General features: G+C 39.0%; 2 protein-coding genes across 3 annotated transcripts; one reads left to right on the forward strand and one right to left on the reverse strand.

Moving 5' to 3' along the window:
- The first annotated feature begins 21,428 nt into the window (after positions 1 to 21,428).
- On the forward strand, positions 21,429 to 39,101 carry CALB1 (calbindin 1). The gene is made up of 11 exons (XM_075743751.1): positions 21,429 to 21,639; positions 21,983 to 22,059; positions 26,617 to 26,691; positions 31,430 to 31,513; positions 31,602 to 31,658; positions 34,599 to 34,676; positions 37,120 to 37,175; positions 37,272 to 37,311; positions 37,397 to 37,450; positions 37,584 to 37,655; positions 38,039 to 39,101. Exons 1-11 carry the CDS (start codon positions 21,558 to 21,560, stop codon positions 38,150 to 38,152), a joined length of 789 nt encoding a protein of 262 aa, XP_075599866.1. The 5' UTR covers positions 21,429 to 21,557; the 3' UTR covers positions 38,153 to 39,101.
- Positions 39,102 to 46,005: 6,904 nt separating this feature from the next.
- Positions 46,006 to 59,739, reverse strand: DECR1 (2,4-dienoyl-CoA reductase 1). Of its 2 annotated transcripts, none has more exons than XM_075743754.1 (10): positions 59,474 to 59,739; positions 57,376 to 57,578; positions 56,378 to 56,435; positions 56,146 to 56,232; positions 53,509 to 53,656; positions 50,341 to 50,440; positions 49,003 to 49,075; positions 46,673 to 46,819; positions 46,294 to 46,356; positions 46,006 to 46,195 (listed from the first exon to the last, which is right to left on the reverse strand). In XM_075743754.1, the coding sequence occupies exons 1-10, from the start codon at positions 59,546 to 59,548 to the stop codon at positions 46,136 to 46,138; spliced, it is 1,014 nt and encodes a 337-aa protein (XP_075599869.1). In that variant the 5' UTR covers positions 59,549 to 59,739; the 3' UTR covers positions 46,006 to 46,135. The 2 variants fall into 2 exon arrangements, with proteins under 2 accessions (XP_075599869.1, XP_075599870.1); XM_075743755.1 differs by having other exon boundaries at positions 59,164 to 59,556.
- Between the last annotated feature and the right edge of the window lie 1,209 nt (positions 59,740 to 60,948).

Genomic DNA, 60,948 nt, shown 5'->3' on the forward strand with positions numbered 1-60,948 from the left:
GCAGCTGTTCATTAAATTTATAATGACATTTAGATACCCTGGTGATAGACATTCAGAAATATCATATACATAGAGACAGAAATTCATTAGTAGCATTACTGAGATGGCTTGGAAGAGAAATTAACTTGAAAAGAGACACTTGTTTCAGCTCCGTCTGCAGTTTGAAAACCCGGACTGTTTTCTAAGGCATATGAGTGGACTGTAGAGTGGTATTAGCCAGAGTCCATCCTAAAGGAAGTCTAAAGAATTTTCCTTGCAAAGACATACACACTCAGAATTTTTCTACAAAATTTTCATGGTACAACTACCACTGAAATCTATATTGATTTCACTTTCAATTATAGACAGATATACAGAGATATACAAATATAATATAGAGATGTATATTATTTCCACAAAGGCAGTAGTGAGTTATGCACACAACAGTATATGCACATCGGAGGAGCTGTTCATTTCTAATGGGCCCTGGCCACGTCCTTCTGATCGCAGATGGAATATTTTAATCACCTTCAGTAGACAAAAGGTTTGACCCACACGTTAGGGACTAACACAGAAAATAATTACAGAACTCTAGTAATCGAATGACCTCATTCTTTTATTATTATAAATGCAGTCTCTTAGTCCATTAATATCAATCTCCAGTCTCTTAGCTTGGGCCTCTTCCTCACGTCAAGTCCATTTCTCCTCTCTGAAAGTAGTACTGCTAGGATCCACCTGTACCATCATATCTGCAGAAATAAGGTACATGCTTTACAGTGTGGAGAACTCAGCATGGGATCAGGACTCAAAATGTTCTGCCTATTTGCATGTCACCAGCATTAATAAGGTAGCCAAGGTCAAACAAGGTTGCTGCGTAAGAACCCCATAGCATTTCAAGTAGTCTGCAGTGACACCTTTGCAACCTTTTTTGCTTCAGTGGGATTGCCAGATGTTATTCTTTGCATTTCCTTAAGCAAGTCTGTTGATTAAACACGGGAAAGGACTAGAACACCACTAGGTTAGAAGAAAACGTGTGAAGTGGCACACAAGAAAAAACGGCAGCTCTGCTAGCTTGGTTCAGCAGGGGTAGACGCAACACAGTATCATTCCCTTCAGCAGATATGGCCTTGATGATGCAGCCTACATCTATATTATCTAATGGTTTGGATCAATAGGAGCAGGTCTATAAAATGAAAGAGAACCCAACATCTGCACAGCACCTATCTCGGGGGGTTTTTTTTGCCTTTTTCTTCAGAACAGCTCTAGTCCAGTCCCACAGACTGAAGACCTGTTTGTGGCCGCAGTGCATTAGCTATGCTACTAGAGAGCATTTTCCACTTTAGTCTCATGCAAAAGAAATCCAATTCATGTCTGCAAAAACTGTTCTATGATGGGAACCAAAGCACAGTAAGTGAGGATGGACATTTGTTTCAAAACACACTTCTAATTCAAAATAAAACATTAAAGTAGATAGAACCATATAAAGCAGATTTGTTATGTATAGAAGAGATGGCTTCACGCCGGAGCTGCTCAGAGGACTGCATTTGAATAGCTCTGATGAATTAGAAGCATCACACCCTCACACAGTTCTCTCTGTGCATCTCTTGTTTTTCTCTGTTGAATAAGTCCTAGTGTGGCAGGAAACTCATTAGCAAATTCTTTGCTGGAAGTAATGCTTATGTAAGTTGAAGACAAGCACATTATCAGAAGAATGTTTTGATTAATTTGCTGTTCATTAACTGTACACCTTGGTGACTATGTAGTAAATTCTCTTTTGAAGACAACCGTAAAAATTTCACACAGCTGTATTTTTTGAGAATGTAGTGTTCTGAGAACATTTAATTACCTCTAACAAATGTTCAGTATTTGTTTACATCAGGTCCCCATTTAAACTCTGTAGCACACACTTGCAGGAAGACTGGCAATCTGAGGTCCCAGAGGGCTTCTTCCAAGAAAGCTATCATTGGGGAGCCATAAAAAGTCTTCCTGCTGTTAAAAAGTGGCCAGGGTTGTATGTCATATCACCCATGAATGAGAGCCAGAGAACATACATCAGCTTTTCCACAGAGAAATTAGGGGAATTACTTTTTCCAAGAGGTCAACTGGGACACTTACTATGATAAACCTTAACCTGGATCACGCTTGCTTAGCATCCAATGTCATTGCAAATCCAAAACTTTGACCCTACTTCCTTTAATGACACACATCTTTTGGTGACCTTTGTCAGAACACCTAGCTAGTTTGACTATTAAACTGGAGACATCTTTCTTTTTATCAGATTAGCAGATGGGATTTATTGCAAGGAAAGAAGCAGAAATTGAGTAGCTTTGCATTTTTTCACAGGGAAAAAAAGAGTTTAAATGAGGGATTTCTTTCTGTACTGCATCTGTGCACACCTCCATTTTAAGGGGTATCGTGGTGAAGAAGACATCATCAGTGTTTTGACTACATATGCTAGCTACAGGTGCTGTATCCTTCACAGTAAAAATAGCTGGACTAGTAACAACACTGTGCCAAACTAGTATTAGGTAGTTATATTTGGCTAACATAACCTGCCATAGAGTATTATTCACCGTGATGCTGCCATGTATTGTCATAAGACGCCTCTTTCATTCACTTATTTTTTCTAAGGGAAAATGAAAGAATCCCTGTGCACTGTGTGTATTTCTAGGTTTCTAAAGAGCTTTATGATACTTAGGACAAGAGCACTTCTATAAATATAAGTGGGTGCATTCTCATTTTCTCCACAGTTTGCCACCTGCTTAATTTTTTGAGAAGTTTGCACAGAATACAATTTTCCTTTCACTTGTTTTAGCTAAGCCTGGTCTGCTCCAAAACCTGCTCACAACTTTCATTCAACTGCTGAGCAAAGATTGACTGGGGTGACTTACCAGTTAATAATTGATTAAAAGAAAATGGCTCATCCTCCCAGAGATCTCCTCACTTTGCCAGTCTGTAACATCAGACAAGTGGGAGGTGCAGTGGTCTGCTATTACTGCTTCTCTTCCTGCTTCTGCTGGAGAAAAGAGGGGAGTGAGTACTGACCAGCAAAAAGACATCAGAAACACAGCATGGTATTAACAGCTCTTGCTCATTAAGGAGAACAAAGAGCCATATTTCAGGGTAACAGCACAACATCTGCCAAAAATCTGCACAGAGCAGTTATAAACACAAATGAGTACTTTGTGTGCACATGCAGGTAATGGCAAACTTCAATCAAATAACTTGAGTGAGTAGGTAGCTTTCCAAACAACTCCCTGCCTTTCATCCCAACGCACAATGATGTGCACAAATCAAGCAGCTCAATAGCATTACCCTATGGAAATGTGTCCCCAGAGTCCAATGTTCCATCTTCCTTCTCCAGCACCCCCAAAATGACTCCTGTTAAAACCACCACTAGTTACAGAGATAAAAAGAGCTTGAGGAGTCTTGTCCTTAAATCTTCACCAATTAAGAAGGAAGAAATTTAAAGGCATGATACAGAGAAAACCAATAGGAAACTCTTGGAGCTTTGTAGAACATTTCCTCCTGCCTTGCTGTTAAATCAAATTAAATATTTGTTTCAGTTCTTTCTCTATAGACAGACAAGATGTGAATGCCTTCAGTTTTGAGCTGTTGTTATTAGCACTAACAGGGTGTTAGATACACAAAAGATCTTTCACAGCTGTCCTCCAGCCCTCTGATCTACAGCCCAGGGCAGGGAGCCTGCCGGGCTCACGCAGGCTGGAAATAGTGCAGCATTTCTGAAAGAGATATGCAAAAACTGGTACTCCAGGGGAAAGCCACCTAGGTCAGCAAAGGGGAAAAGCCTTGAAAAAGGTGCCTTAAGATTCACCCTATGTGCAACTCAGCTCAAAATCTTTTCCTATACATGTCTGCAGGGAAACGGAGGTGGCCTTTCAGGCATCGGTGGTGTACCGTGCAATCTTCTTCTGCCTCTAGGTGTTACACCAGGTGCTGATTAATGCTGAGCTGGTGCCACAATATTCCTGAATCTTGCTCCGAGTTTGTTTTTTTTCCTGAGCTGATCATGAAGCAGCCCTTTCATACAAAGCCCTGATGGTAATCTGCTTCACCTGTTGGTGTCTGCAGCTATCTGAGATGTAGAGATCTGCATTTAGCTCCTGCTTTTGTCCTAACAGGGTTGAACTCTGAGCATCTGTAGGCTCCTCTGTAGGCTGCAAAAAAGGCGTCTCCTTCCTGCCGTAAAAGCCATTCGTTTCTGCATGGAAGAGAGGGACAAACACTTTCTCTGACTAGTGGTTGAGAATTCTCATCTGAGAGAGGAGAGACCTGAGTGCTACTGACTATGTGGCTTATATCAAGTAATTTTCAATAAAAGGCTACCACAGATAATCTGAGGAGTATATTTTTATAACTGTTTAGGAATTAAAATAGGTTGCCGAAAGGGTTTCACATTTAGTAGCTACTGCAAACGAACCCATTTTGTCTCAGCAGGACCACGTCAGTGCAGCACTCCACACAGGCTGGCGCAGCCTGCCTGGCTTCTGTGGTCCCAGCTGGAGCAGCAGAAACAGTTCAGGTTTCTCCATACTGCACTGAACTGTGCGGCACTGACACATCCATTACTTCTGTGTAAAGGGGACTTGCTCTGAAGAGTTTTGTTTCCCACCTGAGCCATGTCACTCACACTAATAAAGTCCTGCCAGCTGATATCCCATGCCTTTACAATTAAAAGTAGGTGTGCTTCAGCAGGTGTGGGACCTGAATTCAGAGTATTTTTCTTCTGAGCAAATATTACAAGAATAGTCAGGAGTCTTTTGACTCCACAACCTGCAGTTGGACAAGTAACTCCATTACCTTAAATACATAAAATAATTTCCAGAAGAATATAGTGCAATTTTCCAGTGGTCTCAAGAATTATTAGGGATTAAACAGTTTTGAAAACAGCCCAATGTGCTTTCAAATCAAGTTCCCTCTAGCCTTCCATATTACAGCCAGACCCAGCTTAGCACGTCATGGAAAAACAAGACAGACTAACAAAAAAGTCTTGTCAGCCCTTCCAGTTTTCCCACTACATTTCTTTATTCCATTTAAAAAAGACTGACCTTTTTTCTTTTGTATTGGTCTTCTATTGTTACCATATTGCACAACTGAAAGATCTGGCATCCTTAGCTTCTAAGGTATTCATTTTCACCAAACTAAGAAAGAAAATTCATGAGTGGGAAACTGAAGCACCAGAGCTCCGAAGAGCTCCCAGAGCCATTCAGGGAGTCAGTTCAGAGAGCACTGAGCCCAGACCTCCTGGGTCTAACAGCAGGACCTCAGCTATTCAATCATCCTTCCTTTCAATAGCACCATTTTACCTGGCTGGAGATCACTTTCACATGGTAAATCTTTTTAATCATAAAAATACTTATATTCAGTGTATGTTAATTCATAACAAGAAAACTAGAATTTTTTTACTGAATTATGTTCATTCTGTATCAGTATTTATGAATACCAGAGCTGTAATTCCTTATCCAGTAAAATAGGTATGTATTCATTTGAATGAATGCAAATAAGGACCATTGATTCCTTTGACCCCTTTAATTCATTAGCCAGGCAGATTAGTTTTTTAGATAAAGTTGAAGGGAAAAAATATACCCAAGGTGAATTTTGAAACAACTGTGTCAAACTGAAACCGATCCTGGAGTGATCCTTATCTGCAAACTACAGGATATTTGTTCCATTGAACATCAGAAGGATAAAATCAGTCTAAAGTCTCATGTTAGCAATTGGCAGCCACTTAAGAGCACTGCACCTGAGAACAGGCTTTACTTTATTGACCATAAAAGTAAACAATGTGGCTTATCATTCTACCACTTAGGCAGCCTAATACTTTGAGACGGTAAATTTCTAAGTTTTCCAGTCTATAAGTATACAATTTTTAATGGGCTAGTACTTTCCTTAAAAACGGTGCTCAGTGCAGACCTTGTAAAATGCAGCCATCGCATCGGTAAATATTCTGACATGTATTCTGACCTTTGCTTCCAGAATTAGGAGCTGGCCAAAAGGCAGGGACGCAAAGTTCTTACAACCCAAGTGGAAATTTTCAAACTGCTCGGTCTGGTGAGGACCACCCCAGTCCCAAGGGCTTTACAACCAGCCCCTAAATGCTGGCTGTAATGTACGATGGCAGGGCACTTTAAAACATTTCTCCCTGGAATATGTTTGGCTCTTTTTACAATATAAAGAAGACTGAAGAATGGGGCAGCCACAGAACTGAGTTTTTCAAATAAGCCTGCAAAATTTGTCAAGGATCGTTGTAACAGAAGGCAAGCCAGGCACCTGATTCCAGAAAAAGGAACGCTCCCACACCCCAGTCTTTACCCATCAGCTTGTGTGAAGTATTCAGTGGGGTGTGGGAGCTGGGATTACACCCTCCTGCTCTGCCCACGAGGATTTGAGTCCCTGGTGCCTCACACTTTGCAGGGGAGGAAAGCTTTCATTTTCAAGTTATCCCTTATTCTTGGGGAGTGGGAGGTGGGGAAGAAAGCCCACTTTGCAATTTTTCCTCTTGGAGCTGCTCATTTTATATAGCATGATTAAATGTTAATTGGCCAGAAAGTAAGCATTACTCTCTAGATGTAGGGCAGGAGGACACCTGTGTTTCGGTCCTGCCTCCTGTTTCTACCTGAACAGCAGTGGAGCGGGGACAGGGAAGCAGGTCTCTCTTCCCCTGCCCCCTCCTCTCGCTCAGGTGAGTGCCCAGCCACTGGGACCATGCTCCTTCTCTCCAGCTGAAGGAACATGCAGCTACACAATGCAATGTCTAACGGCTGCAAGGGGAGGATGGAGGAGAGCATCAGCCTGCGGTACCCCACTGCCTGCTGCTAGAGCACTCACCCCTGCAACTGAGTACATGGACAGAAAGGAGGGGGCGAACCTGCTCTTTCCACTTTTGGAGATGCAAGGAGGAAGAGCACTGGGAGAGGTACAAACGCTGAAGTAAGATAGATGCTTCACCACAGTCCACCACAACTGGAGTTCACTGGAGCCCAGAGCAACTGGATTTCTTCTGGGAATTGTTCTCCTCTCCCCAGCTCAATGTACGCCTCACTGAAGAAAGAGGGATTTGAGGGAGGCAGAAATAAGGAACAGTGGCATCTAGGGCTGCACTAGCAGATTTCCTGAGCCTGGGACAAGCAGCACTAGAGTCTGAGATCTGGCATTCAGCAGGAGGCTGACAGCATCTGGAGAAGAGGGCTCGGGGCAGAGGACCCATGTGCCCCAGGTGACGGTTGCTTTATGGTCTACTCTAGACATCAATAAAAACATGGCTTTTCTTCCTCAGTTATTTAGCTCTGAATCATCAATGAAAATGGGAAACTATTCCTTGAAAAATTTACCTGTGCTCTTTTATAATCATATTTTCAAATGTGAGTCATAGGCCGAAGTGACTTCTAGATTCTTTGGTAATGCAGAAGAAATGAAAGACAAGAGATTCCTGTGGATAATGAGAATTTGTCACACCTATGGCATACCTGCAAGCCCTGGTAACGAGGTTAGGAGCAGGTAGAACCAGCATGGAAAGAGCTCTAGTGTCCATCAGATGCAGATTACTAGCAAGAAGCTCACTTATAAAATAACAATTCAATTCAACCCTGTGTTAAGCAAATATAGCAGAACTATTTCTATCTACTATGTAAATAATGAACTTTATGTCATGTATCATAGAAGACTGATTATTCCTTTCTTGCATTTCATATTATCCAAGTGTACTAAGTATGAAGTAGTGTCTTGGATGGCTGTAAGAGATACCTTTGGAAACACTGGGACAAATCTGCACACCACCATCCTCCATACAAACGCATTTCAGGCTTTACTTAAAACCCTCTAGAGAAAACAGGATTCTTTCCATCCAGGTTAGACTCTTGCTCTACAGGTAACATTTGTACTGACACATTTAAAACAAAGTCTTTCCAAGCTTTGCCTGCATACAAATGAGGAATCATGGGGTTTGTGAGAAATGGGGTACACACGCTAGTTTTGGAGATATATTTACCACACGTGGCAAAACCTTGAATATTGACCCTACAGGTTTTGAATCTGTAAATGCCAGGAAATTACAAATAATAGCAACTAACACAGAAGCGATTCCCACTAATCTCTATTTTTTAATTCCCTTCCTTTATTAGATTATTGTCTTTGCTCTGCAAGAGCAGTTCTTCCCTCCCAGACACACACTTTTTTAGCCCAAATGGGAACAAGAAACTGGCCAACCCATTTACAAGAGGCTTAGTCACTAATCCAACAGCAAATATGGACCGCCATGCAATAAACAAATTTATGTTTCAAGGAATTAACACAAATATATAGCTTTAAGTCAGAGACCTCCTGGCACTGCTCGTCACTTTAATGGCACTTAGGTGGCTTTTGTGCCCTCCTGACCTGGGGGTTCACCATTTTCCTAGCCTCTCCCATTTGTCCTAGCAGGCATTAGAGATGCTGAAGGATTTCTCTCACTACTGAGAGTCGTTTGCTGACCTTACTCAGCCACCTTGGTCCACAGAGGTGCCGTGGCAGTTGTCAAACTAATTTTGCTCATTCTGTGGACCTCCCCAAGCTGGGGATCATCTGGTGGCCAGGTAAGGTGGAGTTAGGGATGCTTTGTGTGGATGATACAGAGCCAGGCTGGGGGAGCGGTAGGGCAACAGTGTTTGGGACTCCTTCCAGGTGTGTGAAATTTCTTGGGCATGGCGACCTGGTACTGGCAACAAGGTTTTCACTGCAGCTGCAGGAGCTGAAAAAACAAGGATATTTCCTGTTAAAAGGTTAAAGGACCTCTCTGCTTAGCCTTCTCCTAATTAAAACTCTGAGAAAAAAATAAAAAAAAAAACCAAACCAGGGAGTAATTAATTTTCTTCTATTCTAACAACCACAGAAACGGACATGCTTAAGGTTTTTGTTGGGTTTTTATTTTCATAAACTACAGAATAAATGGGGTCTCCTTCCAAACTCGGAATATTCCACATATACACAAATGTTTGCTTAGTAAAGGAACCAGGTCCAAAGGGAGATGAAAAAAGAAAAACAACCAGAAAAGCTGATAATGGAGATTGAAGCAGAGGTTCATCTCCCAACTAGCACTCCCTGACAGCAACAGCATTGTATGAGCAATAATTTAACTCACATTTTTATAAATGCCACGTACTTAAAGGCATTAGAACAACTTCGGCATTGTGAAGGAGAGCTACTGAAATGATTGCACCAAATTCCCTTTCATGATTCCAGATACTTTTATTTGCCAATGTAAAATACTTACAAGTGACCACTCCCTAACTGCTTTGTCTCTGCTTTAAAGCAGTTGACTGTATAAAAACCTTGTATGCTACCAAGGGAAGGAAAGAGAAATTTTACCTGGTAAGGATAACACCTGCTAACAAAAATAGAAACCTATATTTAGATTCTGTTACTTCATGCCTGGTTAATCTGGAGAGCATGTCCGGGACAGCAACTGGTGTTAACCAGTCTGACAGTGTGATGCCCGCAGCAATACGAACTTGTTAATCTTAAGTTTAAAATAGATCTTCACCAGTAATTCAAGTTAACTATGTCTGATCTGAGTAGTTTTGTCTTAGCCTATTCACTTCATTTTGTATCCTCTCTTTTGGTGCTGGGAAGATTTCACCCTATTTTGATGTAATGTCTTGATCATTATGTAGCCTGCACTGAGTTGTAGAGACAAGGAATTTGTGGACTTTCCATCCTAATAGGTTGAGTTCAGTGGAGTTAAATGAAACATCAGACACTGAAATTTGAGGCCTCTTTGGGCCCAGTTATGTGCATGTTTGGTGGCCCTCATTGAAATCACAAATTAGCTATGGTTCCTATCAAAAAATTGGTTTATTACACTTAGGAGGTTTAGGAAGAAGTTCACCTTTTCCCAGCTTGAGCTACAGTACACACCATAAAAAGGTCCTAAAACTAATGACGATGATAATCTTTTCTGCCTGCAGGAAAAAGCCTTCATGAAGTGATAGTGAATATCTGCAGCTTCCACTGCTTTAATAGGATTTGTGTGCTCTTGAGTTTTGGAAAGTCATAGAGTTTGTTCATAGGTGCCTAGATACAGACTTCAGAGCCTGATATAAATCTCTAAATTGGAGTGTATCAGCCAATCTGACAGAACAATGCATATTATTCTTTGCCAGACTTTCCTACTCTTAGGTGAAAGACCTGTTTGAAAAACTGAGCTGCTAAGTGTTACATTTTTACTTGTTTTCTAGCATTTGTTAACAACTTTGATTCAAAGCACAGAAAATCACATTGGGCATTGATTTAGCTTACATTATTAATAAATTTACTCAACCTCAAGAGACCCTCAAAGATTTCTGTATCACAACATCAAGACTCAGAAGCCCAAAGCATTTCCTCTCTAAGAAGTTTCAAAAAACAAAGAAATAAGTAAAAGCCTCAGTTTGCTGGAATTCAGGCAGAAAATGTAGCTCATTCAGAAGCAGTCTTAAAATATTTCCTTGTTACATAAATGACGTTTGGGCCCCTTTCTTCTTTAAATAAATTTTTAAAAATTAAGTTCCACACTCTTTAGTTTTTCTCATGATACAGGATATGCTCTTGGCAGCAACCCTCCTCGCTGGGATGGGAAGAAGTGAACATTACTTGGTCCTTTCAGTTCCTGCTACCAGTGGCCCAGCCTGCTCCTCCCTGGCACAGGACACAAATGGCCGTGTGTATAGGCTGCTGCACACACCAGGTGTTAGGAGCTGCCTGTGTGTGTAAAACTAGCAAGCAGACCAATTTGCTGAAATGAACCCATCATTCTTCTTCCCAAAAGTACGTTTTTCCTTTTCCAGATACATACTTTGTGACTATTTGACAGGGGAAGGCTGGATAACATCCCAGAAGCTATGGGTCTGGGTACGTTACAACCATATTAGTTAATGAAAAAGGCCTTTTCTTAAACTTTAAAGACTTTCATACAATATTCAAGACTGTCCACAGACCTTTCCCAGACTGAAACAGCTCTTCCCTATGCTCTGCACTAGGGATAAGTGCAAAAATCCTGCTTGAACTTTGGCCATCTGCTCCCCGACGGGGGTCACCTCTGGTGGGGTTTCCTGGGCCATGTCCAGATACTTTCTGTCTGCCAACATTTTAGGAGTATGCTGTTGCTGTGTTCTTCTGCCTTGCTGTCTTTTAAATATGTGGAGAGAGGAGATCATGAATCGTCATTACCGGTGATCTCCCCTTGAAGAAGTCACCATTAAGAAAGCTTCCGCCGACTTTGTTGCCTAAAGAATCCAGCCTGCCCACTATGTCATCCTGTGAAATCAAAGCCTCCTCCCACTTTCTTGAATTGTATCTGCCTTGTACATTAGTTTTAGGAACAGATGCTCTTGAAGATTTATGGGTAACAAAAGGGAAGAATATGAGTCCTGTGTAAGAAACTAGAGAAGCCCTTTGTACTACGGCTTTTATACCAACACGTAGAGCATCACCAAAGCCAGATATACGTATGTTCGTTGTCACTCTGAGTTAAAAGAAGCCACACCCTGGCATCCAGGGAAGAAATGTAGCTTGCAATACTTAATAATACATCTTCAGGTTACTTGAAACAGTAATTTCAAAGGTTAAAGATTAATCCTGCTCTATGGACTTGCTTGTCAGTGGAAAGTATACGGTGAAAAAGGTTCTTGCAAGTCTCTAGAAAAGTGCTGGAAAGGCTTGCTGAAGTTAGCAAACTTTTCTCAAAGGTAAAGGCACTGTTTCAAAATCTTAAGAGCAGCCATGCAAAACACTCTTAATTCCTTCACTTATCTATACCTTAGATAATATCTCAGAGAAGAGGGGAAGACTCAGCCCAAAAGGCATGCAGAAAATTTCTGAAATAAAGAGAATAGTGGAATTTTGAATGGAAAACCAGAATGAGAGTGCTCTGAAGTATGTGTGGTACACACAGAGCAAGCTTTTGGTTAGACGAGCATAAGCTTCACAGGGCAACTGCAGGACATGGATGGAGCTGGGCTAGTCTCGGTGCCAGCGCAGATATTTACATTCTGGCATGTCTGTCCTTCAGTCTGCAGAATGACTTCAAAAGCAGTTACAGAAGTTCTGGCTACACCAAAATGGGAGCAGTTTGTCTTTGTATGTATGGCTGGAGAAAGTCACTCCCATACAGGTCGAGGGAGAAGGTTAATTTCTTCTCAGGGCCTCCTTCAGGTCTAACACAGGCTCTGTCAGACTGCAGCGTTGCTGGTGTTGAGCTCACATGTTTTGCTATTTCTCAGCTGATTTATTCAATTCTTTGTAAATTTCTGGGAGATTTTCCTCTGCGCATGCCATGTATTCATGTTTTGTTTCAGGCTGCAGAAGACCTCATTTTGAGGGGATAGCTTTTATCTGCCACTTTTGCCTTCCATGCTTTTCCATGGCACAGAGTCAAGTTCTTCCTTACCCTCCTCCAGGTTGTGGGAAGACTAGGGACGTGATGAGAAGCAGAGGGACAGACATTTCAAAACAGTCATTCTGAAACTGAGCAACTGAATACAGCCAGCGAGGCATTGCTGAAAAGTTGTGGGGAACCTCTGGCTATTATTCTCATTCCCAACAAATCTGGGATAGGTTCACTGCAGACAAACTGGCTCTTGGGAGCCAGTCCAGGCACCTGAATATGTGGGATTTGCATGCTCCAAGTGAAGAGCCCTACTGCAGGTAGCGGTGGATCACAAGGAAGACCTGTGCAAAAAATCCTGCTAGTGGGACTGTGGAAGACAAGAGGCTTTCTGGGAGTGTCCCTGTGCTTCTCTCACAAACAGACGGAGGACTAGAAACCTGGAGCTGAGGTCAGTCTTGTGTTGCAATTAGGTGAAACTGAGAGAAAAACACCTGGGCAAGAAAGTTTGTGCCCTGGCAGGACAGTGGTCATTTTAAGTTTTCGTGACACATTTTTCCTGTATGGTTGAGTGCAAAACTTGATCAGTCAGTAAGTCCACAACATGTACTTTTTCATTGCTTTGCTTTGCTTAGTTTATAGCTATTTAAATACAAGATGAACTTTTCCTGATTTACATTGCCTCCGCCTGGTCAAACTGGCAGTGCTGTTGGTAGCCACTTCTACTCCTTCAGCTGAGGGCAGAACCCCCCCCCCCAAAATCTTTTCAGGGCAGGTACTAAATACTCTCTCTCTCACTGCTGAGAAATAACGCAGCAGGTTGGACTGTACAGCCCTTAAACTTCTGCAGGCTCCCACACCACCGGTATCGCACGAGGCACGGTGGGAATAGCCTTGCAGTCCAGGTCAATCTCAACCGAGAAGTAACAAAGAACTTTGTGAGATTGGAAAGAGGGCTGTGAGGCTAAAGTTGTAAACTGATAACAAGTTGGACACACTGCACTCTTGTGTTGTGAAAGCCTGATGTTTAGCTTCTGTTTGCTTTAACTTGCTAACATTTTCCATTCTCTGGCTGTTGTAAATGTCATTTCTTTCCACGATCACAAGGCCAGGCCCTGATCTTTGCTCAGAAAAGGGTCCAGCTCTTGTAGCAAACTTGCTCATCATAATTGTACTGCAAACCTTGGACAATTTTGATAAGTGGTTATGTTATGAATTGTTGGAAGGAAAGCTTCTAATCTTGAACACTAGCGCAGGCAGGTAGAATGGATCGAATTTTGAAATAAAACAAAATAAATGCTTTTTAATGTATCATTTACAAGCTTCCAAGAAGCCACTGTGCTTATCTGATGCTGAAATCATTTCCAGGAGCTACTTAGAAGAAGCTGTCAATTCTCTTCAGAAGTGATATGCCTTGGAGAATTAATAAAGAGATTCCTTACTAAATTTCTCTTTTCTGATCTTGAACTCATCTACAAAGTAAATTATTTAAATTTTTAAACAACATTAAACTTTTTTTTTTTTTAATAGATCAGAGGGATGGAAAATACTGTTAGCAAGTCTGCCTTCCCAATGTAATGTTCTATTTTCTTGATAAAATCACACATATTTTTTAATCTGTGGATAAGAAAGGAGATAAACTGGTGGAAATATGAAAAGTAAAAAAAAAAAATTAAAAAAATAGCAGAATGCAGCAGTCTATGTAAAAAGAGCTCATATAATTTGGGAGATAAATAGTATATGGAAGAGTTATTCTTCCTTTGATCTGCAAGATTACCAGCCATTGATTTTCAGGGAGAGCCATATATAAGAATGGACCTTGCAGCTGAACTACAGTTGGTGGTATTTTGCACAGAAAAAGTAGAGTTACATGCCTTCTTCTGTAGACTTCCAGTCACAGTGATCATTGATCACACAGATTTCTGTCCAGACCAAGAACTCACATTGCTGTGCAGCAGCATGAGATCTTTATTACAACGGCACTTACGTCATTTTTGCTGAGCTAGTTTTGAGTTCAGCAGAGTTGAAAGATGAACCTGTTCACCTTAGAATATTGTTTGCTTTATTTATTGTTTTTTCCATATTACACTTTGAGACTCTCACCATGTAATTTTACAGCTTTGAAGTTGTATGAGTTGACCTATAACTGTAATAAAAGAATTTGGAATGAGATAACACAAGTTTTTCCATTATTTATGAAAGGTTAAGGCTACTTATTAAACACCTTCATATTCCATAACTTTACTAAAATGAATACTTTTTCAAGCAACTGTTATGTTGTGGTAGACCCTTGCAGCACACAGATTGGACAGGATAGCACTGTGCTGTGAGCTCAAACAAGAAAAACCCTCAGTTTAAATTTTTAATTCAACCTTTCTGAAGAACACTGCATTTCCTAGTTACAAATTAACAGTATGTTTTCATCCTGCATAACTACTCTAGGACACAGGTTGTGTTTCTCGTGATTTACGCTCTTCTTAAAGAGCATTAAGTTCAGTCAAGAGGATGTATGGAGAACAGAGGTGAGCATTTTGCTCCCATTCTGTCCACAGGGGATTGACCCACAACACCATTTCACTTGGATCCCATCACTTCTAACACACCTCCAAATTGCACCCCCGAGTTTTGGTCACACAGTCAGCTTTTCCTCCAAGTAGAATAACACCCCATGGATGTTCCTAGGCTGCAGAGCAGGAGTGCCCCAGGGTGCACCCCACAGTCCTGGTCCCCCACTCACCCGCACTGCCATACCTGTGGGCGTACTCTGGAGTTTCCTTTCAGCTGTCAGCTCAAGTTTCTTTCCAAAATAAAAAGAAAAGTCAGTGCTCAGGAAGTGAGGACTCTGGGAACAGGGACCACTAACACACACCCAGCTCTCCTCCCGTTGTGGAGCTAATGCTCAGCCAAAGCGCGCATACTGCTCTGTAAGCTAGACACAGGCTGAGTAGGTAGGGTAAAGCGAAAATGTTCTAAATACTCAAAAGGAGCTCTAAAATCCTCCAAAGATACAGACAAACCTCCTAAATCAGGATCCTAAACTTCCAGCAGTCTCCCAGTAAGACGTCTCACCAGATGGGTCTCTGGAAGCTTCAGTAACCGACCACCACCAGTAGCACTAACATTCCAGTTAACTACTTGTTAGACTACAAAACTGTGCTGAATTTGCTTGGGATTCCATGCAAATACACGTTACCCAAACTGTAGAAAGACAAAAACCTGGTCTTGCATATAGCAACATAAGCCACTAGAAATCCCACTGAAACTCACTGAAAATCATCATAAACATTGGATCAGACTCTCGGAGAAAGCACTGGGTCCAGCCAGTGCAGCCCATCCCCACCCAGCCCGTGCCAGGCAGAGAGCTCAAGGCAACAGCTGAAGATTTCCTCGTGCCAGGGGTAGCTTTGGTGGTAACGGTAACTTCACAGTGCCTCACACCCCACCAGTGTGAAGGTATTATGGGAGGGTGGCAGGTGGGTGAGAGGAGCTGCTTTTCCTGACGTGAGTTAGGTCATCCCCAAGCTGCTTTCTCTGGTATGAGTTAGATCATCTCTGAGGCTCTTCTAAATCTCATAGTTGGGCAGGTATTTGCCTGCAAAATACAAGAAAAAGCATAGGTTAGCACTATCTTAGAAAAGATGGAGGTAAATACAAGAATGCTGCATGGTTTCATGTTTTCTTCTTGGTTTCCTACTTGGTCTATAGCATTGTGGAACATCAAACAGATCTCATCCACCTCAGGTGCTTTTCCTGGTGGCACTGATACATCAACAACCTTTCATGCATCTGTAGCACTAACATGTTGTTGGGATTCCTTCAAACAAAAAAGCCATTCTCCCATGCCTGGAGCCACAGGCTGTCACGCCTCCTCCCCTTGGGAACTGCTGGGCTGGAGGGAGGTGCCAGGCCAGCACCACCTGGGAGGTCTGTGTTGGGCATCCAGATGGTCCGCAATGTGAAGAATGAAATGTTCTGATGGCTCCAAGGACTTTACAGGGTGGGAAGACATGGCAAAGCATGGACTTTGGGCCTCCTACTACCGAGGAATCTGTTGTTGAGTATTGCATTGTCATCAGTATATTGGTGCTTGGAAACCAACAGATGAGACTGTAAGGGTATAAAATAGGTAAAAAAGGGATGAATTAGGCCCTGGCTTTGCCTGTCGGAAGGTTATGTCTTAGGATATGCTGCAGTCTGAATTTACAAGTGGTTCACCAATTTGCAGTTTATATTAAAATACATTTAACGTCCTTAAAATTATTTTAGACAATTCTGTCTGGTGCATGAAAAATTTATTTCTATATAGTTCTGTCTTTGAAAAACAGTGAAGGCTCATGTAAATCACTATTTACATAATATATTTCCTGTGCAAATAGTGGTTTACCATAATAACTATATAAGCCAAGGCCAGCTTAAGATAGTGTGTGCACTTCAATGCTGCATTTTCTTTTTTATTTTTAAAGACTACAAGTACTGATTGAAATGTAGATAAAGAAGAAGTAAGCAATAAATTATTCTGTGGTATTACCCAAATATTTTGAAAAGAGACGTTCCTCCACCCACGGCCCGCCATACTTGCTGGCAGTTGCACGCAACTTGAAGCTGCCTTCTAGAGCCCAGTGCTACTTCTGCAAATTCTGCCACAGCCCAAGCCAGGTACCAACACTGTTCCAGTTGTCCTGCCTGGTTTATGTGTCAGGAGTAAGCTTAGGGATCTTATTTGAGTACCTGGATCAAAGATTTACCTGGAAAAAAAAAAAAAAAAAAAAAAGTCTTCCCAAGGTTTTGGTTTCCTAGGATCACTTTATAAAGCACCAGCCTTTACCTATCATCTGGTCTGCAACTGTCACCACTAAGACTGACATTAACAGGACTCTGTACAGTACAGGTATTTGCCCTTGTTCAAAATTAACATAACCTACATCCCCTTTCTCTTATGAAAGGCTGTATCTATTGGCTTTAAATATTTAATACTTATGTGGTTGGGCTCAAGACAAAGGGCGAGCCTGCTTTTTGTATTTAAGAGATTTTGAAGTCTAAAAATTTTGTTAAAACCTTGTCCATCCTTCTAGTTCTGATGCTTTTTAGATATGTGTTTTAATGTGGGAGTGTAGAAGCGTGTAAGAGAGACTTTCTCCATATCTGACAATCGTGAAAAGGTTATAATTAAAATCTAGGCAATCACTTGTTTCAAAATGCTTCTTACTGTGATGGTTCACTACAGGAAGGTAGGGCTGTAGCGAGCAACAACACTCGAGGATCAGAATTTCCTTCTACATCTCTCAAGATTGACTGTGCTGCTAATTATCACTAAGCATCAAATGGGAAAGAAGATATTGATAAGTGAAATCCAGCTGCATCTCAGGATCACACATGAATCTGGCATTTCAGAAGAGAGCTGACACAACTGTCCCTGCCTTTGACGTATCTTCTGATGGTGGACTGAGAATAATTCAGTAAATAACTTCTGTTGTCCCTGTGGAGTGTTTGTGTTGTTCATGTAGGACATTCTCATTTGAAAGTTCTTGCATTTGGATCTCTTTTGGTTTCTGCTCATCAAAATCAAGTTTGTGATGCTTCACGTGATGCGGAAATATTGGTGCTTTCTGACTGACAATTACTTACCCTGTTATTTCTTGCTTTTATTTGGGGGATATTTTAGGTTGGACTGCTATTTTAATTGGCATATTTGACTTCCCCAAATCTTGAGAAACCCTTGGGATATTGCAGCTAGATGCTCTTCAGAGAGTGAAGACAGAAGTCTGGTAGTCAGAACTAGGAAGTCTCAGAAAACCCACGTGCAAAAAATTATTAATGAAAAGCATTTGAAGAACAGCTATGAACAACAAATGTTTTCAAAGAATATCATAGTCACTTGGCTTCTGGGTCAAGTTCCCAGCTGGCTTCAGTGTAGCACTTCTGACTTCTGCCAGATATGGATCTGGCTGATTTTTTGTAAGGAGAACTTCAAGTAGCTCTAGCTAAAATGAATGACAAGGCTTAGGCTTCTCAGTGAAGTAATTTGTTAATCAATGTGTATATATGCATATCACCATACATATAATTTGTGAAAATATGAAGAACTTTGTCCTTTTATAAAGCCCTCTAGAGTCACTGGGAAAATTTGCACAGACTTCATTGGGTTATGGATCACATCCTGTATATATCTGCATTTTTAAATTTTTTCCAGTGCTTCCTCTTTCAATGGAAATTAATAGCTTCTTGGAATTGGAATGACCACTTTCCGATTTAGTTTTGCATAAGAAGCAGAGTCCAGTGGGATTAAATATGAATGGTGGCTTGGTAATTCATTAATCATGAAAATATGGTGTGCAGTTAGTTAGATAAGTGATTATTTTTGCATGGAAATGTCTGCTACTTTTATGCCTGTGCAGGATCACTTCAAGTGCAGCAGTGAGAACACACAAACCCATTCACCTCCATAAGCTGTTTTACAAAGAATGCACAAAGATACATAAATCCTCTGTAGGCAGCGCTGATTTTGTAGATGTCAGCATAATGAGAGGGCAGCACGTCCAAGTATCCTACCGGCACACAATCATACATGTTCCTGTTGGGGAGAAGCAGAATAGTTTGAAAATTCCTGTGAGATTTTTTTTTTTTCAAATCCTCCTGGCCACATATGATCTATGTAAAATATTTTATTCTGAGAACTTCTGAAAATGTAAACATTACAGCTCCTGTTCATTTAGAAGTCTGAGCAGTCAGATGAGCAAGATTGGGCTGGCCCCAAACAGTGCTAAATTCTTCTCTCCCAATGAGCTGCAGCCTTGTGGGCCAAGGAAAAGTAAAAAGCACAAGATTTGATGTGCCATTGGAAAATGGTACACAGCAACATAAGATGCAAGTCAGAGGACTGTTGAAACAGGTTCAGTGCTCAGTTTCCATTCGTGCATGCTGCTCGAAGCTGAAATTCTGCACTGAATGGAGTAATTCAATACGCTTGGCAAATATAAGAAGTTGCCTCACTGGCACAGATCTCTTCTATCTGAAAATGATGGAAATGCCAGTTCCACCTTTGTCTCCTTCCAGTGCCCTTGCGTCACTGGCACCCCGTTGTCTTTTCCAAGTACAAAGGATAATCCCAGGCTCGAGTCACTGTGCTTCCGCTCGCCAAGGCCAGGGCCCTGCCATGTACTTGCTCCTGGTAAAAAAATCCTCATGAATCCTCTCTTTTCTTTGTTGTCATTGCTACTTTATGGAAATGCATTAGTTTCAGATTTTTATTTTCAAGACAAGATGTAGGCAGACTGCAGAAGTTCTGGCTGCCACTGAAATCTAGTACTCTGAGAAAGCCATGCCCAAAAAACTGTTCCTAGATGGGAAATTGATCCAGCCATGAATTTTATTTCTTTTTCACATGGAGAAACACAAAGCCTGATTGAAAGCAAATATTTAACATTTCTTCAGTCCTTTTGCAAGCGTATAAGGTATTTGTGGCTGTAAAACTATTCTGAACATTTTTCACTAATACAAACATTTTGAACTGAAGGGATTAATAATCCGATTCTCATGTCTTTCATCTTAGCTGCTTTGTTCAGCAGCTTGCAAAACACAGACCAACATGATGTATTTCTTGAAGAACTCACAGCCAAACAGGAGCAACAGAATGAGAGAAAGCTGCACATAACAGGTGGAGAAACAGGAGAATGGAAAGATGGATGGAATCAAGTATAAGGTCTCATGATTACTTAATCGCTATGCCCACATCTTGTTCCATAATGCATACAAGATTTCAGCCACCCAATCTACTGAAATCCCTCTCAGGACATGTCAGCCTTTAACTAAGCATCCACCTCTCATCCTTCTGGGTTATCCATCACCCTTGGCATTTTGCTGTCTTCTGTTCTGCATTATTCCATCTTTTTTATACCCTTGCACTGCATGTGAGTCTTCACACACTATTGTCCTACTGTTGCTCATGTCAATCACTTAAGACATGGAGATTCCTGGGTTTCCCGGCTGTTCTCATCCACCATTCTTACTGTACTACCTACTGTATTTGGCAATGTCCTGTCAGCCAATCATCTTGGCCATCGAACCATGCTAATTCAATGTAGCATCTGAGGGATATTGCTGGAAGGAGGAAGGCAGTTTCAGTGCTTCAGAGTACCCAGGAGACCTTAATGAATAAACCAAGTCATCCCAAAAGGGACTTCATCATTATTAATACAACACCATGTTACCCTGTGACAAAAGGAAGATCTTTGGTAAGCTGCTGTGTCCCCTCCCACCAACCCACTGCTATAGGAGGGCAAGTCTCCAAAGCTGGTCTATCAAAAAACATTCTTGCCCAGTCAGAAGTGATTGTGGTGGTGTCCCTCACACCTCTGCACTGGGAAAGAAAGAGCTTACTAATGAAGTCTTCCATACTTACCTGTTGGGATGAAATTACCTCCTAGGGCAATATATTTAAATTTACCATGCCTGTTCCCATGCTACCTCAATATGGGTATCTCGATATCCCATGGTATCTTAGTGGGAATATTAGTTTAAAGGGTTGCAACACTTCAAAAATTAGGTCTGTGCGGAGCTATCGGCAAGTCTGGTTTGGGGATGGAGCAGTGAAAAATGGATTCCTTGCACCCCACACGGTGTCCCATACAGCTTGTTTGAACCGGGACATCCTGCAGTGCTGTTAGCCACGCTCTGGCATCCAGGACCCTTTCCCAGCTGGAAGCCCGGTGGCTAAACTGGGAGACTGTGCTTGCCTTCTGTCACCCACGTCTCATGGGCGTGCTTTCCCACAGCGAGGGACCCGCAATAACTCCTGGGTCACCCAGCGCTGCTCCGTTTGCTCGAGGGCCTCCGCCTGGGGCCAGCACACCCCTCACTCCGACCCACGCTTAGGGGTGACCGTCCCGGGAGCGCCCAGCCGCGGGGGCCGGGGAGGGTGCCGCCGGGCTGGTCCCAGCCCTGGAGCCCCCGGCGGGAGACCCCGGCCCCCCCCCCCCCCCCCCGCGCAGGGCGGGGAGGCCGCTCCGGGGCCCGCGGAGAGGGAGGGCAGCGCCGGGAGGAGTGGCCCGGCCGGGACGGCCCCATAAATAGCCCTCGGCGGGGCGGCGGCGGGAGGAGCCGTCGGAGCCTTCGCCGCAGTCGCCGCCGCCGTCGCCGCGCCGGCCGCGGACAGAGTCAGCACCTCGGACAGCGCCCCGCCGCGCCCCCCCGCCCGCCCCGCCGCGCCCCCCGTGCCCGCACCATGACGGCGGAGACCCACCTGCAGGGCCTGGAGATCTCGGCCGCCCAGTTCTTCGAGATCTGGCACCACTACGACTCCGACGGTGACTCCTTCCCCCCCGGGGCGGCGAGGGCGCGGGGGTGGGGGGGTGGTGGGTGGCGGAGGGAGGGGGAGCAGGAACGCGGGACGCTGAAGGAGGGGACCGGGACCCCACCGCTCCCCGCCCGAAAGCAGCCCTGGCCCCGGTCCCGCTCCGCGCCCGCCGCCCCGCAGCCTCGGGGCGCAGTCCCGGAGCCGTCAGGGGCTGGGGTCGGTGCCGGGCGAGGCGTGCAGGGAGCCGCTCCGCCGGGAGGGAGCACACGGGTCAGAGACGTCCCTGGCAGCGCTGAAGAGCGGAGAGAGTTTGGAGGGAGCGGTGATCGTAACTGCAAATCTTTCTGTTGTAGGCAATGGGTACATGGATGGGAAGGAGCTACAAAACTTCATCCAGGAGCTGCAGCAGGCGCGGAAGAAGGCAGGCTTGGTAGGTTAATCTTTCACCCTACTTTTCCGTCTCCTCCAGGAAAAGAAGAGTTTTCTTGAGCAAACTCCAGTGCCCTGATCCCTTCTGTTCCCCGTTGCCATCACACAGTTCATGCAGGAGCCTCACTGGGCAAAGGGAAGTAGGCTGGTTAGAAATTAGCAGGTTGCAAATGAAAAAAATCATCATCTTTGGAAAGGTGAGGCCAGGGTCCACCTCCCTGGAGAGCAGGTCCCACTCACATCTTGCCGGTCTAGGAGCTAATACTTCTTACAGTGCTTTAAAAAAAAAAAAAAAAAAATCAAGAAATGCATGGACATTATATTTTGTCTTGGGTGGGACTTTATGTCATTGCAATTAATCTTACCTGATCCAGATACGTACTGATACTAAGAAGGAAAAAAAAAAAAAAAAAAAAAAAAAGAAGAAAAAAGAACACTTCAAGTTAGTTGGAGTCTGTTTTAATTTTGTACCTAATGGGCAGTACGGGCTGAAATGCATTTCTGCCCCTCGGTGGTCAGTAAATAGATCTGCAGATGACTGCTAACCACTTTGTGCCCTTCACAAGTGTTATATACCAGGAGTACGAGTACCAAATCCTGGCACTGTAAATTGTTCAGAGGGACAGCAAAGTTCTTGACAATGTTGTCAAAACAATTCTGCGTATGAGTTATTAAAGTACTAATTATTAATTCCCTCCAAACTATACCTACATGGTGGGGGGGGGGGGGGGAAGGAAAGAAATAAACAAAAGATTCCATGTAAAGATTTGAACTAAAATAGAAGTGAACCTTTTTAAAAAATAAATTGCCTTTAAAATAATCAGTTTCTAGAACAGGCCACTTAGGTTATACATTGGAGTTTGATGCTAATAGAATCAAATTAAATGAATCTGTGCTAAAATACTTCTGAAGTAACAGAAAATATAATTTAACTGGATGGTATGTGTGCACGGGGGAAATAGATTAATACTTCATATAAGTATATAAGAATACCTCCAAACTGAGCAATAGCTTTACAATAATTAACTTCAGTTTTAAAGTTGCTGTCTATTTTAGAAGTAAACGCAAAACATATTAATATGAATCTTAATTTATTTTGTGAAAAATTGTATCTTCTTATTAACCGAGAGTAAACTTCATGCATCTGAAAATCTGTCTCCCAGCAAAAGCCTCTAATGTTCCTGCAGTCTTGATAACAGTTAATTCTTCTTACAGCCGTTGGTGTAGGCACTCATTTTCACGAGTGCAAGTAAGTTTAAACTAAAATTTAAAAAACAAACAAACAAACAAAACAACTCAAAGAACATCAGAAAATTGAGAAAGGAATGTGGTTTTTAGAGGGAAAAGAGAACATTAAAGACAACTTCAATACTTTTTGAGTATTGCAACAGAGCAAATCTCTCCTCTATGTTGAAGTGCACGAAACTTAAATATGTCCATTAGAAAGAAGATATTAAAGCCTGTGTATATTTAGTAAGAATGGCATTCTTATTAGAAATGCTGAGATGTTATTCAGTAATTAAACAATTAATTAGAAGCTCAAGGAAAAAAATATGTATCATTTTATGACCAGATTCTTTTCTCTCTCAAAACAAGTGTGCGTCTCTTCTTAAAAACAGAACCTGCTCAAAGTAACACATAAAAGCCTAGCAAGATTATTCTTATCTATTACAAATTTCATCATTTATGCTTTTTTTTTTTTTTTAAATAACCTCTGCCTATATCTCACAGTATATTTAAAAATGCTCGGGTGTTTAATTAAGTTTTCCTTTCCCATTTCTCTGATTCAAACCTATTTTTTAGAGTGTTCTGCTGAAAAGAGCAAGCTACAGCAGCAACCTAAGATTCAGTACTTGATCCATTGGCTATGCCTTTGGTAGATGTTACCTTCATCCCTGAAGTCTTTTTCTGGAGTATGGATATATGTCGTCTTATGTTTCAAATCTAAGCTGATTCTTGGATTTGAAGGCTCATTTGCCAAACAAGCATCTCATTAGTTCGTGTCTTGTCTCACGGGATACTAATTCAGTAGCTTTGAATTTCTATTCTTTTGCCAGAAGGGACACATTGAGAAACTAGTGTAGGTTATATGTCATTTCCTCAGCTGTCCTTCTTTTAACACCCCAAAGCTTCTTTGTCATCATTAACTTCTGCATTTCAGGTCACTCTCCTGCTCACTATTTTTGAAATATTCAATTATGCATTCTTCATAGCTGGATTTTACATCAGTCATGCCATATGCATTAAAGAATCACATTGATTCTGTCATTGAATAGGATGGTTTAACATTTCCCAATATTCTTCCCAACTACAGAACTGTTCTAATTATGTTCTAATTCTAATCCTTTTATTAATCCACTCAGTAAGTCTGTACTTTCACAGTTGCTTTTTCTCAGACGGAGCAGTAGCATGCAGCCTGATTCATGCTAGCCTAAAGAGTAGGTATGTACTTGGAGGTTTTAGGGCTTGAGCTTTTCTTGGGCTTGTGTCTTTTCGCTTCATGCATTATGATAGATAGTGAATTGATCTGATATACTTTCAGACATGTTGAAAGAACTGCCTCTTTTTTAAAGATAAAAGCTATATAAGCATCGCTTCCATTTACTGTGCCCCACATTTCTGCAATACATTCCCTATTTAGATACGCCAATTGCCCAAAACAACTGTGGAGTAGAAGTGACTAACACGGAAGTTGATAAGTCATTAAGTGGATCTCGGTTGAGCCATTCCACATCTGTTTCTTACTTGCTCTGCTTATATAGACGATGACAATATTTCTCCACAGAAATATGTGATTTAATAGATGAATACAATCACGTAAGTGTTTCTGTAGTGCCATCTATCCTTGTATTTTCAAATCATATGGGAAAAAAGTTGTTTTTTTTTTTTTCTATAGCTCCACTTGGTTGGATAAGTGTATCTTAAGTTTTAAAAGGGGAGACTGAGGTGTGAAGGGCTAATTTCTTAATTTCAGACATCAAGCACTGCATCTATATCAAGTTTAGGACTGGACTTGGTTAAATTTAGGCAACTTTTTTTGACTGAAAACATTTATTTGAATAACATAACTTGAATAATTCATCAAGCAGCTCAAAAGCAGGTGAAGTGAACACTAAGAAAAAAAAACCCTTTCTGACCAACCTACTAGAAGACAAGCATCCTGTTTTAACCTGCAATTGGCTGTGCCTCCTTCAACGGCTGGACACTGTCTGGCAAATATTTAACCAGGACTAATTAAAATCCAGGTGTCTAAATTCTCCATTCTATCCACTAAACAAACTCGTCCCCACTTTGGGATCATTAGATGAAAGGTGACATTGAAGTGCATTGTATTAATAACCACATCTCTAATTAAAGCCATGGCAAATTACTAACCTGCCATGGATGACTTTGACAGAAATAGGATACTAGGCCATGATTGTATCAGCTAGGAGGAAGTGACATTTTAGTTAGCTTCAGCAGTTGAAATTTGGGACAAACTACAACGGACTTTGTACAGCTGAGATTCCCTCTGTCTCCAGTGAGAGAATCACTTAGGTGCTATATAATCAGATCTATCGTACCAACTAAACCTTTAATTTCCAAAGACTGCTGTATCTTCATCTATAACCATAGAATTGTCCGTGGTTTTAATGTAACTGTAGTCCTGGCTCTTGCTGAATGGTTTTACCAGCTCACACCTATAAGAAATAGAAAGAAAGTTAAAAGTTTAATCAGTATTGAAGGTTGGTGGTAGCTCATATCAAAGCAAGGTGAGTCAAGTTGAAGCATGAAATCAAATATTTAGATATTGACCCCAAAGCTGGCACCTTTGCCGTAGTCTAGAGTGAGGATAGCCTTTAGAGAATGGATGTATAGAAGGGACCATAATTTACACAAAGAACAATTATGCTGGCTTTACTCTGTAAATACCTCTGGATTTAAGGTACTGCTCAAACTCTTCTCCCTCCTAAAACTGCCTCTCCACATTTCATCAGTGACATTTTGACTTTGTTTCTAAGATAACCAAATACTAAACAGTGCAAAATATGATATCATGATGAGTTCTTTTAGGGCTAAAATAGCATCCATTGTTCAGGAAAAATCCACCCAAAGATGTGGCTATTTTGGTGTTCAGATGTATTATACTGAAATGTTCCTTATTTTGCACTGCCTTCAAGTTACTAATTTAAAAATGAAAACTGAGAAAATTGACTAATAATTGCCTATGAACTTCACTGTCATCCTCTTAAACAAAGGAGCTGTTATACACATCTTCCAACACATCTGTCTTTATAATTTTTTTCATTCTGTAAACTAAAATAGGAGTTCTAAGTATTTAGATGCCAATCATTCACACTGACTATAGTATAATTCCTTAGGAAGTGAAATTCATCACAATGGCATTATTCATGATAAAAAAAATACTCAATTTCATTTAAACTTGAGGAAGCTATCCGCAGTGTAAGTGTGAGTACTTCATTAAGTGTAGTATATTGTTGGCAGCTAATAGAGTATTCAAGTTTACATATGTTTCTCTGTAGCTTAAAGTAATGATTGTCTCATTGTAACTTTGTAGGATTTAACACCCGAAATGAAAGCTTTTGTGGACCAATATGGGAAAACTACTGATGGAAAAATAGGAATAGTTGAGGTAAGATGGTTACTTTATAACAAAAAACTGAATTATTTACTTGTAGAAAATACATTTAGCACAAAACAATGTGAGCATCATATGTTAATATTTTGGATTTTTAGTTACGCAGAAAATTTCTTCCTCTGTCTTAAGATCTTCAGCATTTTTTTGACTAATGAAAATTTTTTCAGTAAAAAAAGGTATTCTTTACCCCTCTCTAGACATTTCACTACACTTCATTTAACTTTGCATGCCTTGTTCAGTACAAATAAGCATCAACAGCAATTTAGTTTTCCTGCAAAGCAGGTAAAAGCTCTATTTTAGAAATGTGAATTGTGAAAGTTAAATGCGATTTATTTCTACCCATGATTTTGAACTAATGCTCTGTGAACGCAGGTGGGCAATCACTGCATGTAATCTATTCTAAAAAATATGTATATGGTAAGAGAGCAGGTTAGTCATGTTAAATTTAAAGAAAATTTTAATAGTAGTTGTCATCCAGTTCGTGAAAGATCAGGATTTCTTATTAATTCCTTTCTTGAACTTTAACAGAAGTTCATGCAGAAAATTCCCCTATTCCTTACCTCCACTTTCTAAAGAGGCACCGATAACCAACCCCTTCTACACATGCAGCCGTTGAACAATTGTATGATTCAGACAGCTTGCTGGGAACCACGGTGTTTTCTCTCGCTTTCACTGCTGAGTGCTGCAAGTCAAAAAGGACAGTTTGCTGGGTTACAGCTTCAAAAGTCACTTTTTCAAGCCTAAATCTACAACTCTTTTATGTCAGAGTGTAGTGAGACTGTGGTTTTATTATTAAATGCTTTTTTTTTTTTTCCCCCTCATAATAAAAAATATGACCTAGAGAGCTAATTAAGAAGCAGCTGGAAACAAGCCAGGTCTGCAATATTTCTAGTGACCAACTTTGGGTCAGTAGCTAATTTTAAAATAGAGGACTGAACAGAAGCTGTAAAAGTCAATAGGAAGCATCACTGCTGATACAATAGATCGTTTCAGGGTATCTTTTCTCCTCTGTCATTTGTCTGAATTGCATAAACTTGTTTAAATGCATATGTAATTATGACTAAACTACCATGAAAATATGAATAGTTTGTTTCACTTGCGGCTATAATTGTTTTTTAAAAATGCATCTTTTGACAATACTTAGCATTGATCAAGTAGTTCTGCATCTAAAAAGAAATAATGTTTATTTGGACTAAGGAATTATTTGGTTTGGGGCTAACAAATACTTATTCATTTGGTATTGAAGAATCCTATTTAATTTAGTATTTTTGAATATATGTAATAGTGAGCATTAGATGCAAGAAGAATGTGTAGACAGTGCCTGAAAAAGACTGTGTTTCTTCACTTAGGAAAGATGAAAGTTTTACCTTTCGAATTCTATTTCTGATTCTGCTATCGACTTAATGGGTAAAGGTGAGCAAACCCGATAGGCCCTGATACTGTGCGGTGCTCACCAGCCCCAGTGAAGTGCCAAGCGTGCTCAGCATCCACGGAAGCCATTGGATAGTGACAGTACTCAGTTCAGTGACTGAAGGGACTTTCTCCCTTAATATAGCAGTTTCCTAACCCAATAGCTATATTTTATTTCACTTACATCAGCATGAACCTTGATTTGGAAAGTGCTGATGGGACTCAGATGAAATGGGTTATACGTGCAGAGCAGTATGATATTAAAGTTGGTATTTGGACTTGATTCTCCTTCCTTATAAATAAAAATGTCCGGATTGTTCCCATTTACATATTACATCAAATAGTTGTTCTGAAAAAGTGTATGAATGTTGTTTAAAAAGAAAATTATGTAAAGCCATTCAGACTCCCAGCCATCATAATGAATCCTCCAGCATCTGACTGAAAATGTCCTAGCAAATAATGAGTTTTCAGGAAAGGTCTGTTGACTGAGATAAAGAGGAGGCTTCACAGAGGAAGGAGTGAATTTTCAGCTCAGATATTAAGTGTCGATTCTGTCTTTGCAAGCATACTGCAGTTAGTTCACTAGCTTTTATCCAGTGCCCTCCAGCTAAATGCAGAGCCTGACCTGTCCACTTGCTTGTCATTGTGTAAGGGACCTTTCTTTCACCTTTTGTAATCATTCAGACCAATGCTTTCACTAAAATGTGGATGTGAAACACAGGTTTCAAAATTCAGGACTGCAGTAATTCCAATTCAAATTATTGGAAGTTCACTGCTGCCATAAAAATAACTACTTATTAGCCTAAAATAATCTTTTTATTCCCATTCTCTATTATAGGATTTTAAAAAGCAAATTCACTGTATTAGGTGAAAGGAATTTTAAATAGCATTAAACATCAACAGAATTTACTTGGAGAATGATATCTAGAAAATAGTTCTGATATTGTTTTAAGTACTGAGAATATTTTTTCTGCGAGGTAACCTTTAAAGATGTACCTCAGTCTGCAGCTGAGCAGAGAGGAGTCAAGCCAGTCTCAGGCTTTGTGGTGGTCCTCTATTGCTCACGATGCAGAAATAGTCGACATTCTCCATAAAAGCAGCAGAGCTCACAGAAACACTCACTAAACTGCTATTGCTGCCATGCATGAACTTGTAGCGGTCTGCACGCTTATTCAAACACGCTCACGGAGTCCCCCCTATGGTTATCCTCACAAAGAATCGGCATTAGAAATAGGACCAGGTTTCCATGTTTCCTCTCTGTAGTGGTATAACTGGGACTGAGAAGTCGAGCCAGTTTCCATACGATCTCCTCATCCCTTAGTAATGCAGAGTTTTCCACAAAAGGCAATTTAATGTTATTTGATGCATGAGCTTGGAGAACGACTGGACTTCCCTTTAGCTATATTGTTTCTGTTACAAAAAGATTAAAGACTCCTTTTTTTGGCAGAAGCCTGAGCTAATGCTGGGTATTGAGCTACTACATCTTTGTAAGGTAAAAGCCTGTGCTTTCCCCTGAGTCTTCTAAAGGGTGAAGGGTATAGCTTAAAGTGAGGTAATTTTCTTCCAGAGGTAATATATTCTGTACCTCAAATACACTTTGGTACTAACAGTAAGCTGTTAATGATTCTTTGGAAAGTTCCTATTTTATATTTACCCTTGCAACTTGTAGTATTTTACAGCACCCTTGCAAAAGTCATCCGAGTTAGATATGGAGGTCCCATGAATGACATCTTATTTGTAATTTCCACACATGTAAACTCTTTGCCATTGTCATAATCAGTCCCTTCCCCCAAACTCTGCTTATTATTCTTCCAGTTCTTCCATTCAACATTTATTGTTGAGTAGGAATGTTGATTTACTCTAAAAATCAAAGCTCCCCTGTCATGGCAGAAATAAAGAAATTTTTTCATAAATCGGTACTGTTACATACATTCAGCTATTGCGTACATATGAACACGTACTTACCCACACATGTATATGCTATTTATAACAGAGTAGGTTTTGAAAGCCACTGACAAAACCACGTTGTTTAAGTTGATTGGGCAAAATGATAAACTCTGATGGACCTGACAGTCTGCCATCAGCTGCTCCATTTCTGTAAGGAGAGTGCTCTGATGTGTGTTTTCAGTTCTACTGACAGTTAAAGAATATAACTGATTTCTTGCACAGAAAATTTTAGAGAAACAAGAGGTCTGTCTCCAAACCCTTGTTGTGCCTATAGGGTGAGAGGTAGAGCTGAACTCACCTGTGGTGCTGCTGGAACCCATTAAAAAAGCCTGAGCAATTTGGCAATAGCACTGAAATAGACAGAACAAGGGATTTGAGGGTGTGAAATGAATGCAGAAAAACAAAAATTTGAATCAAAATTTTAAGATGGGGCTCCAGGAAGTCTGCAGATGTCATTTTTCATAAAAGAATGCAGCTAAGAAATCTGTCTTTCTCTTCCTAGTAAGCACAGCTGGTCTATTCTTCAAGTAAAAAGTTTTCTTTAATCAAAACACATTTCATACATTTTGAGGACAGAAAAAAAATATTGGGCTTTTGTTAAAAACAAATCATGATTTTACATTAAATTATACAGCATACTCTCCATCTTCTACATTTGTCACTTGCCAAAATTGAGTTATAGTAAATGAACATTTTCAATAATCAGTACAATAATGTCTGATTTTAAAAAAGCCTTTTGTAGAGCCGAGGCAGTGGAAGAATGACCCCTGATTTTGCAGGGCTAGAAGCCCTTTTGATCTCTTTCTGGTATTTATAGCTCTTCTTGAACACATCTCTGTGCCTGGCAAATGTTCACCGGTTCCCATCCCCTTACACTCCCCACTTTCTTTTTTTATCATGGCTTTTCCATATATTTTTCTGTTTACCTACACATGTGTTGTTCTTCATGTCAGTGTTCCTCTCTCCTTGGTATCTGTGAGTAGTCTATTTTCCTCACTTTCTTAACTCATGGTCCTTCACACTTACCCTCTACATCCTTGCGTTACGTTTTCCCTTCGTGCCGATTCCAAGGTTTTCACCACAGATCCTAACTCTGCATGGGTGACATTTTTCCCCTCTTTCCCCAGCTACCCCTTCGGTAAAGTGCTGTCTTACTCCTTCCTCTCAGACCTCACTTCTATTTGACCTTGATGAATATGGCAAAGCTGGAAGCCAGAAGCCTTTCAGAGGCTAACAGGATGAAGCTTCCTGTGGGGCCACAATAGAGCAGTATCAGCACAGATAATTTCATACTCTTTCAAAAGAAAACACCTTTTGAAGGCTCAGCTGGCCTAATGAAGAACCAAAATTTAATCTTTCTTAAAATCTGTTGCAGCTTGCTCAGATATTACCGACGGAAGAGAATTTCCTGTTGTTCTTCAGGTGCCAGCAGCTAAAGTCAAGTGAAGACTTCATGCAGGTACAGTATGAAAAGCTGTATTTTGTAAAATCATCCAAGACCCGCTTGCCATAAATATATCATTAAAGCATTCACGTTCTGATTGCAGACATGGAGAAAATATGACAGCGACCACAGTGGCTTCATTGATTCTGAGGAACTTAAGGTAAACCGATACCTATGAGTATGCACGACATGAGAACCGGCATTGAATTACAGCCTGTGCTGCTCTCTGTTTCTTCAGATACCCACCCATGCATGATTTTGCATTTCAAACATGACTGAAACTCTATTCTGATCAATGTTTTTTAAAGTGTCTTTTAATTTGGATCAATGTTTGTCTCAAGTGACTCAGGGGAGAAGGTACTCTAGCTTAGAAGTAAGAAAGATTAAGCAAGCAAGGTAGGTCTCTGAAAGCTACGTTCTTTTTTTGGTATATTAGGTAGGATGGCTGTTTTGTTGGGTTTTTGTCCTAAGGGTGTCACTACCATTAATCGCTATGCTGCTGGACAGATCGTGCTCTCTCAAGTACCGTGTAAGCCTACAGTTTCCACTGTAATACTGTTAGGCTAACACAACTGGAATTCTGTTGCCCCTGCTTGGTTAACTTGGTAGGATTTTGGTATATCAGCTTTAATATGGACAAATAAGAGCAGAATCAAGATTGTTCCATTAGCCAACTCAACCTTCCAAAGTTAACAAACCTTAAAACTAGAGTGATTTACCTCCCTAGTCATAAAACCAATAAAAATGTGTAGATTCTCAATCACAGAATCACAGTGGTTGGCGGGGACCTCTGGAGGTCATCTGGTCCAACCCCTGCTTGAGCAGGGGAATATCTCCAGGGATGGAGACTCCACCTCTCTGGGCAACCTGTGCCAATGCTTGGTCACCCTCACAGTGAAAAAGAATTTCCTGATGTTCAGAGGGAACCTCCTGTGTTTCATTTTGTGCCCATTGCCTCTGGTCCTGTCACTGGGCACCAGCCTGGCTCCGTCTTATTTGCACCCTGCTTTGAAGTATTTATATACATTGATGAGGTCCCCCCGAGACTTCTCTTCTCCGAGCTGAACAGTCCCAGCTTTCTCAGCCTTTCTTCCTAGGAGAGATGCTCATATACAACAGCCTCTGAGTAGAAAGGTGCCACTTTCCATAGTTCAATTGATACATTACTATAGCTTTAAATTCAGAGCAGTCAAAACAATTCATAGCAAGAGAAAGACCTAGCAGTGTTTATCTGTCTAATTTGGACTATTTTGCCCATATATGGTACTCTAAAGAAGAACTACATAAACTTTATTAACTAAAGCCCAGGGATATCAAACTGTCTGAAATCCTTACAGCTCTTCTGTTCAGAAGAGGAATCCACATCAGACAATTCATGTCTTTTTTCCTTTTCCCTTCCTCTTTGAGTTTGGTATCTGTGTGATGTTTGCTGAGGATCCTGCCTCAAGGTAAGCCTTGAACGGGCAGACAAGCCCGTTCTTCTGCTGGCTGGTCACAGCAGGTCAGTGTATCTAAAGTTGGTAGGATCAGGAGCAGGCCACGCATGTAGAACTCTCCAGCTGTTAGACGATGCCTTAAGGACTGTTGCCAGCTTCTGTATTTTAAAATAGACTTAAAAAGGCAGGGCTGATTGAGGACCAGCAGAAGAATGAAGACATTTTAACTGGATCCCTAATGTTCCCATCTATCTTGTGCTGTGAGATTTTGTCCACCTCAGAGAAACAGGCTATTTCAACATCTCAAATATAAGACATAAACGTCCAGTTTTATTTTTAGATCAGCATTTCTTGACAAGCCCAAACATTTTAAGTATTTGCTATGTGAGGAGTACACCCACTTACAACTTTGTAAGAGAAATTTAAGCTGGAAATCAGGAAAACTTTCTAACAATAGTAACAGCAGTGGAATATGTTGTCTCAGGGGGAGGCAGACTCTCCATTACTGCCTGTATTTAGGATAGGTTTGGCAATAGCTCAGATAAGACAGTAACTCAGGAAGTTTAGGTATAGATGATCCTGTCTTGAGACATGGAGATGGACTGGACAGCTTTTTAATGTCCTTTCCAGTTCTATTTTCCATCAAAGCACACAAGATTAAACATGTCTCTGTAACATCCCTTTACAACATTTCAGTCATGTTCTTTGCATACAAGCTACCAGGAAGGCCTTCCAGCACCAAGAGGGACAGTTAGGGAGAACTGTAGTGGGTATTAGTCATATGACTATTGACATAGTTGCATTCAAGTTCAAGAATGTCATATATGTACAAATAGATTTTGTTATGAGCTATCCCATTTTCTGTCTTGAAATGTGGTGCAAAATTTCACAAAGATAATGACACTCCAACTGATGACAGTAATTAGGTACTTCATTTGGCATTGACAGGCATGTAGACATCTTGGGTCTTGTAATGCCCTTGTTACATAAATTGATATCTTTCTTTTTTAATGTCACAGATCTAGTACAGAAATTTGAATCACTGAATGGGTGGAAACAATCTTATTTTTTAAAGTAAAAATGGCTGGTGTTTCAAGTCATGTTACTATATCAAAATCACATTCAAAAATTGCAATGAAACTAGCTGCACACATGTACAATACAAGGTAGGAAGGAGCAACATAGGTTAACGTTCACTTCTAGCATTGGGTACTGCCATAGGCAAGGATAAAACCTGATTAATCATTGATTTTTTTCTGTAAAATTGTTCCTATGTTCAAGAAGTGATTAGGCATCCAAGGTTTCAAGGAGACTCAAGGTTAATTACTTTAGTTTACTGGTCGAGCTGATTAGGAAGCAGTATACTTGAAAGCCAAACTATTTCTTCCAAATTCACAATACAACAAATGGCATACAATGCAGAAAGTTTTATGAGTCACTTTTTCCAAATAAAACTGTGCCGTATACTTGAATTGATCAAAAGAAACTGTTATATTCTTAGCTGTTAATTACTACTTCTTTTCATACTTATTTGGAACTTCAGCAGTAAATACTAAAGTGGGAGTAAAATAGTATCTCCCATTACTCTAATCTGAAGTTAGCAAGTCAAGCATTTTATACTGTAGATAAAAATTCACCTATTACTCTTCTATTTATTTTAACAGAGCTTCTTGAAAGATTTATTACAGAAAGCAAATAAGCAGATTGAAGACTCAAAGCTAACAGAATACACAGAAATAATGGTAAGATTATTTACAGGCATATTTCATCAAGACTGGATTAATCCAAACTCTATCTTTAGCCACTGGAAGACTCCAAGTGACTTGGAGCCCCACCAGGTCCTAATCAGGCTAACTGTGTCGTTGCAACACTGAGACTGTGGCATCTAGCACTGCAAATACTTCTGCAGCTACAGAGCTTTGATGGGCAGTTTTCAGTGCCGCTTAAAAAAAAAAAGCTCAGGAATTTTGAATCTTCTTGGTATTTATATGATATTAGACCATACCATAGTATTTTCCCCTGTTCTGCTTCCCTGTGCTATTAGTTGTAAAATTAAAGTCTTCACAGTTCACAGGAGAAAAACTGTACCTGTCATAATTACATTATTATGTTTAGGTCAAATTTATTTAGGCTTACTTTCTATGTTTTGCCTTCTTACAGTGCTGTAGTGTCTGCCTCTTCTTAAAAGCCGTCACTACATGGTGGCTTCTTATCAGATTTGCAAACACCTCACTCTTTCCTTTTCCCCTCCCTTCAAGAAGCAGAAACTGATGTTTTAAATAAACAGTAGAACAAATCCGTCACTTCCCCAGCCTTAAAGCTGCCCGTCCTTGGGGCACCTCTTCCATCCCACCACTATGGTGCTCCAAGGTAAAGACCAGAATTGGCTTCTGAGTGGATGTTTCAAAAAAAAAAAAAAAAAAGAAGAAGAAGAATTCTTGTCTTTAGGAAATGTATAACACTTCTTTTTTTGTTTTACCAGCTTGATTTCATCTTAAAATATTTTTAGCAATCAAAAACGTGCGAGGTAAACACACTAGCCCTCAAACTGACCTGAGAATGGCTGATCAAAACACTTGTGTTTTTCCTGGCAAAAGTTTTGTGGTTCGTTGTACCAGTATAAACCATTTACCTAGAATTGTCACTATTTATTCACTGGTGAAGATACAACATGTATCCTTTTCCTTCAGGGAGCTTTTTGACCTTCATCTTAAAATGTGCTTTAAGTTCTGGCCTCTGCAGAGAGACACAATGACAAAGAATAAGAAACAAATTCTAAGGCCAGCTCTCCCCTAATCTTCTCAGAAACTAGGAAAAAAGACCAATAGAAAACATACGGTCCTGAGCAGCTGCCAGGTACAGCCAGCCACTAACAACCCATCAAAATACAAAATAGGTTGACTTCACAGCTGCCGCTGCTCACCTCCCCCAAATGCAAAATCTCCTTTCACGTGAACTGCATGCAAGGCGGATGCTTTTATACACGGACAGGCAGTGTTAAAAGGAACCAGGGTGTTATGTAGAAATAAATGTTTATAGAATTGGTCTCTTTCCTGGTCTCCTTTGCCGTTTATTGTGTATTAACCAAGTGAAATTGGGTCTTTTTTCACGACATTAATTCTGTCTTTAAAAGGATATACTTATCTCAGTGCAGGATGCCGCTTTTCCTCTTATCTAAAAATTACATCTAAAATTACTGTGATTGAAAGGGATGGGATGGAGTGTGGGTGGTGGTGTTTTCAGTACAATGTCTAACGATGTTTTGTACAGTTTGCTGCTTTTGTGACTCTTTTATACAGCAAAGGCAAAATAATCTTGCAGGTAGAAAAATGGAACTATACAGACATAAATACTGGAAGTCCCACGCAGGTGTAATATCTCCATTTACTTTTAATAACAAATATAAACTGTTTGTGCCACTCAACAGCAGGAGCTCATGCTTTCAAGAGCTCAAAGGAAAACACTTCAATACAACAGGATGATTAAAAAATATTAGAAATAGTAGTCACATATTATGTCAATTACATGAATATATTTATTTCTATAATTTAATTATAATTCTTTGGAGACATTTAATTGCCCATTTTCATACCATCAACAAAATGTGATAATCTACAGCATCTGTTCCCTCTTTTCTTGAAATATATCACAGAAACAGAACATGATCTTTACTTAAATATTTAGACCAAGCAGGCAATTGAATGAAATGTCTATTATTTTCTGTCTAAGGAATTGACTGCCTTGGATTCTGTTGAACTTTGCCCAACTGTTTTTTCACAATTATGAATAGAGAATATTGATACTACTATGAGATCATGACATGAAGTCAAAAGTAAAACGTTATCATGTCAACACTCCTCTCATTTACACATGATTACAAGTGCGTTTCTCATATGGGACATTCATCACTGTAGGCAGGTTAAGACCTACCCTACAGTAAGTTAATCAGAATTGTTCATCTGGTTTCTTATCAGGCTTTTGCAGTAGAATTAATCAATATAAATTACTTCTACAGTACTTCAAATAAATGTACTACACAGCAAACATCACAGATTAAAGCCTGGGAGGATTATTTCAGCATGAAATAAAGGCTACATTTAAGTGAATTTAAGTTTTCCAAATAAGTATTTTCTTCATTATGTTGATTAATTTTGATTAGTAATGTAGAAATATATATTCTTTCAGCTCAGGATGTTTGATGCAAACAATGATGGGAAGCTGGAGCTTACTGAACTGGCCAGGTATGTCTTCTGGCTCTTTTCACAATAAATGTCATGTACCAATCGCTGTTATGGAAACAGTTAAATATTTTGACCTTTGTTTTTTTCTCTCCAAAGACTACTCCCTGTACAGGAAAATTTTCTTATTAAATTTCAGGTATGAATATTCAGATTCCTAAGGTAACCTGTTACCATCACACAAAACTGGTGTCATTAATTATTTTTATTCTTTTGGCATTTAGGGTGTCAAAATGTGTGCAAAAGAATTCAATAAAGCCTTTGAGATGTATGATCAAGTAAGTCTTCAAAAAACCTTTTTATTATTTGCGTAGTTTGATGGCACTTATTTTCTGAATTTGTGGAAAACTAGCCATAACCTCTGGAAAAAAAAAAAAAAAGTTTAAAATTATCTGTAATGTTATTTTTCAGGATGGCAATGGCTATATAGATGAAAATGAACTTGATGCACTACTGAAGGATCTCTGTGAAAAGAACAAAAAGGTAATCCTAGAGGGCTTCTTTCCCTTAGAGATTAGATTTGATTTGGATTTTAATGACACTTTAATCCACCCAATTAAGACAAAGAGCTTCTACGTCATAATTCCTAAAGTCAAACTAAAAATCTCAGCAGAAAACATAGCAGTGTAAATCCTGAACTAGAGGAGCTGTGATTACATAGCAGCACTGTCAAAAGCTTGCTACTGAGACCACAGCTATCAGCAATCCAACATATGGCTATAATATGGTTAATATATAAACATTTGCAAGGTTGCAAATGAGAAAACCCTTATTTTTTTTTCCTCCTCATTTTCTGCCATTGGAAGCAAACGTGTTCATGCTGGTATCTAAACAGGATTCTAAAGTATGATCTGTTCTTTAAATAGGAACTAGACATTAACAACCTTGCGACATACAAGAAAAGCATCATGGCCTTGTCTGATGGAGGAAAGCTTTACCGGGCAGAACTGGCTCTTATTCTCTGTGCTGAGGAAAACTAGAACTCTTCTATCATGTCCACTTAACTAGTGATGTACTCTATCTACACAATAACTGTGCACTATAAGGGAGTAGGCTGTATTTTTAAACTGCATATAGAAAATTAGCCAGGATGTGTGGCACATTCCTTTCAGTTTGTTTCTATACCGTTTGTAATGTACAGTTTTTGTAACAATAAGATTGATATAGAGAATGTCTATGTTTGGGCCAGTCTGAATATTCAAAAAGAAACTAAAATATGTCAGGGTTGGTTTTGGTTTTGTTTTTTTTTTTTTGCTTTCATAAACACAGCTGGAAGAAAATTAAACCTGCTGACATTGCTGTGGTCATCATATCCTTTGACACTTGCAACATTTCTTGTTGAACTAGATAACAAAAAGGTCTACAGATATCTTTCCTCATTACAACTAAATGTGGGTTTTTTTAAATGCAAAACATGAATTCAGATTAAATATGATCCGGGTCTGAATTAGGAAAGACTTGTTGGCATGTCTGATTTCCAAAATTTAACAAGGCACTAAGAAATATTTCCAGTTGTCAAACCACCCACTTACAGGTCTGTGCTCTCTGCAGTTTTTCAATTACTCTTCTCATTACAAACTCATAGCATATAGACAAAGCGTTTATCTGAGATAGATCTCCATGCAGTAGTTGACAAAAATATAGTGTTTTCAGTCTAGCTGTTTAACTTTACCGAATTTAAACATAGGCACTTCAGAAATAAATGCCTTTAATCTGTCTTGGAATCCTGGCTAAATGACAGGTAGCATAGTTAATACACAGATTAACATACGATATTATAAGTGTACCTTTCATGACTATTGCTGTGTCAGAGAATATGACAATCCATTTTCTAAACTATTTTCACATTTTGCAGGTTATAATTATTCTAGTAAATTGCTGTTTTTACATCATATTCTGTGTAATCTATAATTAAATTTAATATCCTAACATTGTTGGTGTCTAGTTTGTCTATCTCCTGGATTCTTTTTTCTGTACCATGTAAAGGACAAAACAACTGTTTAAAAAAAATGTGCCTCCTTGGATCTTACAGTGAATTACTAATCTATACTAATAGTATGAAAATTTAGCACTAAAAGAAGCAAAAGATCTAATATGGATTTTATACCAATTTAGTAATTTAGTTTATACAGTGGGCTCTGCTTTTTCTTCTGCTAGAGAGGTATTTTCTAAATGGGAACTATAATACGGAAACAGCTCTGTCTTCTTCCATCTTTATTTTTTTTGGCCTTGCTCTCTTTTTACTTTACACTGGTTTTATGCCAGACAACTCCACAAATGCCCAGGCCATTGTTCCCAGTATATACTGGTGTAGGAAGGAAACTGGGCTGTGTCTTAAAGCCAATAAACCTACGTTGCCTCCACGTACAACTGTTTCAGAAGCAATTCCAGGTTAGCAGACTAGCTATATAAAACTTCTCAGATGTACCTCTGTCTTATTTAAGAAGCAGAGGCAAATGCATTTTATTTGAAATGTGCCTCAAACAATGAGGCTCAGATCCTTCAAAATTACAGTCACTGAACTCCCACTGAAACGAATCCTCAAATTCCTCAGGTGAACTCGGGCGACTAAATACCATTTCAGGAACGGTCTAATGGTCTTGGGCTCTCTCCGGTCAGAGCCTTGTAAAGTTAAGGAGTAGGTGGTGCAGGATGGGGCCTTGCTGAAGAAAGCCACAAAAAATTAAAGATTAAGCTAGCTCGTTCTTATCGCTTTACTCCCACTCCACGCACAGTGATTTCACTTCTCACTGGCTTGTTCTCATTTCTCTATGCAATGTGAAATACAGTTGTGTATGTTAAGTGAAGGAACAGTGAATCTGCCTATCAATCAGTACAATAAATGATTTATATTGTTCACACTGTGCACTTGAAACCCTGGATTTTGCCTTATTTTAACATTTTAATGGTGTAAAGGTACAGAAAAAACACAAAAACTTGTATGCAAAAATATAATGTGACTGTTTGCCAAAATCATTCCAGTGGAAGATAAAGTGTTTGAAGTGTTTTGACAAAAAAGTCATCACAGAAATTGGAATCTTTTTTCCTGAACGCGAGTTACCTGTCACAGATCTGTTCTGAAGTCACCCTTCTACTACTGCTGCTCCCACCAGCTGGCTCTGCTGCGGATCACGACACAGAAAGCAGGTCTGTTTACCCACAGGCAGAATGTCTCCTGCAGTTATTCCTCACAAATAAAACTTGGTTTAAAAGACAGCAACTTAAAAGCCCAGTTCTAGCAAAGGTGTCTACTACTTCAGTGCAAAGCAAAGTGTAGCAAATACAGGTAAATCACAACCATAAAAACTCCAGGTTTTAAAATCTCCTGGGCAGAGCTCTTAAAATGTCAGGGTTGGGGCAGAACAACGCTTGGAATAGTAAGAGAGGTGATGATAGGGAAGACTGGAAGCTTCTTTCTCCTGGTAGACATTTGGTGACCAAAAGAAAGACTGAAAGTAAAATAATAGCATGCACAAAAATTAATTACACGAGGTAGCGTAGGTATGCAATATTCCTGCTAAACAGAGAAACTGGCTGACAGGCAGACACATGAGATCTACTTTACTGAAGTGGTTAACCATGTCTAAAACCATGTATTTTATTTAAATAAATACTCAAATAATCACTCAAGCTAATAAATACAGTCCTACAAAACTGCACACAAGTATGCTGTGCAAAATTTTAGCCCATTCTAGTGTAAATGTGTACAGACGAAAACTTAACACAATGTTTCCCTATTCAAATCAAGTCAAGTGATTTTCTATTCATTTTAAAGCACAAAGTACCAAACTTTTACTAATGGTCCAAGAAAAAAAATATCCAGTAATTACTAAGCCCTTTAAAAACCTTTTGCATTATAAATACAGTAGTTGCCGACAGGTGTAAACTTTAACAGTATCAGGTCAGGCATAATGAGTGCCTGCTTCTAGCTGTGCTAATTTTCACTGACGATTTAATTAGGATTGAACGTGGGCCTTAAAGCAAGCAATTTGGCTTTCGTTCACTGCTCCATGTTCTACCAGGAAAATTTCATGAACGGTCATAGAACTGGTCTAATTCCCCCTTTTCACAGCATAGTTATTTATCTTTGGAAAGATTACCCCAGCAAGCTTAAGAAATTTGTAGACTGCACATTCCATGTGCAAATGTCAAATACAGATCAGGATGCTGAGACCCGGCAGCACTTTTACATAAAATGAACCTCGTCTCACAAAACACGCACGCGCTGCTGCTAAACTGCACTTGAACTAGGATTAAGTCTGTATTTCATTAGACAGCTTTAGCTTTTTCTGAATAATTTCCATTTGATATCTTGTGCGTGTATACTAAGCCCTCATCATAATCATGGCTATAATCACTGGTTGTGGAGGCATATCAAAATCCACACCTACTTGCTGTGTCTACGAGGAGGCTCAGAATTCGTGTTTAGGCACCCAAATATATGTGCCCTGATTTTCTGAAGTGCTGAGCACCTCCAAATCCCGCTGAAACCAACTGAAGTCGTTCCGCACCAATTAAAAGCAGGCCAATGCACCAAAATCCCAAAGATAATTTTATTTTACTGCATATTAAATTATCACATAACAGATTGGGGGTTTTACCTCCATTAAAGTGGGGTTATATGTTAAGCGGCTACAACACAAGATGCTCCACGGAGTTACATAAAGGCAGAAAATTCCTTGCAATTCAGTGTCTTTACTTATGTGTTATCAGCATGTGAAAAAATAAAAGGAAAGATAAATGAGAAGTTCACGTGCCAAAGAACTTGGAAGCCAGTATGGACAGGTAGGAACTCACAGTTCCCTCAAATAGGGTCACCTTCTGGTTGTAAGGCAGACTCTCGAATTGGTAAGTAATAGCAATATTCTCAACAGTAGTTGAAATATTCAAGAGGAGGGAATTCCCAGAAAGAGGAGAATCCAAGACTGACAGCAGTTCTGGTATCATAGCGAAGAGGTAATACAACTAATCTCTTTCATTTGCAACCTCAAATGATTTTCATAACTTGTTTGTAAGCCTCTACCATAATACAATACCGCTTTTGTGGCACAGAATTCATCTAAGAAATTGTAACAGGTTCAAATACAATAAATCATCAACTGAAATAACAGGGGTAATTTCAAGATTTAATCAAGCAGTCAAGATGTACTTTTCACTTGAAAACAATGAATCCTCCTTTGGGAGTCTCTCTCAGCTGTGGTCACGGAAGCGTTAACACCTCTGACTGACAGGTCACGCAAAAGTAATTTAAAAACAGGTATTTGGACTCCAGGAAAGTTTTCCTTGTAATCCATGAAAACGAAACTGCCTCTGCAACCCTACTGACTCCTTCCGTGGTCTCCAGATTGTCAGTCTGTAAGTGTGCACAATACACAGCTGTGGAGCACGCTTACGGATTGGGCACCGCTTGGGCTTTAGGGGTACTTTACGCCTCTTCCAGGGCAGTCTCATCCTCGTGGGCATTTGGGAACAGGTTCTTTTAGAATTTCCAAGCCAAGCCAGACACTGCCTGGGTTAGGTAGTCGCTATAGATCTAGTTTCTCCTGTTCTTTTCCTGAGTTCAGATGTTATGTGTTGCTACTTTAGTAACAATTAAACTGTATGTAGGAAAAATATAAACTTGAGATGTTCAACATTCATCTCTTCATAGTAATGTTCATCTCCTGTCCCTAAAGTCTAACAACTCTTTTAATGAGGGAAATGAATTCAAGCCAGACTATTCCATTCTCCTGCAGAAGTAATGGCTAGATCAGAGTTAAGTTTTTTCACTTAACTAAGTCTATATATTAGGAAATATTTTATAAGGTATCCAGTAACACATAACTCTTTAAAACCTTATATGCCATTTCTAAAACCTGCATCAAGACATTGTCAAGACAGAATGTTCAGAATCTAAAAGCAACTAACTTGCTTAGTTGGATGCCATTGGTATATAGGTAAGATAAAATAGACTCTATTCTTATTATAGATGCTCATTAAAATTTAAAATGTGCTTTCTGGTTCTATCACTGAATAACATGCTTTAAAAATGTTGTGTTGTCACTTTACAATTAATAATTCATTTAGCTATGGACAGTAAACAGGTAGAGGGCAATACTTTGGAAGCAATACCTGTTTCTGCAAGTGATAAATATTCTGCTATTGAATACCCAGTATCTATTTGCAAGACAGGCTTTAAGAGGCCTCTTCAATATTCTGACCTTATCAAACAAAGGACAAAGCCCACACTTAGAAGACATGTTCCAGTAACTCTGATGGTTCAGAAAAGAGCTTCAGTCCCCGAAAGGTTCACTATGAATTAAAGCGAGTTTCTCCTAGATGCAAAGATGGCCTGTATTCATTTTCAACTGCGAAAGCACCTGAAATTCTGTAAGCACTGTTACATAGGAACCCACTGCCTTTTGCAGAGAAACATTTCTGAACTGAGCTCTGAAAAGCTTACTTTCTAAACAAATGACATATGCAGGCAAAGCAATATTACAGTGGTGGCTGAGCCAAAGAATAGTTGGGTCTGTGTGTTCAAAGCCACAAAATGGATTTCTGGTATTTACTGTGTCAGTAGGCATTGCATCTAAGCACCACCATACCTAGCACTGAAATATTTGGAAAAAAAAATAACTGTAGCTGGGCTAGCCTTATCCTCCTCTGCTCCTCTGCCTTTCCATTTCCATCTCACCCTACCCTCACCAAAAAAATCCCTCTGCTTTCAATATCTAAAAAATACATTAAATAGTATGTAGGATTATAAAAAAAAAAAAGTATGCAAGATTAAAAAAAAAAAGACGTATCATTACTACTATTTTACATGCAGGGAAGAGAGATGGATTAAGAATACGTGACAGCCAGCGTGCTTCCTAGCCCCCAAAGCCAAGTGTAGCTTGATCCTAACTTAATGTTGAGACAGAATATATTTCTTTTCTTGATCTTTTTGACCTGTGCCCCAGCCAGGACCTATGTTTTCTGAGCCAAAAGGTATGTGCCACTCTCCCTGCTTCAGATGAACAGCTCCTCAGGGAATGCTGCAAAGCGTACCTGCCCTGCTGTTCAGATGCAACACAAATAACTTAAGGTCACACAAAGCCTGCGACAATGTTGGAGACTAAACAGTTATCTTCAATCTCAGTCCAGTACTTCAACCACATGACAAACTTTCCTACAGTAAAAGTCGTGCACAAGCACAGATGCAGGAGACCAGTAGGAACTTATCTTCATTGACAGCCCATCTCCAGAGGATACCCTACTAAATACCACAGAGAAATACTTGATCATACCACAGCTCACAAATATACCTTTGAATTTTTTTCTGAAACACTTTTTTTCCAAGTGTCAAAGCCTTACATGGAACTGTGTCCCATATGAAGTGAAAATAAAAGTACATGCAAAGGACAATGAGGAAAGAACAGTATATATGGGCCTAACTTCTGAATTAAATCACTTTTTGGGGAAAAGACATGGGTATCATGTCAGAATTTGATCTTGACAGTAGACCTACCAAAACCCAAGACGCTATAAAAAAGCTTTACATTATATTTGAGACACACCTGGAAGGCTAGTATGATAAACACATTTGCTTTCTTACCAATGGCACAGATGCTTTCAATCCCCCAGAGGACAATCACTCCCAGGAGAAAGCTGGCACCTGGAAGCCTGCACTAATTATTTCATGCTTTCAGCAGAACATGTATTAGCTTGCTTCAGCTTTTTATTAATGCAATCAAATTATTTCAAAGTCAGATGCTGGCATATGCAAGTATGACCTGAAGTGTGGGTAAAAGAACAAGACCACTGCCAGCACCTGAAGGAAGACATTGCATATCCATGCTGTACGTGTGGATGGTCTGGAGCTCAGGATAAACAACCGAAAAACAAAAAGGCATGTATGTCAAGCTGTAAAGGCCTGTTAATTTCTTTGAAGAATTCCATCCATTGTTGGGGGGGGGGACACGGGGGGGACGGGATGACACACAAACAATGGGCAACTCCCTAATCTGGAAAATGTAGTAATACTAAAAGAGGGACAGCAATAAACAGTGGTTGGTTGGTTGGTTTGTTTTTTCAATCACCTGCTTACTTGGGATGAATAAACTGACTAGATTCAGAGGTAATGCCATCTTAAAGCTTCTTTAGGACCAGTCTGTGAATGCAAACGAAAGCTAGGGATTTCTGTAAATCTCAACCAATGAAGTTTTAATGCTTTCCATCCCAATATACTGATGTCATTTATTAGTCTCAAGTAAACCATTTTTTATGGAGAGACTCCCCTAGTCACACAGACGCTAATGGCAAATGATTTTTACTTCCTCATTTTCAAGAACATTAACTTAATCATGACAAAGAGCAAGCTCCTTAAAAAGGCATTGCCAGTCCTTAAATGCCATTTTTAAAGTTCAGCATAACATAATTAACAGATTGAAAATGTCAGCAAAAGATGAGACCAAGATGGTTATTTATTTCAAGATTTTGTAAGAAACCACAGGAGTTACATCCTATCTCAGTGTATGCAGTACTACTGATAACTTGAAAGTTTTGTTATTTGCCAGTTTAGGACTTACTACTGAAGTGTGAAAATTAGGACTTAATTTCTTAGTTTTTCCTCAGATTAACAATTGTATTCATTTATGATAATTCTGAAATGCTACTGGAATTGCAATATTAAAAGATACTTGCATATATATGAGAAAGAAAAAAAAAATCTTCTGAAATGTTAAAGAAAAAGCTAATTGTAGACCATGGCATGGCTATCTACGACATAATCTAGAGAATAATAAAATTTCAGTGAACAGCTGTTGTTCACTATTGGCAACAGATTAGACTGTAGATGAGAAAAATAAAATATGACAATTTAAAAATATTTTATTGAAATTAGTATACAAAATATTTTGGAGGCTATTTCTCAATTGGTTATTTCTAAATATTCATGAAATAGTGGTGGTTCGCTTCCAAAAATCTCCACCATACGTACTTTAAGAGCCTTTTGTTTTTCTAATCATTGCTTCCATCATATCCCACTGCTCTTTGGTAACCTAATAAAAGAAAAAGAGCATTTTATTGGAATTCCATATAATAATTACACATCTAAGTATTTGTTTGAATGTAAAATAGCAAGCAAGGAATTTAATACCTTCTTCAAATCATTGAATTCTCCTGCCATAGAAACATATTCTCCACCATCCATTCTAATAACCTAGAAAAAACATAAGCAGTGTTATTTAATAATAGTGGGTTTCTGTAGCATTCCCTGGTTACGGACTATGAAAATAATTTTTATTGATTTGGAGCAGAAAAACCCATGCTCAAAATAATGTAATTCAATCACTTTTAAAAGTTCTTTTTAAAGGTACTAACTACCATGCATTACAATTAAAAGGTTAACAATGCTTGTAAAGAATTTCAAAGTAACAGCTTTTGTTTCATTTCTGGAACCAGGACTTTAAAAAAATATCAGCAAAACTCAGATCATGATCAGGTTAATTGTATAAAAAAGATCAACCAAAACTCACTGCTCCATTAACCCAGCTTGCATAGTCACTGCAGAAATAGGCAGCAAGATTTGCAATTTCTTCTACAGTTCCCAGACGACCACAAGGAATCCTCTCAATAATTTTCTTCTCAAATGAGCCTGTTGGATCAAGGCGGCTAAAAGCGCCCTGAGAATTAAGAGAAACATTAAAAAAAAAAAGTTATAACTACATCAGAAATTAGAATCCAATAGAGATTTGACTCTGCATAAACAATACGGAAGTTAACATTTGTGAGTAAACTGTCTACATCCTCTTTGTCAGTAGGATGAAAAAGAAGAAATCAGGAAACAGAAAACAATTTATCCCTGTTGCACTGATATGCATCTCCTAAGGATGATAAGCTGGGATACCTTTGGGATAGTCACCCAACATCTATCTATGAAAAACAAAAGGGGTTAATAATCTTTGTTTCCCAAACACCTTTGACAAACATTTGAGGGAATAAGGAGGACTCACAATTGCTGCATGGACAGTGGAGAGGAACAAGGGGAGAAGAGGAGCAGAGAAGTGACAGAAATAAATTACACATGACAGAGTAAGTAAACTGAAAAGAAAACAAAAAAATCAAGTTCAGTTAAATTGCAGCAATGACTAGAACTAAACTAAGTCTCTGGAAGTTTTAGCATTTAAACAGCTTAGAATGGCATGGAAAATAGATGAATTTTAGGTTTTTTGTTCTTCCTGGCTCCTTAACAAGAAACAACCTTCCCAGGCAAAATCACAAGTGTATTAGTAGCATTTACAGTTTACTTAACAGTTACTGAAGTTATGAGAGTTAAAGCACACTATAATTTATGTAATCATGGCTGTACTCACACCATTTAAGTCTTCTATTGCCATGTTTTTAAATTCCAGTTTATAAGCTTAATGGTATTGCGCTTGAACGCTTTTTTCTTTTCCTCTCATGACTTACAACAGTGTTTTTCAAAGACACGGATGTAGTCCCTAAGGCAGAAAGCCTCAATTTTGCAATATGCTGTTTTAAGTAAAGCCAGTCTACCTTTTTATGCTGTCAGGGAAATTTTAGCTTGGAATCAGTATGACAAACGTAGTACTTTATTAAGAACACACAGTACCTCAAGCGGGATATACACTATTAGTTTAAATCAGAACCATTAACAGGAGGCGGCAATATTGACATATAAAGCAGTTAAGTCGCCAAAAATTATGAGAATCTATAAATCAAAGTGATCTTGCTGTGCGACATAGCAGATGCCAAGAGTTTATATGGATTCAAAAAGGAATAGGACAAACTAATGGAAGAAAAAATCCATCAAGATGATTACAATATGAAGAGATACCAACTGTATCAAACTTCCTGGGCCACAGACTGCCAGAGGCTGGAGACAAAGAAGAAATGTCATTAAAAGTTTTTCTTCTACACTTGCCTAAAAATCCACCAGATACAAGGCCTTGAGGACTTTTGGTCTGACTCTAATGTTGTTTCAACATTCTTATCACCCTGCTGATACTGCCACATCTTTCTTTACAGTCAAAAAAGGTAAAACTGAGTTGTCCAGTGTAGCATCTAATACTGACAAGAGGAAAAAAGGAAAAAAAAAAAAAAAAAAGGCAAAAAAAGCAAAAAAGAAGCAACTCTGCACCCTATCCCCAAAACAACAGCCTGAACCAACTGTGAAACATTTTACAGGTAGTAGTAATACCATTATTAGCTGTTACTGCTTATAATTTTAATATTTTGATTCAATATGAAACAGATCCTCCTCTCCCTGGACTTTCTTTTTTCTTCCTGTTCCAGCTGGTCTGGATTACTTCCTTCAAACCCTCCAGTCCTCCTTTTCACTCATATCAAAGCTTCACATTTCCTTGCTGACTTAGTTTTTCTCCTTCTAGTTTTGTGATTTTCAACAAAACTAGTGAGATTCTGTTCTCATATACCTAAAAGAGATACTGAAATTTTGGAATTCATGAGACTTTTTGCTTAAAAATTAGGAGTTTAGGCAGAAATAGGCACTTTTACTCCACCAAGTATAAGAATTCAATTCACTTGACAAACTAGGTGCATACAGTTGATAAGAATCAACATTAAATATTTTATAAATATTTTTTAAAAAGGTTTCATTGATATTTAGTATAGTAGAAAGGGCAGTGGTAGGTTTCAGGAGTTCAAGAAATGCTGTTTCATAAAAGAATTGAGAGGTAGTGTGTTCAATATTCCAGCACAGTCTTGACTACCAAGGAAATCATACTTGAATTTAACACTTACAGCAAAGGTTAGACTATTTGAAAGTTTTTAAGTCTGTACTATAAAGCATATTCAAGGCTGTGTTTCACTTCATGCTATGTACCTTTGTTTTTATTGGACCTGGTTGAATCACATTGAACCTCATGCCATATTTACCCCATTCAGCCGCAAGAGACCTAAAAATTCATTAACAGAATGCATCAATATTTTAAACATAATAGTTTAATAATGCTATTCAGCAAAAGAAATTATTTAAAACTGAATCAAATGTGTAAATACTAGACTTTTCCTGAAACAGGCATTTCCACTTAAGGGTTGTTTTTTTTTTCTTAAAAAAAACATTTCAGAGAAGAAAAAACAATCACATTCACAAATGGAGGAATATTGATTTAATAAATGCATCATAGATAAAGCAACATTAAGGAGCAACTCTTTCTCCATCACAAATCATACAGATGATTTTGGCACCTGAACTCCTTGACAAACAACTGTCAGACCACCATCTTCCTCTGGTAATTTAGACTATGCCAGAAGTATACATTTCTAATGTTTTTAACATAACTCTCATGCTAGATGTTTTGAAATAACACAAAACAGTGGTAACATTCTAAAACGGGACCAGTAGAACAATTTTGGTTTATGGCAACATTTTCTCTGCATAAGCAGTACTTCAGATATATTGCTTACTATGGTGAATGAATTAGCTGGGTCATAAAGTCTCTGAAGAGTACACACTTGACTTACAGCTCTACAGAACAGAAATCAAGACCATCATTCAATCCCTCATTTTTTTCTGGAAAAAGAATTCTAGTTACTAAAAGGCTGCCAAACTATACAATTCCTTCTGCTGAAGTGCGGAGGAGGACCTATTTGATCTAAAGGACTGTCTTACAGTTAATGATAGAAATCCTTTAGTTTGCTGAGTGACATGGGTAGGTCACACGATACAGTTCTGAATTAAGTATAACTGCAGACCTTAATTTAAAATACTGACAGGAAAGACATTTCTTCATGAAACTAGATAGGTGAAGCAACAGTATACTCCACCCAAATACAAGCATATCTTTTCCTGAGACAAAAGAAAGTGGAAGGCACTATAGACCTTGAACAGTTCCCCTAATAACTGTTTTAAGTGCTGGTTCATCTATGAGAATGCAAGAGAATCTGATTATCGAAAATCTGTAATTGAAACTTTAGAACTTGCTATTCCCAGAAGAAGTAGTTCCACTTGTCCTTATCTTGTCCTTGTGATATAAATCATCATAATAACAGCAGTTAGTACTTCCTTCTGTGAGAAGCTGTCAGTATACTATTTTCTTGCTAGGATACTGGAGGCTGGAGGGTTCTCTTATGATACAATGGAATAACTTCATTTTTATAGACCAATTACTCTATCTGAAGGATGTGAAAAGCAGAACAGACATTTTGCTGTATTACTCACTTGCTCATTGCTTCTACACCAGCTTTGGCAGCGGCACTCGGCAACACAAATCCTGAACCACTCTCTGCATAAATTGTTGTAATAGCCAGGAATGCTGCTCCTGGAAGATGCAAAAACATTTTAAAAAAACCCCACACCAAACAAACAAAAGATGCATGAAGATCAAACTCTGAACTTAAGGTAAGAGCAACCTCAGTGGTACAGAAGTTTGCAGCTCGAGTGTTAGGGATGACATTTCATTCTGGGTTGTAAAAAAGGTATTTTAAAAATCTAGTCTTGGAAGCTTTGCTTTCAAGCCTTTTAATTTCCATTTCCTCTTCTCCATGAACATTAAGAGTTCTTCCATGTAAGTGTAAATAGCTATTGATTAGGCTCCGAAGTTCTAAACTCTCAGACTTCTGCTGATAATGAATTTACATGTGAAAATTAGTCTAACTGGAGTGAACGTTCTTACAATGTCTTTTTAGAAGCTGCCCCAGCCTAGTAGTCAATAGCCAGGTAATTTGCCCTAATTTCATCAATTCCTGGCTGGGGGGGGGGGGGGGGGGGGGGGGGAAATCACCATTAAAAATTAAACTTGGCATAATCTTAAAATGACACAGTTTAGGGCTTGAGTGAAAGTTTAAGCAGAAAAAACCAATTTTTAAAGAAATTTTCAGAAGCTTTTTCTGCAGTAGAGCTTATGACAAAATTAACCTGCATAACTTTTTTCCATTATCACAATAAACTGTATTATAAAAAGACCACTTTCTGTTATTGTTTTATTTTATAACAGATTTAGCAAAACCATGATGGAAAATAATGGAAACTGCAACAGTTTATTTAACCTTTCTTTTACACAAGCCCGCAAATTCTGATTGTCTGATCAATGACTAGCATGAACTTACTGTAACTGGGAAATGGAGGACAAGGGATGACAGTTCACTACTTACGCCACAGTAACTAAAATAACTGTTCTACTTACTGTATTTTAAAAATAATTTAATTAGAATAGCTACCCAAGGGATCTTTCTAAAACAATATACGTAACTGATAGAACGTATGTGACGATGAAGTAGAGATTCAGTTAAAAAATTACAGTAGCGTTACACAAGAGAAACTAAAGAGAACCATAAACAAGCACTGGTAGAAATGCCAGTAAATATCTAGAAACCACGGACCCTATTTATAAAAAAGTAGCGTACAGTGAGAGACTCTGAAAAGTCAACACAGGCAAAAAACACAAAACAACTCTGAAGTTATCTAGAGTTGATTGTTAATTATACATTTTGCAGAAATACAGGTTAAATAGAGGTGAGTTAGGTGAACCTAACACAGAAGGAAGAATGACTGATAAATTTACAGCTCTGAAGTTTAAAGTACATTTCAGTTCATAATTTTTATTTCTAAAGCCTATATTCATAAAATGGACAACATCTAACTAATTAACTCCTGTTGTTTTGTAAAACTTGACTGCATAAAAAACACATTAGCAGATTACAAATCCCTTTTAAATACCAGTACAAACTTAGTCTAAAAGCAGAGCACTTTTATTATTTACTAAATTAGGTTTAATGTAGGTCATGCTGCAGACCTAAAAGATGTGCCAGTGTTCTAGTAACTGACAGATGTATAGCGTTCTCACAGACTGTTCTAAAATATTTGCATTGGGTAGCATCTCCATGACTTCAGAAACTCAATTCTGCTCAAACTTTAAAAAAAAAAGAGCAAGCAAAAAGAAAATGAAGGTGGAGAATGAGAGGACAAACAGGTACACTTGATTTACTTCCAAAAACATGCCTTAAAGAAAGCGTTAAATAAAAAGTCTTACTTACAGACAGAATCCCCCCAGAAAGAAGGCATGCAAGGAATAGCAAAAGAAACTGATGTGTTTTGGAAGCTTAGAAGTGAAAGGAAGAGAGACAACATGAAGGTGAATGACTTCTGGATTTTGCTGAATTTGAGGGTAGAAGCAAGGAAAGTAGTTTTTCATTCATCAGCAGCAGAGACAAAGGCATTTTTGAAGCCATATTTCACAGTATTATAGGGAGAGACTGCATGCATCTGGAAAGCCACAAAACAATTACAATAGTGTGCTACAATGATATAGTAAGCCATAGTTGCGGATGGGTTCTTAATGTGGGAATATTAGCACTAGAATGCTGGAAATTATTTTTTCATCTGCTGCTACAATACATGCAGGAAATACCTTGTCAACTGACCAAAACTGTTGCAGACTTACTGAAAGAACATTAACTTTATGTTGTTATCATTAAACAGTATAAATCCACTGAGTACTTTTTGGAGAGGACTTTCGAAGAGATTAAATTAATTCAAGAGTTAGAGAAACAGTACAAATACAAAAGGATTATTTCAACACAGTGGCTGTACCTAGAAAACAGGATTCAGAAGTGGGGGCACATGGAAAACTGTAATATACCTCACTGCTTTTAAATGCTATTGGGGATATCATTCTGATCAAAAAATAAGCTCATCTTTTTCAACTCATAACTAGAAGATAATGTAAAATGAAAGCAGTTCTTCGCATATAATCTATGATGTAACATAGAAGGGCATACATTATCTTTCCCTTAAAGACAATAACCTAGTTAAGTAAATCTTTGGCTAAATAGTATATCAAAGAACTATCATATTTTTAAGGTAAAGCTAAAATATTGGATTAAACTCCTAGGTAGTCTAGAAATAAGAATTATACCTGCAAAAATAAAACCTAATACCGATTTCAGTTTTGAAACTCTTCTTCAAATTATCTCAAAGGTAATATTCTCTAGTGTTATTAGTCAAATACCACTGCTGTGAATTTTATTTATTTAAGTGTAGGAAGAAAATTCAAAGTGATATCCTGACTTGCTTTTCATTTTAATAAATGCCACATGCTCAGTTGCTCAATGAAATCAACATAGATATAAAAGACTCAAAAGAAATAACAGCATATTTTTAAAAAAGCCTTATTTTTAAAATTTTAAAATTTAAAAATGTTTTATAACTAGTACAAACTAGTTGTAAATATGACTTTACTGAAAATTAAGTTTCGTTCTAGAAAAAATGTAGAATGTTAAAAATTGCATTTCTTTTCAAACTTTCAAAACTGGCTATAATAGGCAAGGAAAGCAAGTAATAATATTATGTCACAATGCTTAGTTACCATTTATCTTAAGTTTAACGTACCTTTTTGTACTTTAATGAGCTCCTTTCCAATTTCCAGAGTTACAAAAGCAGTACCATTAAGCACGATATCAGTTATTGTTTTCCATGCATTAGCAGAAAGTCGTTCAGAAGGGGAAATAAAGTTTCCAGCTGCATTGTTTATCACAACCTAAAACACATGAAGGAAAACCTAGGAGTTATCTAAAAATAACTCTTCCTGAGAGAAAAGCAAAGAATTTACAAGGAACATCTTAAGTGTTTCCAGGTGGAAAAGTAAAAATATCCTCATCAAATGGCACATGAGGGGAAGGGAGGGGGAGAAAGAGAGAGAGAATAATCCATCAGAAATTTTAACATCTGCAGCACAGATATGTATCAGTAACAGAAAATGAGCTGTATTTCCAAACTGCTGTAGTTGCTAGTCGAGTATCGAGGAACTGTAAATGTAGGTGACTTAAGTCACCATTTTCCATAGTGTCACAAGTGCATCCTAACAGAAAAGTTTGTCCCCACCAAGTTCCAAGGTCATCTATTTTATGTAATGTAATGGATGCATGGGAATAAAAGCAAAAGAAGTTCAGGTAGCTTGATGACTAAATTTAGCCTGGATTAGCTGACTGCTGCATACAGGAAGTCTAATCAGTTGTGACAAAGAGAATACTATGATTTAGTGAACTGCAAGCAACTAGTTCAATACTTCTTTCGAACAGATGTCTGTCACTTGTTGCCTTCCTACAAGCAATAATTAGACAGAGGATACTTTTGATATATCATCTGCTTAGCCCTTCAAGCTAGCAAGTTAGATACATTTTTTTAAGGGGACTAAGCATCACATAAGCAGTTTTTAAATCAAAACTTATGTGGCTAGATCTTGTGTATTTAATAATAATGCAACATGCTGAAGCAGTAAAATGATGTATTACTTATGGAATGGCACCTAGATTCATGTAAGTTTGCACATAAACCAAAGGCTTTGTCCTGAAGAACTTCTGGGCTAAATTAAGGCATTAGAATTTTCAGTAACAAAATAAAGCACAGCATATATTGCATTAATATAAAACAAATAAAATACAACAGCCATAAATTATACATATAGATGGCAAATACAATATAAAGGCTTCCCTTCAGTTTGAAGAAGAAAAAAAAATCCAAACACCTCAAGATATTGACAAGGTTACTTGAATCACTGAATAACTATAGTGAAGACACAGTAATAGAACTAGTGAACTAAGGACTGCATGATACGATCTTTGAGGTTTGCAGATATATGACTGCCCAAACAACCCATATGACAAAAGAGTGATTGCTTTCTACTTGGGAGTAGCAGTCTTGGGTATGGAATGAACCAAAGTCAGAAGGAACATGATACTGCCATTAACTTCTATCTTCGAGATGTCACCTGACATGCACAGTGGCAATGACACCCAGACTTGCAATATTCATAAACCTACATGTCATGTCTGTCACTAAGAGGAAAAACTAGGCAAAAAGAACTGAATACTCAATCTACTCTGCAGTCTCTCTTAAACATACAGAATATGCGAAATTAAAGAGGAAGGAAATGCCTGTAAAGAACAACTCATGGGAAGTCCTGATTCAGAAAATTACTGGTGTACTAAAAATGTAATATATAGGAAGAAGTCTCCTCCCTCTTTGCATACACTTAAAACCTGGAGATTGTGATGTGCTTTGGTCAAAAACCGCAGTAACTAGCAGTCAAAATAATATCCAGAGTACCTTGTCTACAAATCAGGATAGTGAGCTGTCTCATTTTACAGCACTGTTATAGCATACATCTGTGAGAAATAGTTTCTCCACTTCTTACCACATTTAGAATTCAGAAGGTTCTCTTTCACGTCTATAGGAAGCTACTGGTGAATGCAAAGTGTCTACAATACACAGATGACAGTTTCAATCTACAGTAAACAGTTTAACATTGATGTAAAGGCTAGTCAGCGAGATTTAACACCCTCATCACACTTTCTATCAGCTAGCAGAATCGGAGCTGTTTTTCTCATGACCAAATCAGAGTTTGGTGCCTATCATTCTTCAGGCTCCACCAGACCACCCTTCTCAAAGCAACACTCTGATGTAAAGAGCTCTGTATTTTGTGCCAGACTATCAAAACCCAGATGTTTAGCTTGACTGAAGACTTTTTCCTTCATTTTACGAGAGCTTAAGTTTTCAAGTTGGAACCTTCTTTGTGTATTTTAATAAGCTAAGCAAGGACCAAAGATGATGTTTATGATTACTTCCATTTCTAATTTGTGAAACATTCTGTTAATAAGCAACAGGTGCAATTTGGTACCAACACAGGTAAGTCACCTTTTCAGGAGGATTTAAAGACAACGTGCTGTTCACTTAATTAATTCAAAGAATCCTATCATAATTGTGCCACTGTTTACAAAGAAACCATTAGTCCTCAGAGTAAGGACAATAATGTTTTGTCTATTTCATCGCTAAGTATTTTAAGAACCACAGGAATAGAGCAACCAGTCTAACTGTGACTGTTAGCTTTATCTTGACGTATGGCCACTTTTGTCTAGTGCCTCTTTAGATTCCATTAACTTTCTGTCATAGTCATTTTCCTAATACCTACTATGCAGAGTATTTTCTGTAATGAAGACTGAAGTTCTTCCCTTTCACTAGAACACTTACATCAGGATGTCCTGCCACTTGGATTGTTTCGGCAACAGCATTCTTAACTGAAACTGGATCTCTCACATCACACTGGATGGCGTGAACCTATATAATAATGGAAAGGCAGCTGTAAGACTTCAAAACGATATCACTCATAAATTAAATAAGCCCAGAGAAGGACATAAGTGCATAAAAATCTCATAACCATTTAAAGTATAACTAACATATTCACAATTCTGTAAAAATTTACCTTATTCCCCGTTTTAGAAGAAATTTCATCTGCTGCTCCTTTCAAAACATCGAGCTTCCTAGAAATAAGTATAAAATGTCACTACATTTCAATTAAATGTAATTACAATTCAGATTAATAAAATCTGGTTATGTTTTTTTCTGAGCAAATATAAGCTAAACCTTAAAATAACATTTTATAAGTGTGTGCACGCATGCGTGTTGCTGATTTTCATGAAAACTGAGCTTTAAGATAGAAACTATATTTAGTCACTAACTTTCTGAAAGAAAACTATTTAAATCTAAATAATTTCTGGTTACTGATACTTCAAAGCAACTCAGAAGTGACTACAAGGGGAGGCTACCTTAAGCTAATCAAGCATGGTAAGCTAGAAAAAGTACTTTATTCTGATTACATAATCATTACAAACTTAGTTTTAGCTACTACTCTACTAGTACTTTAGAAGGGACATGCACATTCAGATTTAAAACTAAATACCTAAACCACTATTTGGACAAATCCCACAACACTTTTGTTTATTTTGATTAAAAATGAGATTGTTTTTCTAGTCTCTACTGTGGTGCCATTTAAGAGAATTGTTTAAAAATCATCTTTGTTAAGGGAAAATCAGGGCTGTTCTTAAAGTCGTAAGAATTAAAAGGCATGGCTTTAATTCTTTACTGCAATTCAAATCTGTATTGAGAACACTTGCAATAATACATTCAAAATGTTCAACAATGGCCATTTCATATTATGTTCTCTTTTAGGCCTTTGCTGAATTTATGTCTAATATTCTGGGTTGTTTTTCACAGAAATGCTTTTAGTTTATTTCTTCCTACTGCTGGTTACACACTTGTAGATGGATCTGCAAGTCCCTGGTATTTACAATATGACATTATAATTTAAAAGTGTACTGAAATAGACTAAATAGAATAAATTGATCAATTTTATAAAGAAAACAGATCTATTCAGCATTCAGTACTAAATGAAAGCTCTAAAATGTCTTCATTAATATTTACCGGCTTGCTATAATACACTTGGCACCTAAACTGGACAAAGTTGTTGTCATCCCTTTGCCAATCCCAGTACCTCCACCAGTTATAAAGGCCACTTTCCCTTGAAAGGTATTTGGTGGCAACATCACTTTTTGAAGAGGCGAAAAGAACGCAGCTTGTGGTCCATTGCTGTCTTGATGCAGCACAATTGGCCCATGGCTGAAAAACTGAAAGAAAAAAAGAGGAAAGATAGTTTTTTCTCATTTCTGTATACAGGCCTGTTACACAAGATTTAGATTTTCTTATGACAGTGGAGCTAACAACCCTAATTTCCCTACTAGAAACTAAATGTAAGAACAATTAGATTGTTTTACACTAAAACACATGGACTTTCACATAAATGCTAATATTATGAAAGTACCTGAGCTATTTTCATATGTTCCATTGCAACTAGAGAACTATTAAAAAATATTTTAATCACGATATTTGTTATTTTGAAAGTTAGTTATTCTTATGTCTGTCACTTCTACTAGAATGTGTGGAAAACCATTACCAACTAATTACAAACTCGCAGCAGGATTTGGGTTTCAGATTCATAAATGTACTGTACTTTGTGCATAAGGAGTTTAGGCATATCAAATCCATATTATTTTGAAATTAGACGTGTATATATTTATAAATTCAAAAGCTTCAGCAGTAGTTTCAAGGCTTTGATCCTTTATACTGTAGTCAACAAAACATTCTTCTTTACTGGATAATGGGGTAGAATCAAACTCCATGTGACCTGTCCCAGTTGTTACTAGAACTACTAAGCAAACCAATGCCACCTCCCAGATAAAATTGTGCAGGGTTTGGTTATCAGCATTACACTCTGTGCCAGCAGAAATGCCATTTACAGTAAATTAGCCTTCAATGAACTGGTCCCTGCAAAAAGACAAATGGTTGATATGTGTTTAAAAACATACATGAAAAGAGAAGAAATTTTTAAATTATCCCAACAAAAATATAAGTTGCATATTTTCACAGGGTACCAGGATACTATTACGCCTCCAGGAAAGGAGTGCGTGAATATTCTCTTTTGGCTCTCTCTTAGTAGTCCCCTACTCATCTCATCCCTCTTCAGGTATGCAGGGAGAGAGAAGGACTCCCTCTGAACTTCAGCTCACAGCACAGACTGCAAATCAAGATGACATTTGAATTCCCTTTTCCTCCAGTATGAGGAGATAACCAGAGATGATCCCTACACAGTACTGAGTGTCCCTGACCAGGTGCTCTGTTAGCGATGGACACAGCCCATTCCTCTTGCTCACAGCTACAGAAACCTCCCAAGCAGTTTTCCTCCTGCTTGGGGAAGGAAGATGAGGAAGCTGGCAGAAAGACTGCACCAAAACTAACGAAGTACTGTAATGATACCAAGCTGCCAGTAAAGTTGCTATAATTCAGCAATCTTCTCATGAGACTGCTATTGTCTCATTACTAGCCTGCACAAGGGACTTCCGTGACAGGATTCACTCAATTTAATAATTCCACCACTTAAGATCAAGTTTTAAATTAAACATCAGGTGCAAAGATATACAGAAGCCAGGAAACAGCATTAAAAGAAGAAAAAACCCAAAACAACAGAAACACCCAAAACACGAACAAACTAAAACCCAGCCTTCAGCCAGGGGGTGAAGGAGAATCATGACATTACAGCAGAAGGCCCCCTCAGGAGCACGGTGCCTGAGCAGAACTCACTAGAAACGGCCTCTAGCAACACCCACAGAAATCAGCCATGGCACTGCTTGGACGGCAACATTCAAACCATTCTACCTAAACCGTAGTGCATAACTTTGCTACTGGCATCAAAGGGCGACACCAATGCCTCCACAGCCTGTGCTGAAACGGCAGAGGAACGGGAGCGGCCCTGCGGTAGGGCAGGGGGCCATAGCCAGGGCAGCAGCGGCCGCACCTCTGCGAAGGCTCCGGGACAGCGGACAGCAACGTCCGCAGAAACTCGCCGTGTCCTCTGCCGGGACAAGGGCGCCCGGACAACCCTGGGGAAGCGGAGGAGGAGGTCGCGGAGCACCCCCGAAGCGCCAGCCGATCGCCCTCGGCCCCACCAGAGCAGGGAGCGTCTTACCCGCCCGGTGCCAGAGAAGCAAGCCGCGGCACCGCCACGGACACCGCACCGCCCCAGCCGCACCGCCGCCGCCATCTTTCCCTGCCGGGGCTGGCGAGCGCCGGGCTGTACGCCTGCTCCGTGGTCGGGGCCAGCGCCTGCCCCGGGGCGGGAGGCGGTCCGGGCGTCGGGCCTCCCCACGGTCCTGGGGCCGGCAGGGCTGCGCTGTCGGTGCCCAGCCGCCACGCTTGCCTGGGCTACTAAAGTCGGGAAACCAGTGAGGCCGGCGCCGCCGGCCCGGGGCCTCCACTTCCAGCTGCGAGGGACAAGTTGTGCTCCGCTCAGTTTGTATGCTTCACTGCGTTGGGTTTTTTTATTGCAATTTATTCACTCAGTACTATTTGAAGGACGCTAATTAACTGTCCTTTTTTTTTTTTTTTTTAATCTGGCCATAAGGAATGGCATGGTAGCTGTAGGAACCTACGGATTAGAGAAAACTGCAAATTCTGAGAAGAGACCACGCTGATGAATGTACACAGTTACAAAATGGCATGAAAGACAACAAACCTATCAGTGGGTCGATAGTATCAACTTTTGAGTTAAGAATTTAGTGCAAGCTGAATACACACTCCTATGGGAGTTCAGAGGCGTTGAAATCCTAAGGCTTAGTCATCGGCATTCTGTACAAAAATGGTCAATCAGCTCAATGTTCAAATTTTAGAGAAAAATACTGTTCATGCTGTTGTTTGTTGGTACAGTAAGTTCTAGAAGACATAAGATCATTCTTGGTCCTTGTGCCGTCTGGCAGCCACTGAAGCAATAGCGTCATACCATTAAGCAGGAGTTGCCACAGTATCATTAAAGCTGTATGTCAGATATTTGGAAGGTGTTAAAGAGTCACTGTAAGGTTTAGGTAGTATTCAAATCAATTAATTCAAACACACAATCTCAAAAGGTACATAATCACTGAACAAAAAAAGGAAAGTTGGAGAAAGGGAGTATCTTTTGAATATAATTCAAGAGATGTTTTAAAATGAGCAAATACTACAGAATTTAGAACACTTCACTGGAATGAAGCCAAGAAGTAAGAGGAAACAAACTACCAAAGCAAACCTTTTCTGTGTTGGAAGATACAAATGGGCCAAACAGCTACCTCTGAAAGAATCACTGTATTGTTGTGATAAAAGTGAACAAGAAGATATGGCCAAACTAAATTTCAGAAAATGTTTTTCAGCAGCTTTCACTGATGAGGTGCAATTCCTATACCAGACCTGTTATTTTTTGGTGATAAGAAGTGGTCTCCCAGACTAGGAAGCAGACAAATTTTAAAAACTGCAATAGCACTTTCATGTCTCACAATCTAAAAATATAATTGAAGGCAGACTGACTGCATTTTACAAGGAAAATAAATTGGCCTAATAGGCTATTATTCCACTTTAGAAAGTCCTTTAGTTTGGGTGATGCTTACTTACAAGTTTAGGAAGAGTTTAAGAATA

This window comes from Balearica regulorum, chromosome 2, assembly GCF_011004875.1.
Source record: "Balearica regulorum gibbericeps isolate bBalReg1 chromosome 2, bBalReg1.pri, whole genome shotgun sequence".
Taxonomy (NCBI): Eukaryota; Metazoa; Chordata; class Aves; order Gruiformes; family Gruidae; genus Balearica; species Balearica regulorum.

Bases quoted from the DNA above. Each gene is read 5' to 3' on its own strand.
- CALB1 (XM_075743751.1), top strand. From the start codon at position 21,558: ATGACGGCGGAGACCCACCTGCAGGGCCTGGAGATCTCGGCCGCCCAG. The intron at 22,060-26,616 runs GTAGGTTAATCT...GTAACTTTGTAG, and splicing joins CGCGGAAGAAGGCAGGCTTG to GATTTAACACCCGAAATGAA. The intron at 37,176-37,271 runs GTATGTCTTCTG...TTCTCTCCAAAG, and splicing joins GAGCTTACTGAACTGGCCAG to ACTACTCCCTGTACAGGAAA.
- DECR1 (XM_075743754.1), bottom strand. From the start codon at position 59,548: ATGGCGGCGGCGGTGCGGCTGGGGCGGTGCGGTGTCCGTGGCGGTGCC. The intron at 49,076-50,340 runs GTGAGTAATACA...ATGAATTTTTAG, and splicing joins GGTGTAGAAGCAATGAGCAA to GTCTCTTGCGGCTGAATGGG. The intron at 46,820-49,002 runs GTACATAGCATG...CTTAATTCTCAG, and splicing joins CAGGTCCAATAAAAACAAAG to GGCGCTTTTAGCCGCCTTGA.